Source organism: Gossypium hirsutum, chromosome A01 (assembly GCF_007990345.1).
Source record: "Gossypium hirsutum isolate 1008001.06 chromosome A01, Gossypium_hirsutum_v2.1, whole genome shotgun sequence".
NCBI lineage: Eukaryota > Viridiplantae > Streptophyta > Magnoliopsida > Malvales > Malvaceae > Gossypium > Gossypium hirsutum.
In genome coordinates, this window is record NC_053424.1 from 115,791,109 (window position 1) to 115,863,197 (window position 72,089).

At 32.0% G+C, this 72,089-nt stretch overlaps 6 protein-coding genes across 7 annotated transcripts; 3 read left to right on the forward strand and 3 right to left on the reverse strand.

The window, feature by feature from the left end:
• The first annotated feature begins 265 nt into the window (after window positions 1–265).
• On the forward strand, window positions 266–1,838 carry LOC107925619 (uncharacterized). 2 transcript variants are annotated; one of them, XM_041114661.1, is made up of 2 exons: window positions 266–1,404; window positions 1,588–1,838. In XM_041114661.1, the coding sequence occupies exons 1-2, from the start codon at window positions 391–393 to the stop codon at window positions 1,591–1,593; spliced, it is 1,020 nt and encodes a 339-aa protein (XP_040970595.1). In that variant the 5' UTR covers window positions 266–390; the 3' UTR covers window positions 1,594–1,838. The 2 variants fall into 2 exon arrangements, with proteins under 2 accessions (XP_040970595.1, XP_016711817.1); XM_016856328.2 differs by having other exon boundaries at window positions 266–1,399.
• Window positions 1,839–8,591: 6,753 nt separating this feature from the next.
• On the forward strand, window positions 8,592–9,996 carry LOC107925525 (uncharacterized). The gene has a single exon (XM_016856247.2). The coding sequence runs from the start codon at window positions 8,793–8,795 to the stop codon at window positions 9,312–9,314; it is 522 nt and encodes a 173-aa protein (XP_016711736.2). The 5' UTR covers window positions 8,592–8,792; the 3' UTR covers window positions 9,315–9,996.
• LOC107925526 (HVA22-like protein j) lies at window positions 9,369–11,751 on the reverse strand. The gene is made up of 8 exons (XM_016856249.2): window positions 11,657–11,751; window positions 11,485–11,568; window positions 11,284–11,362; window positions 11,063–11,161; window positions 10,297–10,353; window positions 10,149–10,212; window positions 9,860–10,069; window positions 9,369–9,773 (listed from the first exon to the last, which is right to left on the reverse strand). Exons 3-8 carry the CDS (start codon window positions 11,313–11,315, stop codon window positions 9,624–9,626), a joined length of 612 nt encoding a protein of 203 aa, XP_016711738.1. The 5' UTR covers window positions 11,316–11,362; window positions 11,485–11,568; window positions 11,657–11,751; the 3' UTR covers window positions 9,369–9,623.
• Window positions 11,752–33,505: 21,754 nt separating this feature from the next.
• Window positions 33,506–34,429, forward strand: LOC107925560 (transcription repressor OFP6). Its single transcript, XM_016856278.2, has one exon. The coding sequence runs from the start codon at window positions 33,681–33,683 to the stop codon at window positions 34,293–34,295; it is 615 nt and encodes a 204-aa protein (XP_016711767.1). The 5' UTR covers window positions 33,506–33,680; the 3' UTR covers window positions 34,296–34,429.
• Window positions 34,430–49,576: 15,147 nt separating this feature from the next.
• LOC107925557 (transcription repressor OFP15) lies at window positions 49,577–51,978 on the reverse strand. The gene is made up of 2 exons (XM_016856277.2): window positions 51,170–51,978; window positions 49,577–50,403 (listed from the first exon to the last, which is right to left on the reverse strand). Exons 1-2 carry the CDS (start codon window positions 51,924–51,926, stop codon window positions 50,366–50,368), a joined length of 795 nt encoding a protein of 264 aa, XP_016711766.2. The 5' UTR covers window positions 51,927–51,978; the 3' UTR covers window positions 49,577–50,365.
• An 8,404-nt stretch (window positions 51,979–60,382) lies between these two features.
• Window positions 60,383–62,978, reverse strand: LOC107925672 (ubiquitin-conjugating enzyme E2 variant 1D). The gene is made up of 4 exons (XM_016856383.2): window positions 62,788–62,978; window positions 61,449–61,588; window positions 61,046–61,171; window positions 60,383–60,760 (listed from the first exon to the last, which is right to left on the reverse strand). Exons 1-4 carry the CDS (start codon window positions 62,819–62,821, stop codon window positions 60,620–60,622), a joined length of 441 nt encoding a protein of 146 aa, XP_016711872.2. The 5' UTR covers window positions 62,822–62,978; the 3' UTR covers window positions 60,383–60,619.
• Between the last annotated feature and the right edge of the window lie 9,111 nt (window positions 62,979–72,089).

Here is a 72,089-nt window from a genome sequence, read left to right on the forward strand (position 1 = left end):
ACATTTAACAAAAATAAAAATTAACAGTGACCAAAAATTTGAAATCTAAAAAAGTAAATGGAGTAAATTTTTTAAAATAAAATAGGGACTAAAATAAATTTTTTTGAAAAATATAGAAACCTATGGCATATTTGTTAGAGTAACTAATAAAACTAATAAGTTAGTTAATAGCAACTAGCAGTTAAGAGTCTATTAAGCAGTTGGCAGTTATCTCTATATAACGTGCATATACTGCATACATGGAAGTAAGGTTTTTACAATAGTTTTGTATCCCATAATTCACTTCTTGATTCAATATAGAAGTTGTATAGATTTTTTTGGTGATCAAGACTTTCAAACTTCAGCATTTTTTAGATTCCCGAACTGTTGCTCCTCCGCAGTTTCTTTCCGATGCTGATGGAGTACTTCAAGAAATTGTTGACTTTATTCGGTTTGAGCAGCAAGATTGCTCTTGCATCTTGGCTTCTGTCTTCTATAAGCCCAGGGGTTCTTCCTCACCTTATTGGTTTGGACACCAACGCTCACATTTGGAATGCCATTGTTAATCTCTATGGAAGTAAAACTACGTCTCATCTGATGTTCTATAGGCGTGCTTTACACTCTCAGAAAAAAGGTGAGTTGTCTATGCGTGAATTTTTAGTAAAGATTAAAGGATACTGTGCTAGTCTTGCCAGTTGTGTAGAGTCTATTAGTGAACATGAGCATGTCACGGCTATCCTAAATGGGCTACCCTTAGAATACGAATCTGTGATCACCATTATCACAATTAGTCCCACACCCTACACTATCCAGGGTGTCACTATAATGCTTTTGGATGCTAATGCGCAACAGCTCTCCTCTGTTCTTGAAGCACTTGCTTCTACTAATATGGTTACCCACCAGCCCATAAGACAAGATGTTAAATCTGAACCAACACCTGCATTTTGCCAATCAACCAGTGCTCGTGGACGAGGGCGTGGTCGAGCATCTGGCTCGCGATTTCAATGTCTATTATGTGCCAAACAGGGTCATCTTGTTGATCTTTGTTATTATAGATTTGATGCATCGTACAAAAGCGCCGGATATAGACCCTCACAGCCTTCACAGGCTAATGTTTGCATGTTTGGTGCAAGTTCGTCCATGGCACTTTGGCTGCCGACTATGCCAACACCTGCTCCCAATACACAACCAAGTTGGGTTTATTCACCTTCAATGCCAGCAACGCCTTGGTCAAACCCATTTGCTACAACTGCTTACTCCCCAGTCAATACATCTACTCTGGCAGCACATCAACCTCAAGCATACATTGCCACAACTGAGACTATTGAGGACAATGCCTGGTACATTGACTCTGGGGCAACGCATTATCTCACTCATTCGCCTACTTCTTTAGCAGAAAGCAATCCATACAAGGGTCCAGGTAAGGTATATGTTGGCAATAGTAATGCTTTCTCTGTCCTGTCCTCTGGTCAGTCCTCTTTACTCACTCGTTTATGTCTATTGCTCATGCACTCTTTATTACTTGTGTCTGGCATCACAAAGAATCTCTTGTCTATCTTAAAGTTTACCAAAGATAACTAGGTAATATTTGAGTTTCTTCCTTTACAGTACTAGGTTCGGGACATGCACATGGGGGAGGTTCTTCTTAAAGGTTCGGAGTAGTATGGTTTGTACAAACTTCATTTGACCGACTCTGGTGCATCAAACTCGTCTACCTCAGCTCAAAGCCTTATTGCTACGTCTACTGTACCCTTTAATGTATGGCATTGTAGGCTAGGTCACCCTTGTACAAACATACTTACAAAGGCTCTATGAAAATGTAACATCCCTCTTGGTGTCAATAAAAGTTCCTTTCATTATATTGCATGTTACTTGGGCAAAGAACACAAGCAACCATTTTTGAAATATACAACTGAGTATACTGCTCTACTTCAACTAGTGCTTACTGATGTCTGGGGACCAACCCTAGTTGCTTCTAATAATTTTCGCTACTATGTTGCTTTTATAGATGCCTATACAAGGTATACTTGGCTCTACTTCTTGAAAAACAAGTCTGAAGTTCTTCATGTGTTCCCTCACTTTCAAAGACAAGCTGAAAGAGTCATTAGGCATAAACTTAAAACACTGCAAACAGATGGTGGTAGGGAGTTTCAAGCTTTAAAAAGGTACTTAGCTCAGCAAGGGATCGTGCATCGCCTCACATGCCCCTATACTTCAGCCTAAAATAGCTTGGTTGAACGAAAACATAGGCAAATTGTCAAAATAGGGCTTTCCATGCTGGCTCATGCCTCTATGCCTCTAGTCTACTGGAGTGATGCTTTTGCTAGTGCAGTATACTTATTCAACAGATTACCCTCACATCCTATAAACCATGCTTCACCACATGAAAAGTTGTTCAAAACCACACCAAACTATACCTTCCTACATATATTTGGGTGCCTGTGCTTTCCTAACTTTAGGCCTTATAATAACCACAAGTTGCAGTTTAGGTCCACTCTATGCACTTTTTTAGGCTACTCTTTATCTCATAAAGGATACCGCTGCTTAGACTTTTTTGGAAAAGTGTATGTTACACGACATGTCACTTTCAATGAAAAAGTGTTCCCTTTTCACATTAACCATCTTACGCCTACTAACTCTCTACTACAACCAAAGTCCAGCTCTAAGCTTCTTGTCCTATGGCCAACCTGTACTCAACCTACTCCTTATGCTCAAATATCAAATCACTCACCCACAACAACTGTCACTTCACACAACAGTAGACCTATGTCACCTATATCCTCACTTAATCTTAACCCTCAACCTCAATATACAAACCTTTCTATTTCTTCTTCTACTCTATCTGTCTCTCCATAAGTCAACTCCATACCCGATCATCCACCTTCATTACATGTTCTATGTAACACCTATCCTATGGTCACACGTAGCAAAACCGGTGTATTTAAACTAAAAGCTTATGTAACCATCGCACATTCTTCCCTTGCTGATGTCCCCACCAAATTTAAACTAAAAGCTTATGTAACCATCGCACCTTCTTCCCTTGCTGATGTCCCCACCAACATTCATGCTGCAATGTTCCATGACTCTTGAAAGGCTGCTGTGTACAGTGAATTACAGGTACTCATTAACAATAACATATGGAGGTTGTGCTCTTTACCAGCAGACAGACGAGCTGTTGGTTGCAAGTGGCCCTTTAAGGTGAAGACAATGGCAAATTGTACCGTTGAACGATACAAAGCACGTCTAGTAGCAAAGGGGTTTTCACAGAATGCTGGCTTAGATTACCAAAACATTTTCAGTCTGATAGTTCGTGCTACCACCATTCGTACAGTTCTTGCTATCTCAGTCGTGAAAAACTGGTCATTAAGACAAATTGATGTCAATAATGCTTTTCTTAACCGAGAGCTGGCTGAAGATAACTACATGGAACAACCACCAGGGTTTGAAGAATCCAGTCCTAATGGAGAGAAGCTTGTTTGTAAGCTAAACAAAGCCCTATATGGGTTGCGCCAAGCCCTTCGCGCATGGTTCCAAACACTCAAACAATATCTCATTGATCAACTTGGTTTTCGCGCTGCCAAGGCAGATCCGTCGCTATTCATATGTGCTGCATCCAATAGTATTTTGTTGCTCATGGTCTATGTTGATGATATTGTTCTCACAGGTAGTTCTAACTCAGAGATTGACAGAGTTGTTCAACTATTTCATACAAAGTTTGCTCTCAAAGATATGGGACCCTTACTTTTTTCTTGGGCATCACTGTTGAACGATCCTATAAAAGACTATTTCTTAGCCAACAGAAGTATATTCGTGAGATTTTCGCCCAGACAGGCATGACTGCTTCAGCACCCACACCAACACCTATGGTGAGTTTCCCGAAATTGGTGGCAGATGATGAGGGTCCGCTTCTAGCTAATGGCTCTCTATATAGAAGTATAATTGGCAAGCTGCAATACCTATGTATCACTCGACCTGACCTGGCCTACTGTGTCAACAAACTAAGTCAATACATGAATGCTCCAAGAGAGGTTCATTGGAGAGCAGTCAAGCGAGCTCTACACTACCTCAGTGGCACCATTAATCATAGACTCTTCTACTCAAAAAGTCAGTTTCAGCTCACTTGCTATTCATATACTGATTGGGCTTCTTCAATTGAAGACAGACACTCCACAACTGGCTATGTGGTTTATCTAGGATCCAATCTCGTTGCATGGTGCTCTAAGAAGCAGGCCGTTGTATCTAGATCAACATCAGAGGCAGAATTTAAAAGCCTCGCCAATTTCGTGTCTGAGTTCTTATGGATCAAACAGTTGTTAGAAGAGGTTGGAGTGATCACCTGTCAAACCCCTGTAATTGGTGCGATAACACGTCCACTGTGTCCATGGCTGCCAATCCTACGCATCATGCTAAGGTAAAACATGTCGAAATTGATCATCACTTTGTCTGAGAGAAAGTGTTTGATGGCACATTACAGGTTAACTATGTCCTTTCTGACAAACAGATTGTTGATGCCCTCACAAAACCAATCACGCCCAAGACATTTGGCTCTGTTCGACAGGTGCTTCGTGTGTTGTCCAACGATACTGCATCTGCTCTCAAAGAACAAGAGAAAAGCCAGAGAATGTTAGAGTAACTAATAAAACTAATAAGTTAGTTAATAGCAGTTAGCAGTTAGCAGTTTAGTGTCTGTTAAGCAGTTGGCAGTTATCTCTATATAACGTGCATATACTGCATACATGGAAGTAAGGTTTTTACAACAGTTTTGTATCTCATAATTCACTTCTTGATTCAATATAGAAGTTGTACTGAATGTTTAACAATATTTTGGCAACTAGTTATATGATTTAAATTATATTTGACATGATAATACTTAATTTGGTTTAATATAACATTTAGTTTTTGAATTTGACTTTTTTTTTCTTAATTTGGTACCTTAACTTGATTTTTTCCCTCTAATTTAGTATCTAAAACTTGTGAAACGTTTAATTACTTTTAAATACCAAATGACAAAAAGTAATTTGTATAATAAAAATTATCAATGTACAATCGATAAGTGACAAAAGACATGATTTTTTTTATATTTTAAATGTTTAATTACTTTAGTTCAATTTTTTTAAAATTTAACATAATGAATATTTTTTTTGTGTGTGTTTTAAAATTTTTGTTTTCTTCTTCAATATCCATTCATTAAGCATAGCTGAAAGCAAATTTTTTAACACGGAGTTCCTCTTATATTTACAATAGTTTTATGAAATTGAGGTCTTTACAGTCCCTCTTGAATCATTCTTGCCATTAACAGTCAAAGTAATCTCAGTTCTATTAAAAAATAAATTTTGAGCATATTGTTTAACGAAACAGAAAAATCTCCAAGTAAATGTAATTATTCCTACAATTAAATTCTATGTCATCTGTTACACATTGGTCATACATTAGTTATTTCTACCCTCAAATAAAAAACTAGCACCATTAGTGTTTTGATGTAATTTGTATAATATTTGACAAGTACCAAATTTGACCCAAAAAAAAAACAAAAAGTTAAGCACCAAATTAGGGGGGAAATAGCAAATTTAGGTATAAAATTAGACAAAATTTTGATACCAAATTAGAAAAAAATGTTAAGTCCAGATACTAAATTAAAAAAAATTTAAGGGCCAAATTAAAAAAGTATTAAATTTAGGTATCAAATGTTATATATTTCTAATCAATATTAAAAACTTTTAATGAGATCATCTTATATGATTGGCTACATATATGAAAATAGAAACTAAAATCATTAAATATTACATATTAAATTTTATCACATTCATAATATGGGTAACAATCTAAATAATAAATTAGATGTATGATTAATATTTTAAGAGAATATTTAAAAAATAATAATGATCATCTTTATGGAGAAGTGTTTTTTTTTATCAAAAGTGGAAAATTTTCGAGTAATCATGAAGTTTATTTTTATAGGGAGTGGGTAATTTTTTTTATTTATTTAATGAATGAGAGAAGTTTTTGATAAATTTAATAATTAAATTAATATCTTTTTAGTTTAAAGATTAACATTATTTAACACCTGATATTGAATTCATTCAAACATTTTATATTAAAAAAATTCAATCAATTTTTTTTATTATAATTTGTATTTAAAAATGTTTATTATGTGATAAAATTAGAGGTGATCATGACCAAGTCAAATCTCTAAAGAATTTTAGATTCGGGTTCGGTTTTGTCCAAAAAATGGGTCTAAAATTTTTCCTAAGCCCGACACGGATAAAAATGCTAAAACCCGAGCTTGGCCCAAGCCTCCAATAATAAATATTTTTATATTATCATTTTATATAAAAATAAATATAAAAAATTAATACATCAAATACACTAAAAACATTAAAATAAATGTTTCCCAACAAATTAAAAATAAATTAAAAAAAATTTATACTTAAATAACACAAAGATAGTTACAGCTTAACAAGCAAATATATCTAAAATAGTAGCAAAATTAATAATAAAACAAGCGTTATATAATATCTAAACAATAAACAAAAATAGTAGCAATATAATAGTGAAACGACACCAAAATAGTGACAAAACAACATAAAAAAGCAACAATTTTTGGTTTGCAAATTCAGGCCAGGTCGAGCTCGGGCTCGGGCCAAAAAATCTTAGACAAGACTCGATCTGTTTAAAAAACAGGCCTAATTTTTTGTTCAAAGATATTTTTCGGACCTATATTTTTGTCCAAAACTGTCACTTTTCAGATGAGTCTTTGAGCCAAGTCGGGATGATCAGGTCTAGATAAATTTTATATTGAATCTAACACTTATGAATTTCTTTCTTTTTTAAATTGTGTTATTTATTTCACAAATACTCCAAATAACTTGGAAGGTAAATTAGATGAACAAAACACTATAAAAGTCAATAAGGTACGTACGATTCTTTCTTCAAATAGATTAATTATATGGTTTCATATCGGCTAATAATGATAAATTATTTAATTAATATAAAGTTGATGATTGATTTTAGTGGCCTCCCATTTCTTTTGTCTTTGAATTTGTTATTGCTCAAATTTGACGTCATATATATATTATAATTACTAATAAAATTTTTAAAGATGGATAAAAAATGTTTAAGCCTAATATCTATATCTAGACTTAAACTTTCAGACATCATAAAACTTTATCCATACTAATTATAAATGCTTTTTTTTATGTAATTTAGTTTACTAAATTAAGTTATATAATATTTTAAATATAAAAATTAACTTATAATTAAAACAAATATAAATTGAACAAAATAACAACTTAAAATTATCCATCTTTGAAGAAATAGTAGATCCGAGCGGCATCTTTGAATGCCAAATATTGGGGATGGTCGAACGTTATATTTGTGTCTAATTGCGCCTCCCCTTCTCTCTCTTTTAGTTAAAAAATTTGATTTCATCAGCTGTATTTTTAAATGAGGTAAACGGTTGATCACGAAATATGTTCTATTTTCATGAATGGATATCAAATTTTCAACCACATAATTAATGGATGAGATGAGTAATCATTAAGCTACACCTTATTGTAAATATTATTGTCTGTCTTAACTCGATTTTTCCTTCCAAATGTTGGAGTACTTATGCTGTTAGAACAAGTCATCTGCTCCTCTGACCTTTAAATTTTTATTTGTTTCTTTTTTGGTATAACCATAAGTGTCCTTATTTATTTTATGGTCAGAATCTGATTTTATTTAGATTAAAGATAATATTTAAATAAAATTCTCTCAACAATAATAATTTTAAGATTCAAACTTAATACAAATATTTACTGTTATTTTTTTCAATCATTTATTAGTTATCTTTAATCTTTTATTTTTTTATGTTTTCGAGAAAATAATATGGTAGCAAATTGGATTGTTAAAAAAGTCTAATCTTAATGAGATTGGATGACTAGTCCACATCAAAAAGCAACTTTAGCTTCTTTTTTATGGAATTTAATCCACTGTTTTCTTAACCATCATCTTTAATAAAAGAAAGAAAAAAAAAGGGAAAAGAAGTCCAAGTGCATCTATTTTATAATTTGATTTGTGATTAAATTTGTATTAGGAGATAATTAAGTATTAATTTGATTATAAATTATTAATTTTATAAAGTAATTTATATTATTATGAGATGTTATAATTTTATATAAATAAATAAAAATGTCACACATGATTGAAAATTTGAATTTATAATACCATGATTTTAGACGTTCAATTTTATCATTGAACCATTAATAAATTTATATTACTGGAGTGTTAAAATTGTTATTATACAATCTTCTTTGTTCTTACTTCCTCTTATATAATTTAATTATTTTTTTCTGTGAAATAATTTTAAACATTATAAATTTACAAATTAAAATTTAAATAAATTTTTTTCTGATCTCTAGTACTAATTAATAAATCAGTTTAAATATAATATATATATATTTTGTTGTCGATACCAATTATAGAATGGTCGCTAAAAATTCAACCACTTGACTTTAAAAAAGAAAACTCAAAGGGTATTAATATAAAGGCACCAATAAAGAAAGAAAGATTCGTAAATTGTAAATTTGAAGAAGAAACAAAAACAAGAGAAATAGGCACATAAGTGATGAGATTTAAAAAATGAAAAAGAAATTATTTATTTTTGGCCAAAAAATGAAGACACAGTTTATATTTTTCTTAATAATTGCACTCCACTCTATTTTCGTCACCAATTGGTCAGCCGCCGCTCAAGTCTTTACTCAAAAGACACACACAGCCTCTCTCCCCTTCATATTCCCACTTCCAAATTATTCCTCCCTGGTTTTCTTCCGACTATGGAAGACGGTTTAGGGCAGTCGCCGACATCAGCCATACGCCGCCGCTACTCCATCACAACCCCAGTACAAATCCCTACAAAGCTAACTCTACTCACACCAAAGCCGCTCCAAACCGCCACCAGCCTCTCAAACGGCAGCGCCACCGCTCCTTTGTCTCTTGACCTCGAGCTTATCTCTCTCAAAGCTTCTTTCGCTTCCTACACTTCACTCAAAGACATCCTCCCTTCCCCCGCTGTCGCCGTCAACTCTCCGACCGCCGCCGGATCCGCTACCAGTTCCGGGTACGAAATCTCCATACGTAACCGGTTAGTAAAACAAGCGGCTTGGGCTTACCTTCAGCCCCTGTCAGCCTCCCCTGACTCTTCCGGTACTCATTTCTTCCGTCGGTTTTGGCTCCGGTTATCTTCTCAAAACCCTTTCTCTTCTTGCCTCCGGTTCATTCACCTCAAACTCCTCCCCTGTCTGACCCGACTTTTTGATCGGATCATCCGATCCATTCGAATCATGTTCACCAGATAACAGACAAAAAAAAAAAAGTTGCGTCTTCACACGCAGGAAACAAGGGATAGAATATCCGATAACAACTCTTATACTGTACGGAATCAAATATATATAAACATATTTTATATTACAAAATAAAAAAAATCAGTGAAATTGAATTTCAGGCTTGGTATTCAACAAATAATTCTGGGTTTCTTTTTTTCTTTCTAGATTTTTTTGTACAATTTTTTGTTTATTAGAAATTGTTAATTTGTGTGGTTCCATATGGCGGTGGAGCTTAAGGCAACGACTCCGGATTGGAACGATTAATCGTTTTCAAATCAGCCCTCAAGTTTGGACCGGACGAGGTCTTAAACGAGGTGAATCCAGAGCGGAACGATTGATCGTTGTTGAAGTTCGAGTCTCACTTCCCCCAGATTGACTACGGTGACCGTTTGTCGCCGCCGCCGCCGCCACCGGAACTGGATTATCAGGTCTCTGCAAAACAGGTTTGGTTCAAATAACTTGAAACTTGAATGCTAATTGTTTCTCTTTCAAGTTATAAAAATCTTCAAGAATTATACCTGTGCTTGTTGTTTAAACTTGTTAGATTGATTTGCGATATATTGAAGCATTTCAAAGAATTTTCCCTGTCCCATTTCTGCAAAATTTTGACAGTACTTGGAAATAAAATCCCAAATCCTAGCTTTTACCTCTTGTATCTTTCTATCCACTTCTGTTTCATGTCTCGCCATGAATGGTCGAAACAAGGTATCATACACATATCCAGTTCCCTACATTTTGTCAAAATTGTCATTGTTCAACAGCTGCATAAAAAAGTCAAATTGTAGTACACCATTTGTAACTTTTTACCTTAGTTTTAGGATACCATAGGTAAACTAAAAGTGCAATCTTCATCTCACCATACATTGGTAACCTTCATCATATAGTTCAAAAACTTAATATCATGAACTACTAAAGATTTAAAGGTATGAAATGTTCAAAGAGGGTCTTTTAGTACCATGAAATGAATACTTCCCCTACTCGTTCGAAAACTATCAGAAAAGCCATGAGGATCCTGGGGAAAAAAACAATTACATTTGTATACATAATTTTTGGATTTAACATAAGTGGAGTAAAAAAATTTCACATGTGGATTTGAGTTGATGCTAAGTGGAATAAATATTTTCCCTTTTATCATACTCTAAAAACAAATGGTGTTTAGAATAAGTGAACACAAGCATATTCCAATTCAATATGATGGTGACTGATCAGTTAAAAGTTGTAATTCTATAATCAGATTAATCTATATAACAAATTGATGGGTATTTGGCATTCTGATCATTTAGAATATTTGCTTTTTCATGTATGTATTCTTTATATAAACTTTTTTTTTCTTTACAAGTAAATTAATACCTATTTCATCAGTGCTATTTGATTCCATTTCAATGATATTTGGATCGGATTAGACTGGTAGATTAGATCAGGAATCGGTTGATGTATCAGTTTGGAGAATGGTTTTGAGCTAATTAGATCAAGAACCGATATGGACGGGTTAAATTGATAATTGAATTTTTTAAATTAAATTTTTAATAATTCTTTAATCGAATTGGTTGGATTGATAAATCAATGATCTGATCAGTTCGATCATCTGTTGAATGTTAAAAGCATCGGTTTGATCATACTCATTATAATTTAATCAATTGAATCATCTTTTAAGATCATATGCATGGTTTTAGGTCTAATTATGATAGAGAAAAAAAATAAACAAATAAAGAGATTGATACCAATATTGACACCAAAATCTGAGTTCTTCGATCCCAACTTTGTTCTTCTCCACTGTTTTAAAGCATTCAAACGCTGGATATGCATATCCAAGAATCAACCTTCATACATAACATCATAAACAAGATTATGGCGAAATTCGAATAAATATTCAATTGCAACGATAAAAGAACATTCAATGCAGCAAATAGAAAGAAAAAACAAATATTTGTAGATGACTTACACAAGTAATCTGGTAAGGAAATCACCCAACATTGTGTAGTTTAATTCTTAGCTTTTCCAATCTCCCGCGCTAATATTTCCTGGGAAAATAAAGAAAGAAAGGAATAGTTTTCAATTAAAAAAAAACTCAATTTTTTTTTTCATTAAATCATCCATTCATTGAAATTTGGCAAAACCAATAACAACCCAAGAATTTCCAAACCTGTTTCGAAAACCAAAAGAAATTAATGGAAATTCCCTGATTTATGGCATGAAAAAAGGAACCTTTAAATAACCTATAAAAAACCTACAAAAATGGGAAAAAGAAGGAAAGAAGAAATGAATAATTAAAAAGAGGAACATAAATAGAAATCTAGGAAAGATTAAAAATATACTTTAGAAGAAAATAAAGGGATCCCTTTTGATTATTTGATTCTTGGGCTTAAGAACAGAGAAAGAAACAAAGAAAAGGAACCGCTTGGGTTGGTTTCCGAAGCGTCTCCTTTTTTGGAGCCAAAAAACTTGATATTTAAACTTCAATTTTGTTTTTTAAAATTTACTTAATCATGATTATTGATGTATTAATTTCATTATAGATTCTGAATCTTATCTACTCTTTTTTACCCATAGCCCCTCTCTCAACTCAACATACTCAAACCTACATCCACCTGCATTGGTAACAATGCTCATGCCAATCGAGCTAATACTCAATTGGTGATGCGTTTTGTTCTTAAATTTAGTTCTTTTACTCAATTGGTAATGCGTTTTATTCTTAAATTTAAATCTTTTATTTAAAGATTATATAAAAGTATGGACATATAAAAATGTTATCAAAATAATAACAATAATAATTTAATAGAATGAATAAATTAATCTTTCTTCAACTGAGTAAATGAAAGTTTTTCATTCAAATAATTTGAAAACAAAAGATGAGTGATAAGAATTAAAATATTTCATTATAGATCACAAAAATTATTAAGATGTATCCAAAAAAAACTATAGAACGAGTTTCAGAGAGATTTTAATATAAATAATTGTTTTGTAAAATTTGTTCCTATATAAAAAGGGAGCAAATCCTGAATTATGCAATGTCCAAAGATTGATATGCAACGAAAAAGAAAGGAATAAACTCTTTATGCGTTGTGGGCAGTTTAAACAAAAAAATTACTTACTCATGTATAAATAAGTTAATTAATTAGAAGTAAATGGATATTCATATTTAGATTTTTTTTTTGATGTCTTGATAATAAAAAATATAATTTTTAGCTATTTGTTTTTACTTGCTAGAGTCATATCACAAAAAAAATGCTAACCAATCTATCATTGTATCATTTATGACGGAAACTGTGACAGCACTAAATTGACCCTAGTCGGAAAGTGGTTTCGATACCACAAAATCGAGTCATAAAAATAATTAACCGTTATTTTCTATGCTTATTGTGCGTGAACATGCATGTGTGAAAGTTCCAATCTTTAATTTATTCATTTGAATGTGAATTTATTTAATAGGACTTATGTGAGACAGTTGTGAAATGTGATAGGTAATTTTAAAAGTGGTCCATTAATGCATGTTATAAAAAAACTTGGACTTACATGTCAAATACCCCTTTTTGTTAATAGTGGCCGGCCATGATGATGATTTTTATTAAAATATGTATTAATTTTTATTTGAATGGTTTTATACTTTATATAAAATAAAGGAATAATAATAATAAGGAAAATGGGTGATGAAAACAAAGCTTTATCTTTGTTCTTCTTGGCCGAATGTAAAGAGGAAGAGGGGAGAAAAGCCATTCGGTCATCTTAGGTCTACATTAAAGTGAGAAGTTTATGTTAATTCTTGAAATTTTGGTTAATCTTGAGTTAGATACCAAGTTCTTTTTATAACCCATGTTGAATTTTTGATTTTGGGAATGACTAGAGCTTTCGGCCATAGTAGTTAATAAAAGTTATGGTTGTTGTTTCATGTAAATTTAGATGAATAATGGTAGATGAGTGTTTGAACTATACAAATGATCATATGGGAGCATTAGATGCTAAGGGAAAAGAATCGGCTATCTTGTTATGTGCTATGACCGAATGTGAAGTTGGTTATGTTTGAGTAATGTATATGCTTAAAATTGATGGAGTAAAAAGGGGTGCTTAAAATGTGTTAAAAAGAATTAGGTGTTAAATTAAAAGTTACTAAATTACCAATGTTCTTGCCGAATATGTGCTTGTTTAAGAAGAGTTTGTTATTGAATGTTTAAATAATTTAGATAATTATAAGTCAAGTTGAGCTTGAAAAAAAAAACAAAATAAATGTATAAGTGTGGTTTAATGGTTTTAATGGCAAGTGGCTATCTTGGTGAAAGGCAAAATTCGGTCATGGAGTTCAATGTATTCCTTATTGAATCTTGATAAATTTTGTTATAAGAGTTATTAAAGATGAGTTTGAGGTGGCTATTAGAGTTTTGTATGATTCTTTTTACTAAGTAGGGTGTTCGGCTAGGTCCTCTTTAAACAAATGTTTCGGCATTAGCTAAGGAGTGAAAAATTTGATAGTCGATGTATATGTGAATTGTATAGTGCTGCATATATGTGATTTATTTGGTAATATTTGTAGTAGTTAAACTAGTGTATAAAAAAAAGATAGGCTATGTGAGTTTGGCTTGTGTATGTGAAATTGGTAAAAGTTGAATAATCGTTTATTAATGTCATATGGTCATTTTGAGTTTGAGTTATAAGTGACTTTCATGGCTTGATAACTTCTTGCCATTTTCGGTCATGAATATATATATGAAATTGAACTATGGCATATTTACAAAATATAATACCTAATGAGTTCGATATGTGCCGAATGTGAATAATAAGTAAACAGAAGTGGTCAAAATATTAAACACCTCTATTTGTATTTATTAAGCTCAAGTGCAAGGGGGATCAAAGTTGGATAAGGGAAAAGAGAAAGCTATAGAGTAGTCAATCCACAACCGTCCCAATATACCGAGGTAAGTTCAGATAGTCACATTTAGTGCATCTTGATAATGTCTTGATATATGAATAATAACTGTACTATGCTTAATTTATTCTTTTGAATATAGTTGTATGATGAATAAATTATGCTTCAAGCTTATAGCAAAAAAATTATATAGTTGGTGCATGGCATATCACTATTCGAATGAGTAAATAAACCAAAATTTTGAGATGTTATGTGAATTGAATTCATTGTAAATAAATATGTATGGTGCTCATTGAAGGAATATATCCGGGTTAAATTCCGCAGGCTTGTGCTGGTAATAGATATCCGGGTTAAATCCCGCAGGCTTTGTGCTGGTAATAGATATCTGGGTTAAATCCCACAGGCTTTGTGCTAGAAATTGGACTTGGGTTTTAAAAACCTAGCAGGCTTAATGCCGGTGATTTGAGTAAGATTGTGATTTCGAATGTTCAGAGGAAACCACCATTGAATTTGTTCAATGCATTAAGTTGGTCAGGTATGTATTATATACTTTTATATGTTAGATTGATCGGAATTGAATCATGAATGCGAAATGAGAAGTATATGTGAAAATCTCATATGTGTATGTGTGTATTCGGTTATGGTGAAAGGTTACATGAGATTGATTTGGTGATATACATGTTAAATAATATGAATGCAAAGAATGTGTAATAAATCTGCTTGGGACAGCAGCAGTAACGTGATTTCAGAAAATCACCATAAATTGTGGGAGTTGAGTTAGAGGCTGAATAAATTATGTCATGAAATCTTAATGAGTCTAGTTTTTTATAAAAGAAACCGTGTAAGCAAAAGAATTGCCAATAATGAGATATTTGAAGTGGCATGGAACAGAGTCAAAATGACTTCAAGGTCCCCTGTTCTGTTTTCAAAAAATCATTATAAATGGTACAAAAATGGTTATAAGATAAAATTTATATTCTTAGACTCCTTAATGAGTCTAGATTCAAATGAAATAAACGATAACATATTTTGAATTCTGTATAATGAGAAATTTGATTCGTAGTGAAGAGTGGTCAGAATAGTCAAATAGTGAAACAGGGGAAAACTTCAAGAAAAATTTGGTATTGATTGGTCAAACCAAAAATTCTAAAAATTTGATGGATGGAAGATATATGAGTCTATTTTCAGGGAAAATTAACGGCACTTGATTTGGAGTTTCTTAGCTCCAGTTATAAATAATTTAGTGACTATTGATCAGGGAGACAACTTGTAGTGAATTTGTGATTTTGTTGCAAACATGGTTAAAACTTGTTAATGAGATGCTTTTCGAGTTCTTATGATCTTATTTTTTATTTCAATATTTGGTTTTAATTCAGTTTAGATTCAAGTGAGGTGAATTTGCTACAAATGCATTATGTTCATGGATACTTGGCCAAAATGGAAATTATCTAGGAATGATTTCTTGAAAATTTGAATAATCGATCTATAAGTAAATTAATTGTTTGCATTGCTCAAAACTTACTAAGCATAGTAATGCTTACTTCGTTACCTTAATTCTCTGTTTTGTAGATTTTGTTCGTCAGCTACGGTCTCGGGGATCTCAAAGTCCAAGTCGACCACACTATCTAAGCTTCTTGGTACTCTAGTAGTTAAATTTCGATAATGGCATGTATAGGCTTGACTTTTTGCTGTTAAATAACTATCTTTTTGATGATGTATATATGGGTAGCCATGCGAAAATGGCTTGATAAGTTACTATATGTGTTCCAAATGGTTAATGTGAATGCGTGGTTGAGATTTGCTTAATGTTTTCAATGTCTGATTGAATTGAACTTAAGAATAAATCGCTATACCTAATTATCTTGATATGACTCTTTTGTATATGATAATACTTTTTAACCCTCCGGCGACGGGTACGAGTTAAGGGTGTTACAGAAACACAATATGTGATATGTTTTGATGCTACAATTCATACATTATGGTTGCAAAATTTTATTTAAGGAATTGGGGTGGTCAACATCATTATTAGGTCCTTAAAAATTTATTATGATAATTTCAAAAAAAATTATTTTTTTCTTAAAGAACGACAAACATTCTAAACTGATAAACATGTTAATTTGCATATTTTTAGTGTTTAATTTGGCTTATTTCTAAATTAATCCCTGCTTAATTGGTGTTTTTATGATTTAATCTTGTTAGGAATGTAATTGGTCAAAAACGAGCAAAAAGGGGCCAAATTGAAAGACTAATCATTGAGTTGGGGCCAAATCATAAAGATGGGAAGGCCAAGGATTTAACATCAATTTTTACTTTGTAAAAAGCTAAAAATAGAATATATTATTTTGTTTTATTTTGTTTTATTATTTATTTTTATTAATTTAAGATTAAGCTATTTTTAGTAAACCCCATTTATATAAATAGGGGCTTTTAGTTCTTAAAAAAATCATCTCTTGTCTTTGTATTCCTACTTCTACTTGGAATAGAAATACTCTCCTTATCCCTTTTTAAATTGGAGTTTAGCATTCTGTCAATTTTCATTTGGTTTTGTCTCTTTTCTCAAATTGGGCTAATTGCCTTCCAAGTACTTTTCCTTTCCAATTTCCATCACCTTTCACATAAATTTATCATCTTCCACTTTCAAGCATGAATAAATTCATGCTCCACTAAATTTTATCTTAGCTTTAGGCCGCGTACCCGTGCTTAAAATCCTTCCAATCGGTATTCACCTTTTTCCTAAGTATCGAGATTGACAACTCATCCCTTCAGGATAATTCGATTTCAAGTCAAAAAGAGCTCGCTGGGTTGGAGTCATGTTTTCTGACAGTTGGAGGAACGAATCGGCCGTGCTGTATTTGGACCTCCGAGAACAAATCGAGGAAGAGGTGATCGGGTTTAAACGACCCATGCGGTTGAGGCCGTTAATTCGAGTTGGGTTCTTTAGAACACAAGGTTGCCGGAGTCTTGAATCGGGAACACGTGTATCTCGGTTAGATAATTGGTAAGGGTTGGTTTGCAGGTCGTACCAGAACCAACAACGAGAGGAAGAATTGGTGGTTAGGACGTTCTTAATCACTATAGCCAGCTTATTGTTTGAAGGAGAAGATCAATTTTCGAGGATCGATTCTCGACACGGAATTTACCGAGTCTAAGGCTAAGGTTTATTACATTTGATTGCAAATCCTAATTTAATTTCTGATTTATTTAATTATTTATCTTAGTAGTTTTAATTGTTTAATTTCTAATCAATTTCAAAATCCCCCGCTTACTATTTATTTGCTTATTTTTCAGCTGGTACGTTTTTTGTCGTAGGCACGACTCTAGCCACGACCCTTGACATGACATTCTGTTCATAAGCAAAAAGCTAAAGCCGATTAGAGTACCAATCCCTGTGGATTCGACCCTACTACCACTCTTACTACTATTTAGAGTATTTAGTAAGAATTATTTTTGGTGGATTCGACGCCTATCATAAACATTCAAAACATGTTAAATTAAGATATTTTATCGTTAAGGAGGAAGTTCAAAAACAAAAATTGTCTATAAAGCATATTAGAGTCAATCTCATGATTATAGATCCTTTAATTACATGCTTATGTCACGGGTCAAATGTCAAAGTTCAAAGTCTATGACCATCGCACCAAACACATCCAATGGAGGTCTATTATTTATATGGAGATCATTTGGCCCGCAAGAACTGACCCGATTTGGTAAGCTACTGGAAAAGCATGTCAAATTGAAGCCTAGTTGGCCTGATGATAAAGATATGACAACTTAGGCTATCTTGATAAGTATGAGAACTAATATTTAAATATTAATAAGAAATCATATATTGTAAAGATTAGATTTGATATGATTTGATGTAATCTTGTAAATCCCTAAAATTAAGGGATACGCTAATCTCATCCGTCGATGTAATATAATCTTGACCTTCGGTTTTGAGGGAGCTTAACTATAAATAGAAAACCCCCTCATTTGTACTCACTCCATTCATTGTTTCATTATTCTTTGTGAATAAGAGAATATAGAGAACATTTATTCAAACAGCTCTCGTACATTCTTTCTGTTGTTCTTTTGTGGCTTTTTTTGGAATAAATTATTTTCGCTATACAATTGGTGCCTTTAAGGAGTTCTAAAGGAACCTTCACTTGTGTTTAGGCTGACTTAGGCGAGTTTGGTTTGAATAGATCGTCTAAGGCCGCACGGATCACGAGACGAAAAATCTATCCCCGTGACAAGTGGTATAAGAGCTATTGGTTGCGACGGCACCGTTGGGATGTTGAAAGAAGAGTTCGAAAAAAGGTGGGCCAGAAAATCAGTCCCTTTGAGGGTGATGTTGTCAGTAGTAAAAGAACGTGTAGATGAACTTGAAGAGTCCATGGCGAATGCGAAAGAGTCATACAATGCCCTTGGTGAAAGCATAGATGACTTAAAGGAGCAATCCAGGGACTTTTTGACCATTTGTTTCACTTTTAATAGGGATAACGTGCAAGAGTTGCTAGATTCCCAAAGGAAGAAGCTGACGAAGAGGAATGATGCTCTTAAAGCCATGGTGATGGCTTTGAAGGAGGAAACAATGGCCACGACAATGGCTTTGAGCACAAGAATAGAGGAGCTTAAAGGAGAGCTAGCCTTGTGTCGAGCAATCATGGTGGAAGGAGTATCAAGTGCAGTATTCAGTTACGAAGATGTCCCAAAGCCGAATGAGTTTGTGGGGACAAGGTCTACATGCAATGTGGATAATTTCTTGTGGAAGATGGAAAACTACTTCCGTGCCAAAGACATAACGGATGATGCGATTAATATAAACACTGCTTTAATGTTTCTTACTAATATTGTGCTTTTATGGTGGCGAGGCAGGTCCACAGATAAAAGGTAAAGTGAGATTAAGACGTGGTAAGAGTTCCAATATTAATTGAAGGGACAGTTTTACCCATAATTTACAGAGGAAGAAATTCGAGCAAAGTTAAAATGGCCAACGCAATGGGGCACAGTGGGGGAGTATGTTCGAGAGTTTAAGGAACTCATGCTCTAAATTTTAGATGTGACCGAGAATGAGGCATTGCTTATTTTCAAAAATGGATTGAAGCCGTGGTTCAGACGGAAGTAAAACAAAAATGTGTCAAAGAGCTGTCGGAAGCCATGACGGTAGTGAAGTCTGTGGTCAAGCTTGGGTCTTCTAATTCCGAGAAAAGGGGCGTACGTGAAAAGGATCACAAGAAAGATATTGATGGCAATGGCATCGCTGACAATTGTGGTAATAGAAAACCACAAGTTGGGAAGAAGAAACCCAACAAGAAAAAAGACAAGTTGAAATGTTTTCTTTGCGACGATCTACACATGTTGAAGAAATGTCCGAAGAAATCTGCGCTTTCTAAGGAGAAGCCGGTAGGTAAAGCCTTGGGACTTGGTTCGAGTGCAAGGGGTATCGAAGCCAAGAAGGCCGAAAGTGACAAGAAGCCAGTGGAGTGTTTCTTGTGTCGTGGTTCGTATAGGTTACGGAAGTGTCCGAAGAAGTCTGTCATTGAAGGGGACGATGAAGCAAGCAAAGAGCCCAAGAAAATTGGTTCGAGCAAAGGAAAAGTCGAAGCAAAGAAGGAAAAAAGAGCAAAAAGAAGCGAGTAAAATACTTCTTATGCCATGGTCCACATGAGTTGCGGAATTGTCCAAAGCAATCCAAGTCAGTTGTGGTCAAAGAAAAGGTAACATTGGAGCTTGTTGAGTCATCGGAGGGGCTTCCACATGAGGAAGATGTGAGTTTGTCATCAAACTTAAGGGAAAAAGTTATGATGAAAACAGTGAAGCTAGGACCAATGAGGCTCAAATCGAATAACTTTTTAGGCCCGCCCATGGAAGAGGTGACAGCTTCACTGTTAAGTTTGCCTAAGCCCGCTCATATTTGTTAATATCTAACCCAAATTCATTTTAGGCCCTCCTATATTATTTAAAAATAAAATAAAATAATATATTTATATTATTTTAATTTAATAATTTAATATATTTTTTATATTAAAATTTTATATATGGTCATCTTAACATTTTTAATGTTTACATTATAATAGTATATAAATTTATTAAATACAAAAATATTATAATATAAAACATTACAAACTTATAAAAGTCCAAGCCGGGCATGGGCCTTAAATGTTCAAGTCCGAGCTAGTCATATATTTTAAACAAGCCTAATATTTTTACCCAAGCCCTCCTAAATTTTGGACTGACCTTCGGGCTTGGGCAAATACTACTGTAGCTGACCAATGAACATGCCTAATTGTAACCATAATGTGATATGTATGTTACTTAAAAGACATATTATATTGAGTTGTAATGGTGTCGTATATGGAATTAAGTGACTCAAACTATATATAATTGCTAGAACTTACATTGGAATTTATTATTATATGATAATTATTAAGAATATTATATTTTACCTACAAACCCAATTGAGGGTAAATCCTATAACTCAAATAAGGCTAGCTGGAAAAGAATTACGAGAGGTTTAATGTTTGACCAATATAGTCGTGTAGTTGAAATAGTCAAACGTAAAGTAGGTCCATATGGGTCTAGTGAGATGGATTTATGCGAGTTTGATGAGTATGGAAATAAAATTTAAAATATTAGGGTAAGGCCCTAAGGGTACGATTTTATTGGATTCAGGGATGGTTTCTTCGGAGTATGAATGCGCTTTTCTTTATCATGGATCGATGGTTGTCAGAAGGCTAGTCGACTGGGAGCAATGAAAATATTATGTTGAAATGTCTGTGGATTAAGGAGTCTATAGGTTGTTATGAGACTTCGGCTTATGTTGAAGTTGTATAATCCCCGAATGGTGTTCTTGATAGAGAGTAAAATTGATGGAAAATGTATAGAGAAAGTGTAGAGATGTGGTTTCACTTGTGGAATTGACGTAGAGGTGGAGGGCTCACGTGAAGGGTTGAGCTTGGCATGGAAAAAAGGATGTTGTAGTCAATCTTCATAGTTTCCCTAAGCACCACATTGATGTTTTAGATAGAGAAGAAGTCAATCTTTGTAGTTTCTCTAAGCACCACTTGGACTTTATTGGGAAGGCTTGGGCATGATCAAGGTTTCCCATGGTTGGTGTGTAGGGATTTTAATGAGATTATGCACTTCTTTGAGAAGAAATGAGGGATGCCTAGAGAAGAGAGCAGAATGGAGGTTTTTCAGAATGTCCTTGAGGAATGCAAATTAATGGACGTGGGATAGTTTAAAGTGTGGTTCATGTGGGAAAGGGGCAATCTACCTGAAATAAACATAAGGGAATAGTTGGATAGAGGGTTGCGAATGAGGATTGGTTGAGTATGTTCTCGAAGACTTGTATTAGGCATTGACCACATTCATTTTCAGATTATTGACTACTTCTAATTTATATTGAAGAGGAAAAGGAAAAATGAGGGTGGCAAGGTGTAAGTTTGAGGCTTGATGAACGATGGAAGATTCTTTAGAAAGGGAGATTAAACGAATTTGGGAAGCATCCACTGGTTTTATTTTCGATAAATTGGAAAGTTTAAAAATTGGGTTGATTGCCTGGGCAAAATCATTAAAGACTAATAGAAATGATTTGAAACAAGATTTGAATAAAAAAATTCGAAGAATTAAAGGGGATGGATCGCGATGATGATTACATGGAAAAGCTTATTGATGTTAAGGTTCAACTCAATTTAGAGATCAGTAAGGAGGAGGTTTTCTAGGAACAAAGAGCTCGTGCTAATTAGTTGCATTTGAGCGACAAGAATACGACTTTCTTTGATAGGTATGCTTCTGTTCATAGATGGGCTAATATGATAAAAAGGTTGGAACGTGTAGATGAAACGGAGGCATGGAATGAGGATGAAATAGAGGAAGTGGCTACTAATTTCTTTCAGCATTTGTTTTCATCGAGTGGAGTAAGGGTTTGACTACTTATTATTGGGAATAGATGCTAACATTTCCTCTAATGAAAATTAAACCTTTTTGAATAGGTATATGGATGAGGAGGTTTACATGGCTTTGAAAGAAATGAGGCCCACCAAAACGTTGGGCTTTGACGGTTTCCTGACTTTGTTCTTCCAACGTTACTGGCATATTGTAGGGAATGATGTAGTTGCGTACAGTTTGGGCATATTAAATATGGGTAAAGTCTTTAACTTTGCTAATACTATTGATATTATGTTTATTCCAAAAGTTTCAAATCTTAGAAATTTAGTGAATTTTAGACCTATTAGTTTGTGCTCTGTCCTTTATAAAATTGTCGTTGAAACTATAGCAAACCGACTTCAATGTGTTATAGGGAGTTGTATCGATAGTGCTTAAAGTGTATTTGTGCCTAGACGATTAATTTCAGACAATTTGCTATTAACTTGTGAATTATTACAAGATTTTTTTATAGAAATGCACGAGTAAAAAAGGTTATATGGCTTTAAAACTAGATATGAATAAAGCCTATGATAGGGTCGAGTGGGATTTTAAAAGAGGTTATATTGAGAATGAGATTCAATGAGGATTGGGTGGAACTTATAATGAGATGTATTTCTTCGACATCATACTCAGTTATTGTCAATGGTTCTAGGGGGAGGATGTTTAAGCACTTCAACAAGGAGATCCCCTTAGTCCTTTTCTTTTCATTTGTAGTAAGGGACTATCGATTTTAATGCAATTGGCAATGGATAAGGATCTATTGTAGAGAGCGAAGGCTAATAGACAAGGATTGCAAATTTCACATTTACTATTTGCGGATGACAATATTCTTTTTGGCGAGGCAACCTTCAAAGGAGCCACAGTGTTGAAAGGAATACTTAAGGAATACTTAACGAATAAGAACGGTGCTCTGATCAATGTGTGAATTTCAACAAGTTTACAGTCTATTTTAACTCAAATACAAGTGAGGGGCAGAAGGAGAATGTCTTGAAAATCTTAGGGATACAGTTTTTGAATAATCCCAAGAAGTATTTAGGCTTGCCTAACATGGTGGGAAGGGGGAAGAAGGCATCGTTCCAAAATATCAAAGACGTGATTAAAGTGAGTATTGAGAGTTGAATTATGAAGATGTTATCACAAGGGGGAAAATAGATCTTCATCAAGTCGGTGCTATAAGCTACCCCTACATATGCAATGCCATGTTTTTTGTTACCGAAATCTATTTTGTTACCGAAATCTTTTTGTAGAGAGGTTGAGAGTATATTGGCAAGATATCTGTGGCAAAAAGGACAGGGGAAGAGGGGAATCCATTAGTACGCATGGTGTAAAATGTGGCAATTGAAAGAAGATGAGGGTATGGGCTTTCGAGATATGGGTAAATTTAATATTGCTTTGTTGGCTGAACAAGGATGAAGGCTTTTGACAAATTCGAATTTGTTACTTGCTCGTGTTCTCACAGCAAAACACTTTCCTATGTCTGACTTTCTTAATGCTCAATTAGGTAATAATCATTCTTACATTTAGAAAAGTATCTGGGTTGCGAAAGGTATTTTAAATGAAGGAATGTGAGTTCGGGAGATAGGATATCTATCACTACTGATGCATTGATACCAGGAGGTGATAATCACAGATTATTTAGTAATGTTCATAATTTGCAAAATTTAAAGGTGTCAAATCTAATCGATGCAAATCTAAGAACATGCAAACAGGAGATGATTCTTAATACTGTCTCACCGGTGGACACCAAAAGAATCCTTTGTATCCCACTGGCAAGAGAGGCCCGTGAGGATATGCTAGTGTGGGATGAGGAAGCCTCAGAGGAATTCTCTGCCCACAACACTTACAAATTATTACAGAAAAATATTATGGGGCCTAAAGCTTACGCTTTACAAACCGATTCTAGTGATTTCTACAAAAAGCTATGGGGCCTAAACCTCATTGGGAAAATTAAAGTTACAATTTGGAGGTTCTCATGGGACTATCTACCTACTATTGTAATTATGAAACATAAGAATCTAGTAAATATATTTTGTTGTCCTCGATGCAGAATGGAGGAATAAACTATTGATCATCTGTTTCGTAGGTGTCCTGTATCAGTAGAAGTCTGGTCAAAATTTAAGCTTAAGCATATTCTCAATAATTCAGATTTGAGGTTTGGTCAGTGGCTTAACCAGGTTTTTGGTGAGTGCTCAATTCCTCAATGTCACCTTCTCTGCTATGTGCTTTGGGCTATCTACTGAGACAAAAATATTAGGGTTCATGAAAGAAGTATTGTTATTGGTAAAGTTATAGCTCATTTTGTTGTCAACTATATTTCTGAAGTTAATGAATCCAAGAAGAGAGCACTTATTAAAACAAAAAAAGTGGTGGAGTGGAAGAAACCTTTGGGAACGATTATCAACATTAATTTTGACGGAGCTTATGACAGATAGAAAATTAGGTTGGCCTCGGGTATTGTTGCGAGAAATGTTGAGGGGGAAGTGTTGATTTCAAAATCAGAGACCCACAAGGGGGTCCTTTTAGCTTTCATCGCCGAAGCCATCACTTGTCACCCAGCAGTGCAAACGAGGTTAGAAGAAGGATGGCCGGAGGTAATAGTTGAGGGGATGCATTATCCATTATAAAGAAGAGTAAATCACAATATCCGAATAAATCAGAAATAGGAACTTATATTAGAATATTATTTCAGGCAATCACTTTCAAGCATGTTCCAAGATTGGATAATGGTTTAGCCCATGTTTTTTGAAACAGAAACTTTCAAAGAGGGTGAAGAGTTTTACTTGGTGGAGAGTGTTCCTTCATTTGCGGTGCACCATTTTGCTGCAGAGAGGGTGGGGGAAGTAGACTAAAGAATGGGGAAATGTTTAGTAGGTTTTGGGAAGAAGCTGTACTTTGTTTGTTTTGGGGAAGATAAAGGATTTCTCTGATGAATGGAACCATCTGGAATGAGATATGATTAATTGTTGTTGGGACGGGTTTGTAGAATGTTTTTGATTGGGCAACAGAACGGTGGTGCACATCTTTTTTTGTACTTTATTTATTTATTTATTGTTGATTTTTCTGAGTAGGTTTGGGCTTAAGTTCTGGGCCATAGACGTTTGAGTTTTTTTTTTTTGCTAGACTTGTTATTTGTCATGTTTCTTTTTTATATTTAAGCTAAATCTGATTTATCTCAAAAAAGAAAAGAAAAGAATACTATATCTTATTATGCACATTCAACGTTTGTGCTATAAAATTTATATTCTCTTACATTGAATCAGGTAAGAGAATGTAAAATTCTAGTCCAAATTCATGTTCCAAGCTAAATCTTAAATCAAATTACTCAATTTAAGGTAATTGATTATTTACTTTAATAACAAATTAAATATGATCCATTCGTGCTGAATTAAAATTAAACAAAAACAAAAATTAACTAAAAATTATAATTTCTATCATTAAAGGTTATGTAACAAAAGAAAAAAAAATTAAGAAGAAGTCAGATTATCAACTCCAATTCCACTTTAATTAATTTAGTATATTTATGAAAATAATATTATTTTAAGAAATTTAAAATTATTAACTATACCGTATTAATTTGTATAATATGAAAATCAAGATGAAGGAGAAGGAAATGTGTCCATAGAGAAGCAGAAAGTTGCTGCCTGAAAACCGAAATCGGAAATATATGTTACCATTTTTTACCTAAAGAAACACAAAAAATTTGGCAGCTAAATCAAAAGATTACTTGTTTGGAATATATAAATTAGCTTTGTAATTATTGTGGTGAAAATCTTGATATCTGGACCTGTACCCTAACCCTTGCAAACCTTGAAGTCATCCTCCCATCATCATAATAATTAATTAATTATGATAATAATAAGATTTGAAATGAGAATTTATGATTCTGCAATAATGTATCCACGTGAATGTTTAAAATATAATCAACTCGTATCTACTTCCACACATGCATTGCGTACTTTTAATTAAGAAAAAGCGAAGAATTCAAAGAAATTGCCTCTATCAACAATTTAAAATCTTAACCATTTTTATTTATATCATGTTCTCATTTATTAGTTTTTGTTAGATATTCCAGGTCTCACCAAGTTCCCATATTAATTTACGCCTAGTTTGCTCAATGAACTCATTATCTTTTAGTTTGTCAATTATCTCTTCGCGACATTGTTGTTCCAATAGGGTCGGAAGCGTGTAAATTATTGTACTAAAAAATCACACAAAGTTCAATTCCCAGGAAAGAGAGGTGGATCACATGGATCTCTTAAATACCAAGTCTTTCCTTAGACAGAATATCCCTTCTATAGTAATTTAATAGCACAATTAAATACTACTATTATACCCTCAAATATTGAAAGAAAAATAGGACAAGAAAGAACACAAGAGTTTTAACGAAGTTCGGTAAATTATACTACGTCCTCGGGCACTAACACCAGATGATAACTTTACTATCTCCAAAGTATTATAAACAAACAGAATTCCTTAAGAATTCTCAAATGGGAGAAGAGAGAAAACTAAGAGAGAAAGATTGGTTGGGATGAATTGAAATGAGAAATGAGAAGGCCTATTTATAGTTGAGGTTCAAGGACCAAACAATAAATAGCCCATTATCTCAAGGACCAAAAAAAAATTATCCCTTGCCACTTTTCCAAAGTTGGTGGTTGTCATTATTGATTGTCTCCCATTAATGTTAATGGCAACCATTATTAATTGTCTTCCATTAATGTTAACAATCTCCACCTTGAAGATTTGATTAGGATAATCACATCTTCACACACTTCCTTCAACTCCCCAAATTCGATAAAGCTATCTTTTGTAGTGCCTACAAATGCGCTCTCGAGCGCCATACACCTGAAGGTGCTCAAATTCTCAGGATGTTAATCAAGTTCAAACAATGATTAAACTTGATTGTTGTTACCACCTTGGTTATCATATCTGCGGGATTATCTGCTGTCGGAATCTTCTGAAGTAGAATTTTTCCTTTTTCAAAGACTTCCCGCACAAAGTGATATCTTACGTCGATATGCTTGGTTCTTGAATGATAGACTTGATTTTTCGCTAAATGAATAGCGCTCTGACTGTCACAATATAAACTTATGTGACTTTGAACAACTCCTAAGTCTTTCAACAATCCATTAAGCCAAATAGCCTCCTTAACAGCTTCTGTAACTGCCATATATTCTGCCTCTGTAGTAGACACAGCTACTGTAGACTGTAAGGTAGACTTCCAACTCACTGAGGCTTTCGCAAGAGTAAACAGATACCCCGTAGTTGAACGACGTTTATCTAAATCACCAGCAAAGTCGGAATCAACATATCCAACTACAAACTGACCAAGTGCTTCATCCTGTTCAAAAATTAAACCAACATCTACGGTTTTTCGAAGATACCGTAGAATCTATTTCACAGCTTGCCAATGTCCTTTTCCAGGATCATGCATATACCTGCTCACAACTCCAACAGCTTGTGAAATGTCAGGCCTCGTACACACCATCGCATACATCAAACTCCCAACTGCATTAGCATATGGGACTTTCGCCATATATTCTCTTTCATCTTCAGTCTTCGGAGATAATTGAGCACTAAGTTTCAAATGAGAAGCAAGTGGGGTACTTACATGTTTTGTGTTTTCATTTACACCAAAACATTGTAATACCTTTTTCAGATATTGCTTCTGATTTAAACAGAGCTTGCCTCTCGGTCTATCTCTACTTATCTCTATGCCGAGAATCTTCTTGGCCTCACCTAGATCTTTCATCTCGAACTCTTGATTCAACTGAGCCTTCAGCTTATCTATCTCATTTTGGCTCTTCGAAGCTATTAACATATCATCAACATACAAGAGTAGATAAATGGAAGATCCGTCATGCAGCTTCTGCAAATATACACAATTGTCATATTTGCTTCTTGTGTACTTCTGCCTTCTCATAAAGCTATCAAATCGCTTGTACCACTGCCTCGGGGATTGCTTCAATCCATATAGCGATTTGTTCAGCTTACAAACCCAATTTCTACCACCAGCATCTATGTATCCTTCGGGCTGAGTCATATAGATCTCCTCTTCTAACTCACCATGCAAGAAAGCCGTCTTAACATCAAGTTGAGCTAGCTCCAAATTCAACTGTGCTACCAAGGCCAACAAAATTCTAATGGAGGAATGCTTCACAACAGGGGAAAATACATCATTGTAGTCAATTCCCTCCTTCTGAGCGTAGCCTTTAGCTACCAATCTTGCCTTATAGCGAATATCCTTCTTGCTAGGAGATCCATCTTTCTTTACGAATACCCACTTGCATCCGATTGCCCTTTTACCTTTCAGTAATTGCGCCAACTCCCAAGTATTGTTCTTCCGGAGAGACTGCATTTCTTCATCCATGGCGCTTTTCCATTTATCACTTTCTAAGCTTTGCATTGCTTCTTGATAAGTGATAGGAATATCATCAATAACGGGAAGGGCGTAGGCCATCATATCAGTAAATCGAGCAGGTTTACGAATTTCTCTCCGTGGCCTTGCAACTGCAACTGGTTCTGGTGTACTTAGTGGTTCTTGGGTCAGAACCTCTTTAACCTCTAATTCCTCCACTGTGGCTGGAGAATTAGACTTATTAACTGGGCAAATCCCCATCTGCTCAAACTCCACCTGTTTTGGAGTACACTCCACCTGCTGTGGAGTATTGCTGGTCTGCATATCTTTATCTGCTACCTTTTTCAATGTGGCAGATTCATCAAAGGTAACATCTCTGCTACAGATCATTTTCTTTGTGCTTAAACACCAAAGACGAAATCCCTTCACTCCAGAAGTGATTCCCATAAAGAGAGCTTTCTTTGCCCTCGGATCTAACTTTGACTCCTTCACATGGTAATATGCAGTGGTTCCAAACACATGTAAGGAATCATAATCTGTAGCCGGTTTTCCAGACCATACCTCTATAGGAGTTTTTCTTTCTAATGCAGATGATGGCAAACGATTAACAAGATGACCAGCGTATGTCACAGCCTCAGCCCAAAATTGTTAGCCCAACCCAGCATTGGACAACATACATCGAACTTTCTCCAGCAATGTTCGATTCATACGCTCTGCCACTCCATTCTGTTGTGGTGTATCCCTAACTGTGAAGTGTCGAACAATACCATACTCTTGGCACACATCGAAGAACGGATCACTTTTATATTCCCCTCCATTGTCCGTCCTAAGCCGCTTAATTTTCTTGCCAGTCTGGTTTTCGATCATAGTTTTCCATTTAAGAAAAACTCCAAGCACTTCATCTTTAGTTTTCATGGTATACACCCAAACTCTTCTGGAAAAGTCATCAACAAAAGTAACAAAGTAGTGTTTTCCTCCCAACGAAGGTGTTTTGGAAGGCCCCCACACATCTGAGTGAATATATTCCAAAATACCTTTTGTATTATGGATAGCAGTGCCGAATTTCACTCTCTTTTGCTTTCCCAGAACACAATGCTTGCAAAATTTTAATTTGCAAGCCTTTGCACCTTTCAACAATCCTTGCTTTGCCAGAATTTGCAAGGATTTTTCGCTGACATGTCCCAACTTCATATGCCACAACTGTATTGAGTCCAATTCTTTGTTGCCGGAAGCTGCAGCGACTGCTCCAATAACTGTACTACCTTTGTAGTAATATAAGTTATTTTTCCTGATGCCCTTCAATATCACAAGTGCGCCAGATGTCACTTTCAAAACCCCATCTCTCATAGTAACAACTGAACCATTGGATTCCAAGGCTTCCAATGAGATGAGATTTTTCTTCAAACTGGGCACGTACCGAACATCAGTTAGAACTCTGGTTGATCCATCTTTATTCTTTAATTGGATTGAACCTATCCCAATAGTTTTACAGGCATTGTCATTGCCCATATAAACAACTCCTTCATTTAGTTCTACTAAATCAGAGAACCACTCCCGGTTAGGGGACATATGATAGGTACAACCCGAATCCAATATCCACTCATCTGAATGGAACGACGATGATGATGCAACCAGTGATAGTTCAGAGTCACTGGTATCATGCTTTGCAACACAAGCATCTACAGCAGCTTTTCCCTTATTCTTCAGCTTTGGACAATTTTTCTTCCAGTGGCCTTTCTCATGACAAAAAGCACATTCATCTTTCCCGAGTCTGGACTTTGACTTTGATCTCCCCTTTTGAGTTTTCTTCCGAGTGTATGAATGACCTCGGACTACTAAAGCTTCTGTATCTCTGATTGAGTTTTTCTGTTTGTCCTTCTTTCTCTGTTCATAACTGTATAAGGCCGCACAGACTTCGCTCAGAGATATATCACTCCTGCCATGAAGTAGAGTAGTTTCTAGGAACTCAAACTCCTCAGGAAGTGACCCCAACAGCATCAAAGCCAAATCTTAATCTTTGAATGTCTCATCCATATTCAGCAAATCAGTGACTAACTGATTAAATTTGGTGATGTGATCATTCATTGTGGTACTTAGGACGTATGTGAAGCGAAACAGTCTTTTCTTCAAGTGGAGCTTATTTTGACTGTTTTTGTTCAAAATTTTTTCTTCAAGTGCCACCCACAACTTATTTGCAGAAGTCTCCTTTGAAAAAGCATACCTCTGCTCTCGAGAAAGGCATGATCGAATTGTGCCACATGCCAACCGATTGATCGCCTTCCAATCTTTCTCCTATACATCATCTGGTTTCTCTTCATCAATGGCAATGTCTAGACCCTGCTGAAAAAGGGCATCTAGAACCTCACTTTGCCACATACCAAAATGGCCCGTGCCATCAAAGATCTCCACGGCCAATCTTGCATTTGCAATTGTCGATCTTGTCCACATGGACGATGTTGAAGCTCCTACACCGACCGTTTTCTCCATAATCTTTCAATATACCTAAGGAAATCTTTTCTGATGTGGAAGATCAGTTTAAACTGCAACCACAGAGCATACTACGATTAACCTTCGGCTCTTGATACCACTTGTTGTTCCAATAGGGTCGGAAGCGTGTAAATTATTGTACTAAAAAATCACACAAAGTTCAATTCCCAGGAAAGAGAGGTGGATCACATGGATCTCTTAAATACCAAGTCTTTCCTTAGACAGAATATCCCTTCTATAGTAATTTAATAGCACAATTAAATACTACTATTATACCCTCAAATATTGAAAGAAAAATAGGACAAGAAAGAACACAAGAGTTTTAACGAGGTTCGGTAAATTATACCTACGTCCTCGGGCACTAACACCAGATGATAACTTTACTATCTCCAAAGTATTATAAACAAATAGAATTCCTTAAGAATTCTCAAATGGGAGAAGAGAGAAAACTAAGAGAGAAAGATTGGTTGGGATGAATTGAAATGAGAAATGAGAAGGCCTATTTATAGTTGAGGTTCAAGGACCAAACAATAAATAGCCCATTATCTCAAGGACCAAAAAAAAATTATCCCTTGCCACTTTTCCAAAGTTGGTGGTTGTCATTATTGATTGTCTCCCATTAATGTTAATGACAACCATTATTAATTGTCTTCCATTAATGTTAACAGACATCACCTTACACTTTTTGAGATTTTAGCCAGAATATCTCTTGAGATACATGTCAAAGTCTAAGAGGTAAAGTGACATTTTGCTTGGTACTTAGTTGCCTCCTAATACATCAAATCAAGAAACCGTATTTTATAAATATAGAAACATTACTCCCAAACAAAGGGATGAAAAAGAACCTCAATAATTTTAATATGAAAAATCATAATTAAAATATTATATATATTTATAAATGTGAAATATATATTTATGATTTATTTCATATAAATTTTAATACAATTATCTATATTATTTAATCATATTATATATACATATATTAAATTTTCATACATTTATGCAACAGTCAAATCTATTTACCTATATTGACATGGACAATTGGACATTGTACCATGGCCGTACAAGTGAAACCTTTGGAGACATTTCCACGTCCCATTGGTTACATAAAAACAATGAAGTTCTTCCCCAAAATCACACAAGTCAGAAGCTCTAAGCTTCCTAACTAGTCTTTAGTTTTCTCTTTTTACTCTAAGAATATTTGAATCAATATATATTTTACTTTAAAGTCCAAGTTCATATTTAATGTTATTTTTCTTCTACAATTTGATCATATTTAAATATGCATGTCCTTTTTTTTATTAATATCAAATTATCTATACCCATAACTCATTCTTGCTGTCATGTCAGTTCCTGTAATTAAAAATGTATCTTATATTACAATGCCATTAGTCTTCCTAATCAATAAATTCACAATACGTAAAAATCATGGGATTTTTTTATGTTTATTTTAACTTAAATTTTAATATAGGTGTTGATGGAGTTTTAATTTAATTTTAATATAGGTTGATCAATTCGAATGCGCTAAAAGCTTGAAACACATTATCCTCCTATTTATGAGTTAGAGAGAGATATTGTATATGACGAATCTTAATACACGTAAGTTGAATTTTACTTGTTCTTATTTGGACTAGTATAATTGTACTTCAACCTTATTAAAGAAAAAGGTTAATTCACTAATAAACCCTCCCTATGAATTAATCTTCGTCTATAATGACTAAGTAATCTATCTAGGTGAAACTTATTTTATTCAATTGACTAATCAACTTTTTGTCTCGGATTTATCTTTTCTACAAAGACACAATACCCTATTTTAGTTAAAGTTGCGGGGTGGGTGAATCCATAAATATAGAATTAATAACTTTTAATTTTCCAATACAAACCATTTAATGATCCTAATGTATGCAAATCCCGAACCTACTTTTTTTTATCTATAAAACCTCCATCAAATTTTGAATTGTATCCCTCTACTTTATTAAAATTGAGAAATTAATTTCTCCAATTCAATTTGTTAAAATTTGATCCTTTAAAAAAAATCGTAAATAAGTGAGTTTAAAGGGTTGTTGAACCATTTAATAATCCTAATGCATGCAAATCCCAAACCTATTTTTTATAAATAAAACCTCGGTTAATTTTTGAATTTCATATATTTATTTTATTAAAATCAAGAAATTAGTTTCTCTATTTCAATTGTTTTTACAAATAAAATTTTTCCTCCTGAATTAAAGATGACGTAGAATTACAGTTATATATAATCATTTCTCTTTAGTTAAAATAAGTAAGCTTAAAGTACTAATTTTTACTAATTTATTATATATAAATTATTCAACTGTTGATTTTTTAATTAATTCTTTATATATAAATTATCTTACTTCTTAATTTTCATTAAGTATGAGGATGAATTTCCGACAAATTAAAGGAATCTTGTCAACTATCATAAAATAAGGGGATGGGATTGAAAATTAGACCATAAAAACTCAATCAAAATTGGACGGTTGTGATCAAATTGTGATATAAACAAGAGTAAAACAAAACAGTCACACTATTATCCATGGACTCTCCTTGCTCACATGAAGGATTTATAGACAACTTTCTCCATGCTTATTGCTCAGTCAATCACTTCACCCCCCTAATCCAGCCAACCCACTTTAGCCCTCTCTCTTAATTTCTTCTTTTTTATTGTCTCTTTGAACTCTAAAAACCCTAAAATTTCTTTTTCTCTGAAATAATGTCAAGCAACAAGAAAAAGCTGGTTCTGAACACAGTTTCAGTGAGCTTAGGCTGCAGCAGCAGTTGCAGGAAACCCAAGCTGACAAGCTTTTTCAATCCAAAACCCAAACTGAAACTTAAAATCAAACCAAAATCTCATTCTCTTTGCAACAATCACTCTTCTTCAAGTTCATCCACCAAGAAAACAACCCATTGTTCCTTCTCTGAAAATGAAACTGGTACCTCTTTTTCTCCAGGTACAGACACTGCTATGTACTGGGACATGGATATCGACACAGACGGTCCGGACAGTGCTAACAAGTGTTCAATGGCGACCGTACGAGGTTTTGGTCATGTCGGAGGTGACAGCTTGGCGGTGGAGAAAGATTCTGATGATCCTTATTTGGATTTCAGGCAGTCAATGTTACAAATGATATTGGAGAAAGAGATATATTCTAAAGATGATTTAAAGGAGCTTCTCAATTGTTTCCTGCAGTTGAATTCGCCTTACCATCATGGGATCATTGTTAGAGCTTTCACCGAGATCTGGAATGGGGTATTCTCCGTCAAGCCTGGTTCCGGCACCGGTACTTCGCCGGAGATGCGTTTTGGGCTTAGGCCACGACAGTTCTAGGGAAATAAGGTCCAATGGGCTGATAAAATAATAGTACATTCTGACAGTTGGCTGATGAACACTTGTTTAAGTTATATTTAAAGAAATATATTTTCGAATTTAATGCAATAGCAAGTTGGAGGAAACTTTTTTTTTTGTGTGTGAGTGTGCATTAAAGGAAAAGAATATATATTTCTTTAAATAAAAAACTTTTCAAGAAGTGTAAAATTAGAATGTCTAAATGACTCAAAATATTATTACAATATGGGTCATTTGTAAGCATATGGTAGTGTAGAAGTTAATTATGTTTTCAACTTTGGAAATGGCAAGTGGTAAAATTCTTACACTTATTTCTATTTAAAGTTTTCCTGGTTGAAATGTAGCTTGATTTATTATTGTGTCTAACATTTATCAGTAAAAAAAAATCGTTTAATACATAAATTTATTTAATAGATAAATTTATTAAAGAGTTTATACATATAGATACAATTAATATCTAAAAATAAAATATATCCAAACAATTATAATTATACTTAATCGTTATAAAACACAATCAAACTTATTAAGTTTTATTTATATGTTAAACGATAAGAATGGGTAAATAATGGTGAATTAGTTGAAGGAAATCATGGTGGATGAGTGAGATGTGAGAGGAGGAGATGCTCTATACAATTTCACATGTTAATTTCCAAAAGAAACTAACATCAATGATTAAAAGTTGGCTAAGTAAACAGAAAAGATTGGTGGTGGGTCAATAGAGAATAGATCATTTGTCACCATGCATTCATCCTGTTTTGGAAAAAAATTATGAGGGAAAGTTTTAAAGATGAAAAGAAACTACTAGCTTACTGGATAAGAGATTGGCAGAGCCATGGATTAGGTGGTGGCTTCATATGTCCCTTGTTTGTGGGTGGCCGTAGAACGGATCAATAATAATATAATAAATACATTTTTTTTATTTGTGCTCTTTTTTCATTGTATAACTATATAAAAAAAAAACCAATGCATTGTTGAATCCGAATGTGTTCTGATCTTGGGTGGGAAAAGATAGGCATTGGGATTTGAACAGTAATAATTAGGTCAAAGAGTGTCCTTTGACCATTTCTAAGTGATGATATATGGGTAAAATGTCTCCCTAATTTCTCTTAATTTCCATGTTAACTAAATTAATAGATGTTTTTAAAAAAACTCTAAATAATTTAATTTTTATTGATTTTAAAAATAATTTAAAAATATTTAATCATGACATTATAATAATTGTTTTTGTTAACTTTATATAAATTTAATTGGTATAATAACAAATTTAGCTATCATAATTTACACATTTTATCAAATTAGTTTTAGTTTAACAATTGTAGTTTGCAGTATGTGTAAATGTATAAATATTGAAATTAAATTTGTTAAATATTTTACAATAAATACCAAATTAATAAAATTTGTAAACATCGAGGGCTAATATTATTATCATACCAATCAAAATTATGTACAATTAACGAAAGTTATTACCACCATGATTAATTGTTCTTAACTGCTCAATTTTAAAATTGACAATGATTAAATTACTCCAATTTTTTAACAAAGACCAATTTGCTCAATTTCAAAATTAAAAGGGACTAGAGAGGTTTTTTACAAAAAAAAATGAAAAATACCTATTATCTTTAATTTCTATGATTACTTTTCTCAATAATATCATTTTTAAAATTTAAATTTATATTATCTTAATATTTTTTAATAGAAAATACATCTAGAATTGTTTAGGGATTTAACTCAATTGAAATTTAAGTACAAAATGAAGTCATTTATATGGCAACTTATGAACATTAACAATTTTTTGGGTCATAGTTTAATAGTTTCTTCTATTCCTTTTGTTGTTTTCGATAATTATACTTTTTCTTTGGAATATCATGGTAAAGGAATTGAAAAAATAATTAACTTGTAAATATGATAAGTTAATTTTATTTAACATTTTGTTGTAACGATAATTAGAATGAAAATAGGTAGCGTAAAAAGATAAGAGCAAAAAAGAATCGATACTATCAAATGTTGTGTTTTTGTTAACACAGTTCAGACACAACGATTCTAGGTCTATAAAGTCTTGTCCAGTAAATAATTTTATTCAACAATCGTCCGGATCAATTATTGGCTTAAGCTCAATCTACCGTTACACAAAGAAGTAATTGCAGCTCCGATATTGGCCTCAGTTGTCACCAATCACTCACTCAAATACCTCACAATACAATTAATAAATTCTCCAAAGAATACTTAACAGAATGTCATAAAATAACCAAAAAAACACATTTTGATGTGCGACACAAAATAGCCCATTTATAGGCCTCTTGAAGTTGTTAATCAATAGTGTTTTGATAGGTCTTAAACTCCTATTTAAAATCATTAAATATCCTAAGTATTTATCATATAAAAGTCTTTATAAATCAATACTCTAATAGCTCCAAAACTCTCTCAAGAGATAATAAGACTTTTATATTTATCCAATCACCTCAAGTAATTTGGTTAGGAGTCTTAGTACCCTAATCGATCCATACTTCTAGTTTTTTTAAATATGCAACATTCAAGTAGACCAAATTCAGCACAAATAAAATCTTTTCATGGCTCAAATCAATGATCCATGTATAGAAATAATTTCATTATAAAATGACATAGAACAAATAGTAAAAACTTTCTCAACAAAAATAATAACATAAACTCGAACAAATCTAAATCCGAAAAGTATTAGTATTTATTCATATTAAAATTAAGTAAGATGAATTTAATAATTTCCCCATATTTATATTTACATTGATATGGTAAAATACATTATGAAACACAATACCAATTACAAAGTCTAATGGTATACATTAGATCTTTTACCTAGGAGGAGAGGCAAAGTTAAAGAAAAAAAAAGCGAAAAATAAATTATAATTCTTTAAGAAAGTTAAAATTTAATGTTATTATTTTATTAAATATTTTAACTTTTTAGACTGACACCCTGCCTACCCCTATTGAGCAAAATTATATCTTACATTTTATCTCATCAGCATTAGGAACATAATCACTTAGAGCTAAGTCTAGGGCTAACTTCTTCGTCAAGTAAGGGCTATTTGACAAGAAATGATTAATGTGTTTCTTCTCCATTAATGTTTAAATCGGAGGAGAAATATGCTTTAAAACCTCTATTTTTTAAATTATTATAATAATAATGATATTAATCAAATTAAATTTCAATCAATTAATAAAATTAATTTTTTTTGGTAAGCATCTTTAAATTAAAATTGTCGAAGTTTTTTTTCCCACCTTCTTATTAAATTGTTTAAATTGGATTGTGGTTTAATTTTTTTCACCTTGGACTAACCTTTTGACAATTTAAAATATTATCACTAAAATTATTTTTCACATTAACATTTATAATTAAATTTAAATAAAAAAATGTATTACTAAATAGTAATACAAGTTGAATCAACTCAGACTTATAAAATCATTTGCCAAGGATCTCAATTAACGAAAATTTATGTCATTTCTCTTAGCAGCTGAAGGTATTTATGTATCTTTATAATATGCTACATTAATCAAGTCTAGTGAAGAATTCACACGCATTCAGTTTAACTATGAGATCAAATGGCTGTAGCAAAAATTGAAAATTTTATTGAACGAAGCTTCTTCCTCAAATAATTAATCACAAATATAATGAGAATGGAGTAGAGGACTAGAGAGTGCAGTGATAATTATTGCAGCATGTGGCAAATTCCACAATTTTTGATTGTTTTTTTTTTCTCTGCCATTTCATAAATGTAGTTTGTCTGATGAAATTAAAAAATAATTAAAATGTAGTCCGCTTTAAAGGTTAGTCAAAAATTTATCGAATCCGTCCCTTCATTTTAAAATATTTTTCGAAATTAGAGTATTTATTATAAACAGTGTAATTAATTTCAAGAAATGAATGATTGATTATAAAACATATTATTCTCATGAATAAAAATCAAACTTCTAACCATATAATTAAGATACAAGATGATGTCACATTTCATAATTAATTTGGAAAATCCCTTACTTATGCTATTGCAATGTGTAAAACAAAAGGGACCTCTCCTTGTGGATATTATAAATTATGTTCATTTAAATAAATTTTTTATATAGCTAGTGAAAATTGGGTTTATTAAATATGTTGGTAGATGGGTTACTAACATCGTATGATACTATTATTCTTATTCTCAAAATTTTCTTTTTTCAAAAGGTCTAGCATAGTATTAAATTTACTTATAAAACAATTATTAGATTTGTTCAAATTTTCAAATCTGGAGTACAATAAATATGAGAAAATTGTACATTGATTATGATTCATTTTCAAACCACATTAATATTCTCCCAGAATAAATAAAAGTAATTTATGGTAGTGTATTTCTATGGAAGGACTTCACTAGTATATATAACTATTAATGATATATATCTACTTCCTAACTTGAAATTTGAAATGATAAAATTATCGAAGAAATGTTAATTGTTTAGTGATACTAGTTAAGATGTTAACTACAAAAATAAAATTAATGAATTATTATTTTTAATTAAGTAATGCAAAAATGATTTTAACAGATTAAAGTCAATGAATTGGACTAAAATTCACACATGAACATTGCACATTGCACATAACGAGATTCAAAGACCTATGCATATAATTGCGTATGGTGAATCTTAAATTTAGATATTAAGTGTGCCAATGAATATATTTTTGACCATTAGAAACCATTAGGTTTGCTTAAAGAAAAACAAAAAAATAAAAAAAAATTCATTGAGATTTAAGAATAATCGAGATTACAAAATTCTTAATCATGAGGTGTGGTGGTTACTTACCTCATCCACTATGAAATCGAAAATTTAATCTTCGCTCATAAAAATAAAACTCATTTCATGATCAATTATTTACCTCTTTAAATAATACTCTTAATAACAAAATTAAAAGCTGCTATCCTCAATAAATACTCTAATTTCGAAAATTACAAACTTCTCAAAATAGTTGACTTGAATTGCAAGTAGAGACCAGTACTTTAGATGTAATGTGCAATGAAAATGATGGTTGCTTCTATCCGTTTCCCCCCCCCCCCCTTTTTTCTCTGTATCTCATAATTATTTCACAAATGAGCTGGTCTGATCAATTAGAAAAAACTTAAATGTGGTGTGGTTTTCGAGTGTCTGTCAAAACCACAATCTCATAATCTTTGGGGCTAGTAGAAACAACAAGTGACCTTCATCATGAGCCAGATATTGTATTCAATTTTAAAACTGCATCATTGCATGTCAATTTATTTGATTGTCCCAAATATATAGGAATCCCTATTATAATTAAAATGAAATCAACCCAATGTTAGCCCATTAGCTAGCATTACTTGCTTGTAGTGCATATACTGACAGTGATTTATTTCACCAATGATATATAAATTCTACTTAAAAAAATTATCAACATTAGAAATAAAGATGAAACTAATTTTTTTAAAAGATAAAAATGAATCATATATTATTAAAATTAAAGTGAAATTTTAAAATATAATTTTATATTAACATATAATTTTATAAAATTTTAAAAAATTAAATGATAAATCTATTATTTTTGGGCATACAGTTTTTGCTTTCCTCCTTAGCTAGAAGTAGACATAATGGACATCTTTATCTAGCTATTCTCTCTGAGTGGGGAACATGTCATTGCCTTTTGTGGTTGGCTAGATAAAACACTATTTGCCTTAACTTTTGACTAAAGAAACTCTAAGATAAGGACCAAACAAGTAAAGACCTTCCGGTTTTTCTAATCAAATTCTTCAACTATAGGGGAAGAAGACATAGTTTCCTTTATAATCCCAAATATTATGAGATAAGTTTAACATTAGGATTAGGCTTCACAATTCATTTATTCTTATTATTTTTCATGTCATAATAATGTCTGAGGTGATGTTTATTTGTATAAAGTTTAACATATTAATAATTGACTAAAATAAATTTAACAAATTAAGTCTCTAAACTTCTGTTAATTTTATGTAGATAAACCCTTATATTTGTGCACACCTAAATAAGTCCTTAATTTCTTTTGACTGTTAGCATTTTTCTAATTTAGTGGACTCATATAACATTTGGTTGGTAAGGGTTTACATGTGTAGAAACGAGATCATACGAAATCAATTAATTTATTGTTGCCAAAAGACCAGACAATTATGAAGTTTGGGACATGAAGTTAAAGTAGCTTTAGTGCATTGCTTGCCCAATGAATTGTAATACTGGGATTTCTAGATTTTGGAGCTTAAAAAGGTAAAAGAGATTATGATAATACAGAAGAAAAAGTGGCCACACAAGAGTCGTATCAAATTAATTCCTTAGGGAACTCCATAATTTTAATTCCTTGTCCCTCATTGTCATACCTTAACCATTTCAAACATAATATATTTTATAGTACACTTAATCGATCAAAGAGGACTCTATCTCACTTTATTGATAGCTCTTCCAACTATCTACCAATGCATGGCAAATTAAAGCATTTTGTAATTAGATTAGATTACATTCTCTAGTGCAAAGGTTATTACTTTTCAAAAATTATGAATTAATTGTAATTTTATTTCATAGAATTTAATTATTTATTTTTTAAAAAAATAAATAGAATTAAACATCCGACTACATAATTAAGAGATGAAGTAAACCATCACCACATCCCATCACACATTATTGTTTGTAATGCTTGATTTTAATTATTATTGATTTGGATGTATATTGTTTGAATTATAATTATAATTATACTTGTAATTTAAAAACCTAATATTTTAATAAAAATTAAAGGAAGATTTTTAGTTAATACGAAATTAGGCCTTTGTTTAGACTATAATCTTTTTTTTTCTCCTTTTGGTGCATGTCTACAACTCTTTAAATTAATGGGTTTCATTTGGAACAAACAAATAATGGGCCTAAAAAAGTCATGAGAAATCTAAAATAATTGACAGTATTCCTGGGCTGACTCCATCGTCTTAAAAGGCCCATGTATTTTATACAGTAGACAAACTTTACAAAATTGAAAGAAACAAGGCATGGCATGGGATTCAAATGAGCAGCAGCAGCAGCGAGGGGTTTGATTGTTCACGAAACTGCAAGTTATTAAATTGGACAGCAAAGTACTCATTCTCAAGTCACTATCGCACCAAATCCAAAAAAGCAATAAAACCCTAGTTACATACTAAATTTATATATGGATCAATTTTCCAACCACTTATATTAGCTGATAACTAGTTGCATATAATGATAAAGTATATTACAATTTAAAAAAAAATTAATTTTGAATTTTAAAACTAATATAGTTGAGAGTCCAATCATGAATTTTAAAATAATTAATTTTTATGAACAGTAAAATATATTATCCTAAATCTCATTTCACATAAATAATGGTTTTTTTAAATGTATAAAAAAAAGTTATTTGGGTTTTTCTTAATAATTTTTCTTCATTCACATACTATACTCTTTTTGTAATGAATTATGATCTTTTTGGTGTTGGCCTACTTCATCAAAGTTTAAAAAGTGTATAATGTTTCTTTTTGTCTTTTATCCCATTTAATTCAACTATATTTCTTAAAAGTTTCTTTTAACTAAATGGATGGATAAATATTATATAGGGTAAACTACATTATTAGTCACTAAATTATGAGTAAGTTTTCATTTTGGTCACTTAACTAAAAAAATTATAATTTGGTCACTAAACTATTCGAAAGTTTTCATTTAAGTCATTGAATTATTCACATTTTTTTATTTAAATTACTAGGCTGTTAAGTTCTTTTTTTAAATTCCACTAGTAAGCTCCAAGCGGTGATTCGATGATCAATACAATGGATCAATACTCATCGACAAGTAGAACATACCTTAAATCCAATCAATCTGATAGTCAGTGTTGAAGATTGAAGAAAAATGCTGTTTGAATTTTTGGTTCACGGATTTGTAATGTCTAAAGTTGTTTCATGGAAAAATATTGAACGGTTGAAGAGAAGGGAAAAAACAACTTTCGATTGGTACAAGCAATACAAATAGAAAAAGTCATATAACATCAAATTTAAAATTTTAACAATTTACATGAATTTTTTTGAATAATTTATTTTTGTTAAATGATAAAAATCTACTCATAATTAAGTATTTGATGATATAGCTTACCCAGTTATATAATGTGATGGGCCGTGCTATGTTATAGCATCCAAACTCCAAAGCCCTTTGATTATATATATCCTTTTTTTTTTTTTGAGAAAATAACTTTGACAATCGAGACATTGAATTAAAAGAATGGAAAGATACTGTTTGGTCGTAGTGAAAATCGATTTTTCTTGGAAAATGGAGTTGCCATTAATATGTCTTTATCTCACTAATTACCATACATTGGACCATACTTTAATTTCATGGTTTTTGAAATACACATTTTAATTTCTGTTTGTTTTTTTCCCCAAAGCCTTCGACAAGAAAAAGCCTGCAGAGTACAAATGCCTCTAATTATAAGGGTTGAGTTTGTTTGTCTGAAGCAGAAATTATTTGCTGCTGCTCCATTTTAGCATACGTATTCAGGTTTTTGACACATCACATGTCCTATCACCCTCCATTTATGAACCTATACATATACAGGTTGACATATCATGACTAATAAAAATTACTTTACGTATAGTTAAGTGTTAAGTGTGGGATATAGTGGTGGATACATTACATTTTTAAGAGAATAAATTAAATTAAATTTTAAAGATAATATTTTTAAGAGAGATAATTATAAATTCTAAATATGAACATAAAAATTATAAAAAAATGTTTGTGTATATAAATAAATCATGATCTTTATAGATTTTTTTGAGTTATCATCACATGTATAAATTATAAAATTATAATTAATATAGCATGAATAATTACACTTATGATTTATACTATAAGATTAATAACCATCATATATATGGACTAAACCAGAATAAATTTGAAAAGAAGTTATAATTATAAGTACAAATAGTATTACATGTGGAGTTATATCTTATATTTTTTGGCTTTTTTTCTCCCAGTTAAACTCTATTTTTAGTTTCCCCCTTAAATTTTGATTAGTATATGTTATTTTAATACTAGTTGACCTACAAATTTAGACTATAAATAGGTACTTTTCCATCTTAGAAAAATAACTCATTACACATTTAGGTATTAGCTTTTACAAGCTTCGAGAGAATTTTATATTTACGTTTTGAGGGTTTTTATTTCGGGTTTTGGGGTTTAGTTTTATTTCCATCTTTTGTACTATTCGTTTTTTCCGTTTTAGTGAAATTGTCTTTGCTCGTGGTTTTTTATCCTTTTCGAAGGGGTTTTTTCACGTAAGATATTTGTGTTCAATCTTTTCAATTTCTTCATTATTTTACTTATTAATTGCTTAATCAAGTTTATTCCCATCAAAGTAGTATTAGAGCCTAGTTGATTTCCACAATCAACCCATATAGAGATGGCAACAACAATGTTTGATATTTGATAAGTTTGATGGCATCACAAATTTCAATCTGTGACAAGTTCGAATGATGACAATTCTGATTCAGGGTGATCTTGAGAATGTCCTAACAAAGAATAAGCTTACAGATATAGAACAATCAAAATGACATACATTAAAAAAAAGCTCTATCCTTAATTTAGTTGTGTCTCACGAATAATTTATTACAGAAGGTGTTGATGGAGAAACGACATACACCCTATGGAAAAAGTTAGAAACCCTCTATGCCACAAAGTCTCTGGCTAACCGATTAGTGTTGAAACAATGATTGTACATGTTCCGTATGAACGAAGGTGAGTACCAGGGATTTAAATTGCGGTCGCGGCCGCGTTTTCGGTCGCGTTGCGTTTATCGCGGTTACGGACATAACGAATGCTATTGCGGTCACTGCAGATATCGCGGTCGTGAATTTTTAAAAAAATTCACACAACTTATTGTAAAATATAATAGCGGTTAATCGCGTTAGCAGTTTCAGACGGTGCTGCTACCGCTGTATAACGGCCGCTATAGCGGTAGCAGACCGCTATTTAAAACCCTGGTGAGTACCTTAGAGATCACATCAGTCAATTTATTACTCTTTTGAATGATTTAAAGAATGTTGAGGTTCAGATTGACGATGAAGATCAGACAATGCTATTATTGTGCTCTTTACCCTCTTCATACAAGTCTTTCAGGGAAACTCTAATTTATGGCATAGATAATCTCTCGTTTGAGAATGTGAAGGGTCATTTGTTGAGTAAAAACAAACTCAACAATGAGTTTTGTTCAAGTCATTTTTTGATAGCATCAAGGAAGTGAGACAAGAGATGTTGCTATTGTAAGAAGTTAGGTTACGTTAAGGCAAATTGTTACAAATTGCGAAATAAAAGTATTGCTAAGAGTAACGAGAAAGATATAGTTGGTGATAATTTGGCCAATGACAAGAGTGGTGATTTCTTGTTGGTGTCAACAAGTGAAAGCTTCGAGCTTACATCTGAATGGATCTTGGATTCGGAGTGTTCTTTCTACATGTGTACCAACAAGGGCTAGTTCCCCACATACAATTCAGTTGAAGGTGGAGTTGTGCGCATGGGGAATGGTTCACCCAATAAAGTAACCAGTATTGGTACTGTTCAAATCAGGATGCACGACAAGATAATTAGGACACTATCAAATGCCAGACATGTGCCTAATTGAAAGAAAAATTTCATTTACTTGGGAAATTTGGACTAGAAGGGTTGTAGAATTAACATTGAGTCTAGTGGCATTAAGATATTCCGCGAAACTCTCATTTTGATGAAGAGTAAAAGGATTGGCTGTCTTTATGTTCTGGAAGGATTAATAGTGACTCGTGAAACTGGACATCCCTCATCTATTAAGGAGATGAAGTCGACTCGTTTAAAGCGAAGACAACTTGGTCATAGGAGGGAAAAATGTATGACCGTTTCATGTAAGAGAGGTTCTCTTTTGAATGCAGGTTTTGCAAATATGGCACTATGTTCGTGAAAATCAAACTTGGCTCTGTTTTGATTTGGCAATGCATAAGTCGAAAACTAGAAGTCTTCCAGCTTCTGAGCACAAGTTCGACTCAGTTAATATCATGCATAGTTCGAGATAAGCCGGTGGCGAGCTTTAGCAAAGAAGGTATTGTGGAAATATGAACTAATGTGGAGATTTGTAGAGTTATGCCCCGCATTTTTCGGCTTTTCTTCTCTCAATTAAACTTTGTTTTTTAGTTTCTCACTTAAACTCCTATTAATGTAGTTAATATTATTTGACCTATGAATTTAGCCTTTTAATAGACCCTTTTCCATCCCAAAAAATAACTCATTACACATTTAAGTATTAGCTTTTACAATCTTTCAGAGAAATTTGTGTTTACGTTTTGAAGGTTCTTATTTTGGGTTTCGGGGTTTAGTTTTATCTCCATCTTTTGTACTTTTCATTTTTTCCGTTTTAGTGAAACTATCTTTGCCCATGGTTTTTTTATCCTCTTCGGAGGAGGTTTTTCTCATAAAATATTTGTGTTCGATTTTTTATATTTTTTGAAAATCTAATTCAATTGTGAAAATATCTGAAAATTTCTAAGTTGATACAATATTTAGAACTACTCATAACCCATCCTAACCCTTAAATAAGAGGATAAATGCGCTTCAGCACGCTCAAATTCACGTCTTCCTATCCTTGTAACAATACCAATACCAACTAAGCTAAGATTCCATTAACAAAATAAAATAGCTACAATTAAATTCAATAATTATAATGAACAATCAAGAAAATAACCATAATACATTTCTATTTGAAACAAAATAAATATTAAAAGAATCACGTCACTTGAGACTTTAAAATTCTTAAGCTTCCTACTTGGTGTTAAGCCAATGCCTTAATGGCCAGATTGTAACTATTAGGGATGTGCAAAATTCGGGTAAAACCGAAAAAATTCAGTTAACCGACCGAATTCGGTTAATTGGTCGGTTAACCGAATTAATTCGGTCGGGGTCGGTTAATAATTTTTTAAGTTTTTGGTTAACGGTTAATTCGGTTAGAAACCGGTCAGTTAACCGAATATTTTCGGTTAACCGAAAATATTAATAAATAAATTTATAATATATAAATAATCCACTATTTATTCAAACTCAATTCAACATAAACCCAAATACCCAATCTAATATATATTAACCCAAGTACCCAACCCATCCTAATCATAAAAATTACAAATAATGTAATAAATAAAAATAAAAATAAAAATATAAAAAATATAATTTTATAAAAATAATTCGGTTAATTCGGTTAATTTTATACTTATTTTAACTAAAAATAAAAAATATATATTTTTCGGTTAATTCGGTTAACCGACCGAATTAACCGAAAAAATTTCGGTTCGGTTAATTTTTTTGAAAAAATTTCGGTTCGGTTAACGGTTTAAAATTTTGAAGGGTCGGTTATTTTGGGTCGGTTAACCGATTGAACACCCCTAGTAACTACCATGGTTCAACAGCAATGCCCTAAGAACTTTTAAGTTCAAGTTGCACATGTGTGAGTTGTTTTTAAATTATTTTGATTATTAGCTTATTGTAATGGTTAAATTTTGTTTGAAGGTTTTTTTGGACTATTAAATGTAATTGGTATTAATGGGTACTAATTGTAATTGTATCTTCTTTTTAAAAAATCCACTAATAAAACCAGTTTGATTTTATAAGCGTTCATAATTTTACTTATTTTATGTAATCTATGTAATATGTTTCCTACTTCCAGTGAATTAAAATATATAATTATTTATTTGATGGCCTGTGTTAATATAAATGAATGTGAAAGGTGGCTAATGAAGTGCTAGTTTAGTGGACTAGTTGAAGATATAAATCCAAAAGATAAACCCTCGTACCTATCTAGCATTTGACTCAATTACTTAAGTTGTAAAAAAATTTATATGTATTTTTCAACAATGTAATATTATTAATATTACAAAGTACTAGCAAGTCAAAATATATATTGATTTTTAATTTATTCCTTCATTTTAATAATTTGATTCTAATTATAACTAATTTTACACCATTTTTGTATATATTTTTATTATTAATATTTTAACAATCGAACTCTTGAATTTATAAATGTCAAATTTAATATAAATTAAAATTTTCTAACTATTTGTTTTAGGTAAAAAAAATTCAATAATCAATAAATATCAATATGTATAGAGAAGAGTACTTCAGATCGATGCGATGAAGATATCAGATTAGTTACAAAATTACATCAATACATCTAACAGTGAAATCATTAAAATATTAGTCGTAGAAAGAAATATAAAAAGATGTAAAACTATTTTAATTTTATATCGATATAAGTGAATCTCTATCCTTGTTTATGTTTATAGTTATATTTCTAGTTGTAATTATAAAAAGTGATTATGAAAAAGTGTTAGAGTTTGTGTGATCTGAGTCCCGTAACTTGTTGAAGAAATAAATATAGTGGCAAAATAAGTTAAATTCGTATAAAATTATTCTTCTTCTATTTAACTTTGATTAGAATAAGATTTTTCAACCAGTTTTTCCACGTAAAATTTATATATTTTTATTTTATTTTTATTATTTTGTAATTATTCTATCGCCATTATCTACGTTTATTAAATAGATGAAAATATAAAACGTAATGAAGATAACTCAATTAATTAATTAATTAACATAGATTCCTCTTGAAAAATGAGTTCATCTCTAGAATTGTGATTCCAACAGCAGCTTCGATTTTAAATACCGAGAGAGCAAAACACGGGACCTTTGCATCAAATTTTGTATCAGTTTGTATTTAATTTATTCAAATATTCTATTAATCAATCAAATAATTTCATTTCATTAGTAACATTTTTTTAAAAAAAAATTGGGAAATCCAAACTACAATTGTATTGTTTATGTAAAAGAAAATTCAAATAATGAAATAATTTTTTTAAAAAAATTCAATAAGAATATTATTTTTAATGCAAAACCAAAAATCTTAAAATTATATATATTTATGAAAAGAAAACCAATTTAAGATAAATTAACTACGTAGAAATTTTTTTAGCAAGGTTAACACTTACTTTAACAATAGACAAAATTGTTAACACTTCTTTTGGGATCTCTTCAAATACTATTTGATTTTGACCTGTATCAAAAGCTAATTTAACCATACAATTTGCAATTTCGTCCAACTCCCTGGGGACGTGTTATATGACTTAATGATCAATCTTGACTAAGAGTTAATGAATTCTTCTAATAAGGCTCAAGTTTGAAACTGTTAAGGAGGAATCATGAATAACCTTGACCACCTCACCACCTCTAAACTGTTTGTTTGAATCATTACGCCCTTAAATAATTTATCTTAAATAAGGATCAGTCCATTGAGAATACCCACAATTCAGTATCAAAGATTGAACATTTGTCCAAAAATATGTTGTAACTCATAATCTAATCTCCATTTCCATACCTTAAGACTTCTCCAACTACCGTAGTTCCAGACACAGTTTGCACTGCACTATCAATGCATAAATTAATCCAATTATCCCGCCTATAAAGAAAATTAAAATTAAAATCTAAGTTTCATAAAAAGTAATAAAATTATAATTTAATTAAAGAATCTGTAATTAATGCATTAGATAACTATTAGCGGATTTTTTTTTAATCTTTTTCCTACACCATTAATTAATCATTATTTTCCCTCGCTAAGTGCGAGAATCAATTTCTTTGGTTAGAAAAATAAATAAATGAGAGAGGATGGTGCAGGGTTTTGAAGCTTCGGCAATCGATAATTTTAGCCAATTGAAGCCAAAATTCTTGAAAAATGAACGTTGACGATTAGGTTAATTTGCTATTTGTTTTTATACGAATATTAAAATGTGTTATTTAATTATTTTAATTGGTAATTAATTGCTCAAGACTTTGGGATTATCAAAAACAATATCACTTTGAAAGGCTGGAATGAAATCCGATGTATGGATTTATTAAATAAAAATATTAAACCTCCAAAAATTTGCCTTTTTCCTTCCATATATATATGAGTTGAAAAATAAAAAAGCAATATAATAGACTTTGTCAATTAATTAGTAAATTAGTTGGAATGGATATCGTGACACGATTTCAAAATTGGTGTTTCAAGAAATGGAAGTCTTTACTTGGAGGTGTCGACTTTAAAGTCGGTCCTTCAAAGTGTTGAATTCTCTATTTATATTGTAAATTTATATTTTAGTCCTTCTAATTGGACCAGATATGAGATTCATGCTTCTCCATCTTTTATCAACCTTGATGTTGTTTCATAGTGAGCAAGGACTGAAACAAAAGAAATGCATATTGACTGGCACTTTCAGAAATCGATTTTTATTATAAGGAATCTTTTTGATACAATATTTAGAACTATCAATAGTCTTTCTCAACTCATAAATAAAAGAATAATACATTTCTACGCATTCGAATTCACATTCTACTACATTAGTAACAATAAATAAATAAGAGTTGGTTTGTTGTTTAGGTACCACTCGTTTCCTCTTTCCATGACAAGCAGCCAACAACATTCTTCTTCCCGCCCACTCTGCATTTCTTGTTTTTTCTCACAACTTGTGCTCATTTTGATTCAGATTTCAACCCCCAATCTATTTCCATTCAAAGTTTTGAATTATTGTTTTAATTTTTTTAGAAATTTTTTTCGCATTTAATGTTACAAATTTTTTTTAATAGTACCTAAACCCCTGCCTCAAGTTTTTAAAAAATGTTCCTTTTTTAATACTTTTATTAATTAGCAGTAATTAAATCTTGATCATTCGATTTAAATATTAGAATCTAAATTTCAAAATTAAATTACTTCAATTGATTTAACATAATTGAAATATATTCGGACTAATAATTAATTAATTAAAAATTGAAAATTGAAAATGATAAAAAAAATGTCTTGTTTTTAGGTGTTAAGAAAGATGATGGTGCAGCAGCAAAGGGATACGAGAGTAGGACAATGCCAAAATCCTGGCTGGAATCAGATGATAACGACTCTCCAATTCGAAAATAAACGACTCTGATTTCTTTCGGGCCACAATGAGGTGCTGCCAGGTTAATTATATCCAATGGTAGATATTTCTCAATCATACCTCCTACACGTGTTCGTTCCTGATTTGTTTTTGCATGATACCTAGTCTCCATCATCATAATTTCACGTTCCATTAGTAATTTCATTTTAAATTTAAAAATTTTCATTTTTATTTAATTTTTTTCTAAAATGAAAATACTTATATAACATAAAATTATTAAAAAAAAGATATATCATTATTTCATACAATCTTTTTTAAAAAAGATAAAAAAATTTATTTGTTGAATGAATTTAAAAAATTTCATTTAAATGGAAATTATTTTCAAATTAATAACTTATAATTATAAAAGTACATAAAATGAATTTTGAAGGTATTGTTATTATTAGTGGGGTAGGTTTTTTTATTGGGGTTAAAAAAAATCAAATGCTAACTTTTATAATATAAAATTTGTCTTATGTCAAGATTGAATAATATTTACCATTCGTACAAAAAAAATAAATTTTACTATTTATTTTCTAAATTTTCTTCTTTATTATTATTTTGTTGAAAAAAGAAGAAGCAAGATTTGAAAATACATGGAAAATTCCCTAGAGTATAAAAGTGTTATTTTCTTGAACCAAAAAAAAAGGTTTATTTTCATTAACTGCAGAAGAAATAGTATAGCATGTTGAGATGTGCATTTGTCATAGAACATTGGACTCAGAGTCCTGTTTGGCAACACAGAAAGTGAGGGGAAATAACAAGAAATGAGAAAAAAGAAATCATCAAACTATCATGCATATTCTGAAAAATTGGTCATATACACAATGTTTCAATAGGAAGAATCACAAACATCTAATAAAGAAGAAGCATCATCCTCTTCATTACCTTCAATAATAATCATCTCTTTTTTGTTGTCAGCTTCGAATAAACAATGACAGCTATTATCATCAATCTCTTTCACAGCTTCATTAATCGTTGCCGAAGAACAATCTTCAGAGGAAGACGAAGATGAAGAAGATGAAGAAGAAGTGTAAAAAGATAATGGAGAAGAAGGAGAACAATTATCAGATTTTGGGTTAGAAGAAACAATGGTGAGTTTTCCCACAAGTAAATCAATGAAAGCACCAATGATGAACCCATGGTTACATTTCCCATTAGCTTTTAAATACCAACACAAGAGTTGTTCAAGCTCTTCCCAATCATTTAACCCTTGAGCTTCAACCATTTCTTCCATGGATTCCCTGAAATCAACGTATGGATCTCGTGACTCCATTGATAAGACCACACTTTCTTTAAAAGGCAACCCATCTTCTTCTTCTTCGTCATCTTCTTCACTTGGTTTTGTTGCTTCTTCCATGATTGAACTCGTTTCACCAGGCTTGAAGAACAGCCTATCAGACCTTAAACCACGGATGACAGTCTCTAAACAGTCGTCGGATGGGGGTGTTTCATTTTCATCGGCTATGATAATGGCATCTAAGTAAGCTGAGTTGATGGTCTTGAAAAGGGTGGTGTTGTTATCCGTTCTAAAAGAGAGGGTTCGTGGTTGGTGACAAGAAGGCCATTGCCAAGAGGATTTAGGTTGTCGTACGATGTTGTTCTTGGCATTGGAGAGAAAAGGGAACTTGATTTTCTTCCCCATGTTTGTTGTTGTGCTTTGGTTTGTTGTTGTAGAGAGAGATTTATGATAAATAGCAAAAAAACGAACGGGGGTGTTTTTTGAAATGTTTAAAACATTGGGGAGTTTGGAAATAAATAATTAAAGTGAATTGTATTTTATTATGTGGGCATTAATGGGTGAGTCAGACTGAGTGGGGGAGGGAAGATTTTGAAAGAGTGGTGAATCAAGTAGTGTCTTGAGGGAACTTGAATTATAGGTAGACCAACGTTACATTAATAAATGAGAGCTTAGTATTCCTTCAATATATGTATAGCGTTTGGTTTGCTAAAAATTCAAGAAGTTAGTGTCCATACTTACTATTAATTTGATTAATATTGATATTATTGTTAGTATAATAAAACATGAATTCGAGTGTATTAAATCACTTTTTTTTCTTATTTAAAAGTTAGAAACAGTTATAAATCATAATAGGAATCTATAATGAGATATTATTATAAATTTAATTTTTATGTATTCTAAATTATATGATATATAATAGCAGAATATAATACATTATAAATTTAAAAAAAGGTTAGACCGGGCTCAAGCCTTTAATATTTAAGCCTGACCATTATTTTAAATAAGACTAAATTTTTTTGTCCAAACTTATTTTCCAGACATCTTCTTTCACAAACCCTTTTAAAATTTAGGCGAGCCTTTAAGCTTAAATTAATAGCCCAACTCTTGAACTGATTTAGTTTTCTATTGAAGAAGTAAAATGATATATTTTAAAAGGGTGAGTATTTAATATCTTGACAATGCGCTTTTTTAATTCCTCAAGCAAAGTTATAAATTTGCAATGTGTTTCATTTATATATTTTTTTCAATTTTTTTACTATACCTTATATACACTTGTCATTAACCCAACTTTGCTTGCGGAATTTTTAAATTTCACTAATAGTGTACTAAATATTTTTTATTTTAAAACTATATATGAATTTTTAGTGAGTATTTTTTTTGCACAAATAATTATATTTATTAAATATAAATTAAATAAATTTAATTTTTAAATGTGTACGATTAAATTAAAAATAAAAATTATAAAAAAATATATTAATTATGTCAAATTACACATTATTGTATATTTTTTAAGGGTAGAAAAATGAAAGTATAAAGCCAAATATTGAATCATTGGTCAATTAAATGATAGAAAATAAAACAAATGATTTATTATAATAATTTTTTTGTTATAACGCCCTTTTATAAATTAACATTTGATAATTATTAAATTAAATAGGAAAATCATATTTTTAGGGTTAAATTAACATTTGATAATTTTTTAAATATTTTATGATAATAAATTTAACTATTAATATTTACATATGAAGTGAATTTGACCTTAATTAAAAAAAAGTTAATCTTCACTTTTTAAATATTATGTAAATTTGGTCACTTTTGCAAAATTTGGAACTTCAAGCAATCCTGTTAAGGTACTGACTGTGATTGTTCCTCCTGCAACTGATGCTACAGTGATTGTGGCTCCTCCTATCATAAATGAAAGGGGAAAAAAATTATAATTAAAAGAAAAAAATATTTAATGGGAGAGTTAAAGGAATTACTCTTAAGAAAAACGAAGAGCAATGGAGAAGCTTTACCATGGAAACTGAGGAAGGATGGTAAAGTAGAGATTTTTTGTGGGTTTTAGTTGGTTTAATGACTTGTTTTATTAAATTTTAAAATTTTATGTACTTTTTAATTTTATTAAGATTTTTAAAATTTGTAAGATTTACTTGAAAAACTTTATTATATTTGGAATTTATATATATTTTTGATTTTTTTTAAAATAGAAACAAACTGACACAATGTGTAAATATTGAGAACTAGTATTTTTAGAATCAAAATCAATTGACATCGTGTGTAAACATTAAGGGCTAAATTTGTTATTATGCCAATTTAAAAACTATATATCATCTTTTTGTTACCTAATTAAAGTAAATGGACAAAACAAAAACAATTGAAAACGTTAGTTATCATTTTATAATTTTTTATAATTAAGTGATAAAAAATGAAACTCGTCAATAGTTGAGTGACTATTAAAGTAATTTACTCCTAAATATTTGATCATGTGTCAAGTGTCTAGCTTTAATACTAATTGAAAGTTTATTGATTTTTTCCAGATATTTGTTCGTTCAATTGCAACTAGACCAAGTAATTACTAGTGAGAAAATAAAGATGGGCACCAGAAAATGTTTATGCAATTCAAAAATTTCCTAGGTTTGAGGGGCCTAATTAAGAGAATAATCCACTATCTATAAGTATAAGTTATAACTTAAGTTCAACTCACTCATTAAATTACAATCTTATTTCTATACTCTAAACTAGATCGTTTTCCCCCTAAAAGTTTAGATGTGAATTAATTAACTCAATTCAATTTACCTACAAAAATTTTGCACTCAAAAGACAATTCCTCATTTAACAAATAATGTGCTCTCTAATTTGTACTGCTAACCTAAACAAGCCGTTGAATATAAATACAAAATATGCTTGTTTTTTTGGTGTAAAAAAATTAACTAAGTAAATTACCTAAACTTAATATTCTGCTACTGTATTATTTTAGTCTCTTCTTAAAATAACTTCAGACACTACTGAGCTTCTCCCTGTTGGGATCAACCTTTGTGCTATGCTATACTCCTTAGTCCAACTTAGATATACTTTAATAGTTTCCATGAAATTCTAGGATAATCCTGGAAACATAAAGAGATTTATGTTCTTTCATATACACCATACAAGAAAATCGAAAAGAGTAGACCAAGGGATCGCATCTGTCATCGTCCCTCCGGAATTACCCAAATTTGTCTTTATCCATCCTGGGAGATTGCTAGAGACTTGTTGAATTACAATCAATTACAAATACTAATTCCTCTAAATAACCATTTAAAAAGGCCTTCAATAATTAAAATACTAGTAAGGCTCCATTCAATATCAAACTCCAATAATTAATTAGAATATCGATAAAGATCCATTCAATATCAAACTCCTTTAAAGATTAAATCTTTTATTTAAAAGAACTTTGATTATATTAAAAGTCTAAATTCGATTCCTGCTTAGTTTGATTCTTCCACGTAAAGTGTTCTTAACTATCTAAAAAAATATAATTAAAATATACCGAGAAATTGTAATATTCAAATAATCCACCGAGACTCGATTCGATCGAATGCTCACCTTTACCCAGACATAACAACTACACATAATGAGATTCGAAGACCTATACATATAATTACGCATTTTGAATCTTGAATCAAAATATTTAGGGTGAAGAAACTTTGTGGTTACTAACAATATCAAGATATTGTTGACTGGATAATACGAGCTTCACAATTGATATTGCATAGGCATGATTAAATATTTATTAACTGGAATTTGAAAATAAAACATGAGAGTTTTTAGCATTTGAAAAGTTGGATAGCAAACGGTCAATTTTTTATTCTTCTTCTTCTTCTTCTATTCAAATTGTTAAGAGAATTAATGCATGGCTGTGACATAGGCTGTCAAATAATGTCATTTACTAATTTATACACCTGAAACTAGTCGATATATATTTGAGATATATAGACGTTATACTAATATAAACACCCAACTTCAGCTTAGGTCAAAGCTATTCTTTATTTGAGGTATTTACTTAAAAGTGTTTCATGATATGAAGTGATACATTTATATGGTTATGATTGTGATTGTTCATTTTTCTTTTAATGCTTTCGGTTGCATAATATTTCCCTTTTGATGTGAAATACTGTTAAAAAAATTAATAGGGATGATGTGAAATATTATATGTGAAATATTTTTAATGAGATATAATTTATTATTTAAATAATTTAATAAGATAATTATGTGTACAAAATAATAAAATAAATAATAATACATTAAATTAAAAAAATAAATTCTTAATTTAAAGAAAATAAATGTAATTATTTTAAAAAAATTAACTAGAAAAACTTCTCAATAAATAAATGTATGAAAGATTGAAAAATTTTTTTAAAGAAAAGAAAAATTGAAACCTTGAATTTATTCATTAAATTTGTTAAAAAAAACAAATTGAAAAAAAAGAATAAAAGTTGATAACTAAAAAAGACTCAAAAATACAAGTAAGATCGTTTTGACAAAACATATAAATGTTAATGACCAAATTTATTATTAAGTCTATATTTAAATATAATTTATATATTATGAGACTTAAATCGAAAAATATATAAAAGAATTTATATTTAATAAAACTCGAATATGAAATCTTAAAACATCCTAGTGGACAAATTTATATGTATTCTTTATATATAAAAATATATATGGATTGTTCTTGGTGGTTGGCAAATGGGGATGAAAATCATGTGCAATTGTGACTCTCTTCACGTGCTATCCAGACAAGAAATTGGGACCTCAGGCTGACACAACCATTTTTATTTGTTTCTTCTTCCATTTGATTGAATATATATATATATACACAAGACTTAAGTTATTAGTTATATATAATTACTATTAGTTTATATAAAGATATCTTGTTGGAATGTTGAAAAGAGGAAAATCATAAATTTTGAAAACCCTAAATTCAAAAAAAAAATTATACCATATATGTGGTGTTTTCATGAATTTGATTCAATTAATTAAAATTCAGATAAAAAAATTTATCTCCAATCCAACTTGTAAATAAGAGAATAAGATATATTTGAGCTATCAAACTAATTAAGCTAACAATAATATTGATATTAATTAAGCCAAGTCTCAATCAACTTATATTAATATTTTTAAACATAAAATTTTATATTGAATTATAATTCAAATCTAATCCGCTTAAATTTAAATTATCATATTTGAAGTACAAAGTTCAATTTAAATTAGAGTAGAGTAAATTCACCTTCTAACGTTGTTGGTTTTTATTAGTTAATATTGGAAGTTGTATGTCCTTGTAATATATTTCATATTTATGAGATGATAAAATATTTTTTTGTAATTGAATCAATCGAAATTTTATTTCTTATTTTTGTTACATCCACTCGGATGGTTTGAGGTTGTTAACTTCATGTCTAGTATGTGCGAATCTCTCATAAAAACTGTACATACAAATCTTTTGAAAAAATATTTTAGTCTTGATAATCAAACTCACCCATTAACTACAACTACTATATCCCATTTGAAGTAACTCAAGCCATATCATAACATCACTTTACCTAAAACAATAGTAGTAAATTACTTGAACTCTTGTCCCTAACTCACCAATAACGACACAACACGTTGCTCCACGGGATGGGAAACCATATGTATATAAGGCTCAAGGCCTCAAGCTAGAGGCAAGCAACCCATACTCCTACAATCTCTACCTCTACACCAGTTTTAACTCTTAGTCTCCTATTTAGGCTACTTAGTGAATGGTTCTTTACGCTGTCTTAAACAAAGTAAGGCACTTATCTTCACTACCTATTCCCTTGGGTATCAACACTTTTTCATTTTTCTTTGGTACATATTACAAATTAAGGAAAAAGGATGAGACGAACAAGATTTGAATCTTAATATTTGAGGTGCCAACAAAAGGCTTAACCATTACTTCTTCATGTTGTTGACTATTTTTTATTTTCAGCAAATATTTTAATTAATTCGATCTATTTAAAAAATTGATCAAACTTTAATTATTCTACCATCTTAAAATTTTAAATTTCTTCTTTCAGAAAAAAAATCTTAATTTTTCATAATTTAAATAAATTTAATCAGTCAAGAGAAATTCAAACACAAAATAATAGCAGAATATACATCTTTAATAAGTTAAAAACTTCCAACAGCGTAGAACTTATAAACATGCATAATTAATAAAGGGGACCATAATCTTTATATATGTGGTCCATTCCATTTCCTAGAACCCATCCATAAAAAATCTGAAGTTAAAATTTTTTTTACTCCATTACTTGAAATTTCACAAACACACACACCTACCTTAATTATTATTAAAAATATAAATTTTATTTTTAATATAATTTAAAAATATTTAACAACTTGTTAAATAGAATTACTCATGAGTCTATCAAATTTACCTCGAATGATTTGAGAATAATTATTTTACGAAAATACTTGATCTCATTGACTCAACACTTCTTATTTACCCATGAATTAAAAAAAGAAAAAGAAAATAAGAAGACTAAGCCCAAACTAGTTAAAATTAAAACAGCAAAGAACTGCCTAAACTAGCTAAAAATCTAGAACCAAATACAAATTGGGAAGTGAGAGATGTCATTCTCATCAATATGCTTAAATCTAATCTTTAGCTGATTAAAAGAATGGTTTTAAAGAAAGCATGTAATGATTTAAGAATGAAAAGTATGTTTTAAGATGATGTAATGGAGTGGGACAATATAGTTGTAAAAGGATGAAATGGTCCCATGGCATAAGCACCCTATTTTGTGATGATAGAATCCTTTTAACTTTTGGCAGTAGCCAAAATTATTCTATATGAAGATAAAAAAGAATCTTACCTCAGGCAAGCAGGCTCCATTTTCAACTAACATCACAGAAACTTAGGACCATATTGGTCACCATCTTAGCCTTTGGACACCCAATTTGCAAACTGCGATGACAATGACCTCAGTCCTGTGTTCAGTTTCTGGCTCTTCCTTGTTCAGATCAATTGCATGCATTATTTGGCTGTTCTTCTCTGCAATACCTTTCGGCCGTTGATCCCTTTCAAATTCCCATGTTTGATAATATTTACAAAGGTTAAAAATAAGTCATAAGTTTACATGATTTTTTAAATTTCGAAATTTAAGTCGCATTGTTAATTTTATTTTTAAACTTATCAATGTGACATTTTGAAATAAAAAAAATATTCATTTGATAGCCATATAACTAAATATATAACAACCTAAATTTAATAAAATAATATTAACAATTAGACTTAAATTTTAAAGTTTTAAAAAGAAAGGAACTAAATTTCTAGAAATTAAATTTCAATTTTGTGAAAAAGTACATACACTTATAACATATTTTAACCTATCCTATTCATGATTTTTTTCACATGAAAATTTTTATTGAACAGAGAAAAGAATCCGAAAAATGTCAACTAAAAAAAAAAAACTGATATGAAGGCTTGACAAATAGTCAAGTCATACCGAAACAGAATAAAATACACTTTGCATCTAAAGGAGAGCAAAGCAAGAGTTGGCCGGAGAAATAAAGTGAAGACGGAGTCCTTGTTGCAATGACGATATATTAGAAATTTTAATTTATTTTTTAAAAAGAAAATGTTGGGGTTGGGTTGTATGGTTTTGCAACTCAAAACCTATCCTCATTTAAACTCTATAAACAAAAAATGTTACATTTTGATATGTTAAAAGTCAATTAAAATAAAATATTATATCGTCAAAAACAAAAATATATATATATATATATATTCTGTTTCTTTTTTCTCTTTAATAAGGAGTAAACAACAATTGAGTCACAGCCTCTTTGGCAAAGCATCATACTACTATTAATTTAATTAAAATACAATAACCGATAAGATTTACATAAAAATATTTTAAACCTTATAATTTTGGTGCATTCAAATTTAAAGAGCTCCAACAACTTCAAGGTCTTAATACTAGTTTGAAAACTTAATCAACCTTCTTTATTATATTATACAACAAATCTAATTTTGAAATTAAGCATGAAAATCCAACTTATTTTTATCATAAATCAAGCTTCAACTTTAAAAATGAAATTCCACCCTCAAATGTTATGTTTACGTTTCATTTAAGTCCAGCAAAATCAATGGTGGAAGTTTACCATAGAGCCGAGAGTCAAATTGCATTTTATCTCCTATATTAAAAGACGAAGAAATTAATCTCTATACATTAAATTAAAAAACAAATTCATCTTTTTAAACATTTATATTATTAAATACTGCCGTGAATAACATACTAACAAACACTGATACGTGACGTGCCACATGTATCTCATGCTGAATTAAGGACAAATTTTTAACGGTAGAAATGGATAGAATTTTCAACAAAAGAACCAGTTTGCTCTTGGGTCTAGTGTACAAAAATTAATTTACCATTTTCTTGAGTAAAAGAACCAAAATACAATCCAACTCGTAACACAAGAATTTATGGAGTAACATCAGTTCACAAGAAAACATGTCCAATACTGAAATAGCATTAACATCAACAAGAAAATAACCCCTCCAAATCTTTCCTACAATATCGTTTTAGTTTCTTTCCTTCTACCTTTTGCTTGGTTCAGTAAGACTAACATGAAATGAACAGAAAAAAAAAAGAAAAAAAAAACAAACAAATGCATAAAACATAAAGCAAAATTTGCATGACAGAACAATGAAGCAGGCTTGACTTGGAATAATTTTCTTAAAAAAATTCCTGGGTTTTTTCTTTTTGGTACTTTGAGGAGCAAAGAGATCAAAGAACAAGAAAATTCTGAAATGCAACAAAATCAAGGGGGGGAAACGGGGACGAGAACTAAAACGATAATCAAACAGGGGTTTTTTTATAATCGACATACGGATAAAGTCCCATTAATTAAACAGCATTCCTTAAACAGAGTTTGATAAGAAAAGGATAATGAAGATGAAACCAGGGGAAAGTAATTGGAGAAGCTTTTTGGGGCATTCCCCACTATTTTCTTTAAAGATCAACAAGCATTACAAACTATATATTGCATACCAGAAATGCACTTAGATCCAGGATGTCCGATAATCTTGAGAGCTAGAAGTAGGTACCCTCGGGAGGTTGAACCAGCTTTCGGTTATGTGGTGCTGCCATCTCCTTTTTCAGCTGTGTCAGTAAATCCTCCATGGTATACTCCCTCTGCCAATTTGCAAGAAGTCCAAACTTCTTTGGTTCCACCTGTTGTCATCGCATGTCATCAAATTCTTGTCATTCAGTTTTCTGTAAGCGCACTCATAAAAATATAAAAAAAATACAGATGCATTAATCAGAGTGCCCTGGATTGTTGAATTACTTAAAGAAGAATCGAGTATCTGAATTGGGGTTGGGGGTCGGGCAGTTTACACAATCAAACAAAACCAGATTGCACCATTCTCAAACCATTAAATTGTTATCATAACCGATCAATAAAAGCAGCATAAGATCAACCGGCAAATACAGATATGAAACAAGTTATTAGCATACCACTCCAGTTTCGTGGTTAACACAAGTCATGTTGATTCTTGAATGAAAACGGACGCTTGGTGGCTTCTCTGGATAATCTTTATCACAGAACAGCTTCAGCTGATAGATTCGACCTTCATGTACAGTCTGCCAACAGGAAAAACAAAATTCAACTCAAAGAAAGAAACTGAAATTCATGTACGAAATGGTCACTTTCAAAATCACCACTGCACCACTGCACCATGATGCTAACCATTTCTGCAAAGGATCTTGAGCAACAATAAGATGGTAGGGACGTAGCGTAATGACATATGAGCCCAGAGTTTCAGAATATTAACATATGGTTGTTCATGCAAACACAAAGTTTTACACAGAGGACCAGTATCATAATATATAATTTGTGGACACAAAAATAAGCAATTACATTATGAGGACCAATAATGGTGCCAGTCCAAGAGCGCATGTAAATGTCATCTCCGTCATCCATTCCATAGCTGACAGTACCATCTCCAATACCTTTTTCTCCACGCTCAAGCTCCTCCAGCAATCTGAAGTTCCGAGGCACTGAAAAAAAGAATTTAAAATACTCATAATCTATAAGCCAATATCGTAACAAATTCGAGCAATGGACTTGTCGCCAAAGACCACCAATCTGAAAGTATGTTAAAAATGTAATCTAAGTTTTGTTCTTCCATTACAATCATGTTAAAACGACTATCAATCCCATTGCCCAAGTATAATCATTCTAGATCTGCCATAAAATTAATTGTTTGTCAACGCTTAGATTCAACGATCCTAGATAAGGCTGCTCCTACAGCTTCTCGCATAGACATTCACTGGTAAACACACTTCGGGCATACAATTTACGGTACTATAATTTCACAATAAATTTAGCACAATATTCTTGCCTCCTCAACTTACCTGCATTTATCAATTGTTTGTAAGCCATTAATGGAAAATGTACCAAATCTCTAGTTATTACAATCTCATCCAGCTCAAGGTGTAAACGGTCTACGTAGTATACAAGGGCAAAAGAAGTGACAAGGTCACTAACAAGAATAATCTGCCTTTGATATACTTGTTCTTCGAAACATTCCCAAACAGGATATGCGCCAACAAACAAGTAATTACAAAATTATAAACATCTATGTTAGTCCTCCAATATAGAAACTGTTCAAATATTGCATAGGCTGCAACTCTTACAACCAAAGAAATTCAGAATCATCAATCATTATACTACATGCTTTAAGGACAAAAAATTAGCAATTACACAAAGAAATGTGCATTTTCATATTCTTGATTAAAGATTTTAGGTGCAAAACATTTTCAGACAAACACTAGAACATAAATCATCAACATTTAGAGTCTCGAATTTGTTAATATAAAGCTTCTATTCATCATGAATACAAGATAGACGGTTTAAATTGCTAAATAGATAATCCAGCTAGGCAATGAAAAAAAATTCATATTTTTACATCGAATATAACAGCAATTAAACCAACCCAGAAAACAAAAACAGAAATTTACAGCAACCCAGAACTTCAAATAAATGATAAAGCCGTAGAACAATAGAAAAATAGAGGGATCCCTTCAATTAGTTATAAATTAACCAGACCATTTATTTTACATATGAAACAAAGGATGAAACAACGAAATCTAGGATACCCAATGCTTAAAAAAAACGCAAGATCAACAGGGGAAACGAAAGGGGGCATTAAAAAAAAGGGATAAAGAGAAAGGAGAAAGAAGATCGAAGGGCTAACCCACAACACTGGATCCTCCTGAGCCAAGCGTCATGGATGGAATGAGTGGAGGGTTGTTTTGACAGATGGGTTTGAAGAGATCTGATCGATGAAAAAGAGCGATGGAGGAGACAGAGTCGAGAATCTGGTAAAAGGAAAGTGACGAAAGGCAATAAGCTATGGAATGGGGGCAATAAAGGGGGCATTTTTATTTGTTAAAAATGTTACCAATACGGCACACCTCTTATAATTGGAAAATTAAATCATAATTAACAAACTTTTACCTTTTTACTATCTGTAACAAAAAAAGTTAATTCTTCCCGCCGATAACGCCTTGGCTCAATGGATAAAAGTGAAGTTTTGAGTCTTAAGTATTTAAGGCAGAGCATTTTTTTATCAAAATCGATTAAACAGACTAAATTGAATCAATTGATTTAGTCGGTTTTGATTTGCGTGATTGTACAATTTTTTTGCTATGCATTTGGTTAGGACGATTATTTTGATCGGTTTATTAGTTTTTAAATTTTTTATTTGACTCGACTGAAAAAATCTACTTAATTTAATATATATTTTAAATTATTTATAATATATAATATATAAAATAGATATATATTATTCAAGCTCAATAACTAAAGTCGATTAATTGATCGAATAGATCAACCTAAAATCGGTTTGATTATGTCGGTTTTTGAACTTTAATTTGGTTGGGTCAATTTTTTAGGTTATGGTTAGTTAAGTCGATTTAATAAAAAACCCAAACAAATCGACCGAAAAAACCAAATGCTCTCCCCTATGAGTACCTAAGTTCGAGACCTATCATATGCAATATATTCATGGGTCTTCAAATCTTACTGTGTGCAATTGTCATGTGTAGGTTTTAATCCAGTTAGTCCAATTTGTTGGCTTTAGCCTAGATTGTATTATTATTACAATTGTGTTATAATGATTTGATTCTATTTTGTGGTTCCTTGGACATGTATTTATACTTTAATTGTACTTGTAACATTAAAAAAAACTAATCATTTTGGAATTCACGACTACCCCTCTAAACAAGGTTATATCTAAAATTCGAATAAAAATTTCTCTTTAAAAATATAACATGACTTACTATTATACCCAACACATTAATATTAATATTAATATTATCTATTTTCTTTTAGAAGTAATAGTATATACTTTAGCTTTGCTAAGACATGCAACCTAAATGTTATATTATTTCCTTGATTTTCTTCTCTAACTTAAGTCTCTACGTTTTTGAATTACCTACTATTCCTTTCTCGGGCTATAAAATGACAATCATCAATGCTTTGCTCTTGAGTATATACAGGTAATGCAATTTTTCTTTTTAAGTGAGAGCTCATATTTGAAGGTGGCATAAGTCTAACATTTCATACCTTAATTCTTTGGAGAATCACATGTCAAAAATAAATGAACTTGTGTTTCTTTCTCCTATTTGCAAAAAAGGTATTTTGCATTCGCATTTATGCTCTAAAATTTTTTTTTGGTGCTTAAAGGGTTAATACACATATCACAAAGTAGAGACATACTCACATTTAAAGGGAGTTGAAAATAAAGGTTTACCACTTACTTCCTTGAAAGCTTAAACTTAAGTGGGTTTTAGGTGATCAACCCTTGATCACTGGGTTAAACACGAGAATTTTATACCCTAATTACTTAACCTGTCTTTATAGCCAACATTTTATTGCTATCCAAGCAAAGATGGAATGTGAAACTTGAGACATTTTGGCTTATGCCCATCCACTTATCATTTTTGGGTTTGTTAGCATTCTTAACCATACCAACTAAATAACTTTATTTGGGTGAGGCCATGTGTTCCTACTATCTGCATGCTTAATCAAAACCTGTGCCCTTAGGCTAAACTGTAAAACCTTCTTCCAATTCTAGTTGCTACCTATCTGGATAGAAATGCCAAATATATCTTCCTTTTAGTATGTACTCCTTTATCAATGCTATCTATAATGCACTAGCTGTAACAGCCTAGTTTAGACTTTAGTCGAAATAGTGGTTTCGAGACCATAAATCTGAGTCAGAAAAATATTTTAATATTATTTTCTATGTTTACAACATGATATGTGATATGTGTGAAAATTTTATCGTTTGTGTGCTCGATTTTATAAACGGACTTAATCACACAAAATACAAAAGTTGCTTTCTATAAGTTAAAAGTGTCTATTTGCAATGAGGCATTAATTGTGAGGTCCTTATATTGTGAATTGACCATTAGCTTAATGGATGGACAATTATGCCTATAGTTTAAGTGATTTTGAAGTTATAATTTAAAGGTTAAATTTGTAACTAAGTATGCTAACATATATTAAATAAAAACAAATTAAAAATAAGCTCATAATATCATCACTATCACCGAAATTAAAAGAGACAGAAAAAAAAGGAAATTTTAGGGTTCGGCTATGTTGAATATCAACTAAAGGTTCGTTTTTGTTTTGTTTTCAATGATTTCTATGTTTTTGAGATCATTGCTTTGTGTTTTAGCTAGGCTATGCTTTAATTTTCAGAATTTTTGATGAATTTGAGATTTTCCATTGTTGATAGCTTGATGATTTTTGTGTTTGATGATGAAAAATTAATATATGTTGTTAGATTGTCATGTTTAATTAAGTGATTTTTAGTAAAAATGCCTATTTAGGATTAAATTGTGAATTTTGTAAATTGAGAGGTCAAAATGTGAAATAAATGAAATAAATGGGCTGCTAGGGACCTTAGTGAAATTCGGCCAAGCTTAAGTGGTGAAATTTTGAATATTTTGTGTTTTATGAAATAGGGATAAATTTGTGAAAAATGTAAAATATTGGGGGCTAAACTGCAAATTGGCTTTTTATGTGTTTTTGGATGAATTTGAGTACATATGTGATTGAATAAGTTACTTTATATCAATTTAGATCAAGAAAAGAGGAAATCGAATTTGGATAGAGGGAAATCAAAAGTTGTCGAATAGTCGTTTCGGTCCGTTCATCTCCATACGAGGAAAGTTCATAAGTAAGTAATTGTTGTTAAATTCATATGAAAGTATCTTTAATTATGCCAAATTGAATTTTAGTAATTATATATGTGTATGCCAAATTGATATAAGTATAGGAGAAGTAACTACGAGCTTGAAACGATCGAATTACAACATCCAAAAGTCCCGTACGAGCCATAGGAATAGTTAAGATACATATATCATGACATAGGATTTCGATATGTGATTTCGTGTAAGACCACGTCTGGGACATTGGTATCGATTTGAGATTTACGTGTAAGACAATGATATGAATTATGCATGTTAAAGGTGTGATAATTATGTACATGAGATTGGTCATATTCGGCCATGTTGAAATAATCATGCTAATGTTCATTTGATAATTTATTTGCTTATGACTTACTAAGCTTTTAAAGCTTACTTTGTGTGTTCTTTCGATGTTTTTAGATCATCGAAGCTAGCTTGGACTCTAGGATCGTCAGGAAACGTCATTGCACTATCGATCATCTCATTGGTATTTTTGGAAGCTTTGTCTATATGGTATATGACATGTATAGGCTAGTGTCATCTTGATATGTTTTGAGTTGTGGTTTTAGCCATGTGATTTGGCTTGTAAATGTTGATGTGAATTTGGCCATTTAATTTGGCTTAAGTTATGTGTTTGATAAGTTAATATATGATGTATATAATGCCTTATATGTTGGCTTACTTAGTGTGATGATGTGTTGGTTAGTTTAATTAGTTGTTAATGGATGTGCTTATGCTTGAAAGCTAGCATATTGTGGGTTGATTTGAGATGACTATATGGTATATGTTGAATTATAAAATAGGTAATAATTTGATGGATAAATACATTTAGTAGTTATGTATGTTTGATGTTTTTGGTATAGTGAAATGGTATGTTTTGGTTGTGGAATTGAGTAATTGAAATGGATGATATTAGAGGGTATAATATGTGGTAAATTGGCATGTTTTGGCTGTATATATATGTTTAGAAATGATGTAATTTGACGTGGTTAGGTATGCTTGAGGAGGGTGAGAAATGTGACTTAAACCAAGTCTATTTTCACTCCACACGGCTAAGCACACGGGCGTGTGGCTTGACCGTGTGTGACACATGGCCTTGGTACACGGCCATGTGTCCCCTGAGTACCCTATGATTTAAAGTCAGTATACCCTACAGTTTTGACACGGCCTAGACACACGGGAGTGTCTATTGGTCGTGTGTGGCACACGGGCTGGCACATGGGCGTGTGGTCAGCCGTGTGACCCAAGTCAGTAACCTCCCTAATTTTCCCACGGCCATGACATACGGGCGTGTCATCGGCCATGTGGTGCAAGTCAGTATGTATGCCCTGTTTTCACATGGCTTGTGACATGGGTGTGTTTGGTAGCCGTGTGAGGCACACAGCCTGTTCACACGGGCGCATGACCCTTATATCTTTGAAAATTTTCTATGTTTCCAAAAGTTTTTGAATGTTATCGATTTAGTCCCGAACCCCTTATAAGCATGTTTTAAGCTCTCGTAGAACCTTATAAGGGACATTGTGAATGTTTTGAATGAATTTCGATTATGAATGCGTAAGTGTATGTGAATGAGGTGTGTTATCCGGTAATGCCTCGTAACCCTATTCTAGCGACGTATATGAGTTAGGCGTGTTACACTAGCATTACTAATGTACAACTCATGTCATACATGCATGAATGAGGTGGAATTTATGAAATTAAAATTACCAAAGCTGTCAATTTTCAAGTTTGAAATTTTGGTTGATTTGTGATGCATTTTTACATGGGATCTATGCATTTTCTATGACACCCCCTCCCGACCCGATCGTCAGATCTGAGTGTGTGACATCACATTGCGTTGCCAAAGCAACTTAGACTAAATTAAAAATAATTTCAATAGGATAAATTCACATTTATCAATAGCATAACCAATATATCATTTAATAAAATCATTCATCTAATTATGAGGTTATGCTAAGTCAAAACTAGAGTTAAGACACGAATCCAAACTCATTTATGAAAATTCAAGGTTATATCTCGAGACAGGGGACTCTACGTCTCGAGACAAGCCATATTTTAATTTTAAAGATTTTTTTTCGAAGTTAACAAGTTTCGAGACACTAAAAGATGTGTCTCGAGGCAAGGTCCCTTGTGTCTCAAGACCAGGTCATGAGACAGACCTTCCTAGTTTTCTTATTTTTGCTTCGACAGTCACAACGGTAGTGTTCCTTTTTTCTTTCTTTCTCCTTTTCTTCTTCTTAGTTCCCCACTATATATATGTGCCAATGGTCCCTCACCAGCACCATCCATCGACCAGTCGACAACACTCACCATGAAAAAAAAAATTACAATTTTTTTCAGTGTATTAAGATTAAAGCTTTAAGGTTATTTAGCTTGTTGTTAATTTGAATGGTTTTTTCAATTATTTGTTGTTATTTTTTATGGTGATTGATAAGTTATTTGATATTTATGCAGAAATTGAAATGGGATCTCTTATCTAAGCTGCCAACCACATAGCGAATTCATTAATAATCCAGTAAATATGGTACGTGTTAGTTTTAAATAAAACCATATAATTTATTTTTAAAAAAGTATTTGTGTGGTCACTCTCTTTTAAAAAAATAATTATTCATTAGTTATGAAAATTAAATTTGGAAAAATAATAAAATATAGGGGTTTATTATGCGTGCAGGATCGGTATTGGGTTTGGAGGCCTCGATTCCATGCTCTGGGATATTTTCCTGACAATAGATTATATCATACTTAGATGCCGCCGGGTTTGGCACAACGACATTCATTGAGATTTTTGACTTAAGTCGAATTTAATATCTGCATTGGTGGATCAATGGCACCCAGAGACCTACACATTCCATATTCCATGTGGGGAGAGCACGGCAACATTGGAGGACGTATCGGTCCAACTGGGGCTCTCGGCTGATGGACTTGAGGTTACGAGGTATAGCAAATTGGTCGGTCCTTAGGGCACTTGCCATTGACTACTTGAACGCGTCCCACCTTGCAATGAGAACGAAAGATTAACCAGTTTGATATTTTCTTGGTTAAGAGAAAATTTCTATTGAGCTGTCCTGCTAAGTCTGAGATTATTTTCACTGCTCGAGCGTATATTTTATTATTGATAGGTGTAATACAAATGTCAGAATCAAATAAGAATAAAGTCTACATTATTTATTTTTCATTATTGGAAGATCTTAGCAATGCTCGGGCGTACAATTGGGGCTCAGTAGTTTTGGCGACGCTGTACTACGAGCTTTGTCGAGTGACAAAGTAGAAGGCGAAGGACATTAGTGGTTGCCTTCTTCTACTATAGTCTTGGGATATTTCTAGCATCAGTGAATCATTAACCACCCATGTGGCCACTTATTAATAGGTGGAAAAAATAGGTTTTTAAAATTTTTTCAATATTATTATATTTTGTATGTGCGAATTATACGAAAAAATTGTAAATTATTTTTTAGATGGGTGATGACTTCGAGAAACATGAGGTTGGAGACAGTACCGCCAAATGATTGAGGCACACTCCGGAGACAATATAAAATACTGGTTTGATTTTTTTAAAATTACAATATTTAAGTACTATGAATATTTTTTTATTGCAACATTTGAAATAAATTTATTTAACTAAATCAATTGTCAATATTGTGCAGTTTTTGTGGATGCCGTATTCAGGGGAAGACGTTGTGACAGTGATTCCAGCATAGGTCCACCAGTAGCAACTAGTGTTGATAATCAATGCCCCGTTGCTTAATTTTGCAATGGTCGAGTGGCACAATACTGACTGGGTTTTGAGACAGTTTAGGTGCATTCAACATATTCCAAACCTCCACAAGACTTCGATGACGAGCAATGCATTAACAAAAGGGGTAAAAACAAAAAGAATTGGGTTGTTATGCATGTTCAATATCTCGCTTTGTAGAACGCTTGACATGAAAGAATGCCTCGTTTGCATGTCTATGTTAGAGGCCTCATGCCTTCGCCCAAGTGCGCAAGTGTTACAAGACAATGTGTAAAACCCGTGACTATCGCACAAAATGCATCCCATGGAGGTCTATCAATTAGATAGGGATCATTTGACCCACGAGAACTGGCCTGATTTAAAAAACTGATGAAGAAGCTTGTTCATTTGAAGCCTGGGTGGCCCAATAATGCAGATATGCAAAGATAGGCTAGCTTGGTAAATATACAACCTAACCTTAGAAGATTGAGGGGAATCATATCTTGTAAGGTCAGATTTGATTTGATTATGTAATCTTGTAAATCCCTTGATTGTAAGGATAGGCTGAATCTCATCCGTCGATGTAACTTGATCTAGACCGTCGGTTTTGGGGGAGCTCAACTATAAATAGAAAATCTCACCCTCACCTGTAATTCATCCACTTTTTCATTATTCTTTATGAATAAAAAGATATTGAGAGCATTTACTCAAACACCTCTTGTGCATTATTTTTTGTAGCTATTCTATTTTTTATGGAGTTTTCTTTTGATTTGTGTTGCTTCCACTATATAAATTGGTGCCTTAGAGGAATCTTTGTGAATCCTCAATTGTTTGGTGGTTAGGTTGACTTAAGCATGTTTGAAATGAAAGGATTGTCTAATGCTGCACAGATTGTGAGACTAAAGTTCTACCCCCGCGACATAAGATGGTACATGGCAAACGGGAAACCATTTATATGCAATGCTCAGTTTATAATGGTCCCGCCACACATGTGCCAACAGGGGTCTAAAAAACAACGAGGTCTGACTCAATCATGTCATCATAGAGGTGCCTCGTCTGATGTAACCTAACCTGTCTCTGACCCTGGTACCAAGTCCTAACATTTGGTCTCTAGATTATACTCTTTCCACCCCCATCTCTAACAATAACCACCTTTCTACGAGGACATCTTTGGCATGGACCCCGGTCCCAAGCCCCCAACATTTATCCTCCAGAGCATACTCATACCATCCTGATCCCCAACAACAACTACTTTCCTTCGAGAACATCTTTGGCTCAACACTTCTGTTTTATAATACCCCACCACCTCGGATGATGAGACATACGATTTTAGCAGTTTCTTCAGTACACCTGTAGGAACACCGGAAGCTTATTTGAGCGCTTAATATTTGCCACACGAAGGTGCACCCCCTCGCTAACGGAGGTCGCCCGATCATTACACGCTGGTACTGGGGACAATGCTCTGTTTAACACAATTTTGATTTATATTTGAATTATTTTTTGAACTTTTTTTTGAACTTTTTTTGAACTCGTAAATTTAAGGTGAATGAAAAAAATATTATACCAATATTGGAGCAATATTTTTCAGATGAGTAAAAAATATTTCATAAGATATTAACTGATAAAATACGAACAAAATAAACATTCGAGAACTTGGTAGACAAATGTTATACGAATAAAAAATTTACAAGAGTCATATGGTAAGTAAAAGTTTTACGCAAAAAATATATTACAAAAATTAAGAAATAATTAATAATTAAGACAAAAAAGTTAATTAACCACAACAAAATTATACATCATCTTCCCTTCCCCCTGACTAAAAAGATTAATTGGCATGGTAGACACAATATGGACAAGTGATCGGATTGTCGCCAGATGTTCGGCACACTTCGTAATGCTTAGGTTAGCCCATCTCTCTGACATCGATGTCACCATGAATTCTCGTCATATGTAGTCGACCTTTAGGGTTCCTATTGAGTTGCTAGTCTAGCAGCATCTCGAATGTAGGCGGTGGTACTTCTCAATTAGAGATATTCAATATTACGAGAAACTCGTTCCCCCAGATATGGAATGTGCGTTGTAGCGTGTAGACTTCATCTATGAATTGTTCGACATTCATATTAGTAGTCGCACACACTATCGCGCACATAGATATCGAGGGGTCTAGAACTTCCCGCACTCGCAGTGCCTATTATAGAGATAAATTACGTAGGACCTGGGTGGAACTCCAACATGAAAAGCAATGTATTCTTGCACTCAAAAAGATTCTATGTCCCGAGAATGCAGTTCTATATTCATTGACTCCGCCCTCTAAGCGTTGATTACCATGGCCTTCCTGACCTCCTCAACATACACGTGCCCGGCCTTCATCTACTTCACTTATCTCAACCTCATTCCTAGCATCAATGTGGCAAGCGTATAGAACATTATCGAAAAAATAGTTGAAATCGGTAAATGACTTGTACGCTTCAAGACGAAGTTTACAGCCTTAACGAGATTGGTCGTCATATGACCATATCGATACCCATAGCACTAAGCCTATTGCTACGACTTCATGCTACCCAACTACTGTTGGAAATTTTTTGG

What these genes read in the sequence shown, in the direction of transcription:
- LOC107925619 (XM_016856328.2), top strand. Translation starts at nt 391, where the DNA reads ATGCTGATGGAGTACTTCAAGAAATTGTTGACTTTATTCGGTTTGAGC. An exon ending in CAATCCATACAAGGGTCCAG is followed by an intron (nt 1,400 to 1,587) that starts GTAAGGTATATG and finishes CTTCCTTTACAG; the next exon opens with TACTAGGTTCGGGACATGCA.
- LOC107925525 (XM_016856247.2), top strand. Translation starts at nt 8,793, where the DNA reads ATGGAAGACGGTTTAGGGCAGTCGCCGACATCAGCCATACGCCGCCGC.
- LOC107925526 (XM_016856249.2), bottom strand. Translation starts at nt 11,315, where the DNA reads ATGTTGGGTGATTTCCTTACCAGATTACTTGT. An exon ending in AGATTTTGGTGTCAATATTG is followed by an intron (nt 10,354 to 11,062) that starts GTATCAATCTCT and finishes TTTTTTCCCCAG; the next exon opens with GATCCTCATGGCTTTTCTGA. An exon ending in AGTTTAAACAACAAGCACAG is followed by an intron (nt 9,774 to 9,859) that starts GTATAATTCTTG and finishes CCTGTTTTGCAG; the next exon opens with AGACCTGATAATCCAGTTCC.
- LOC107925560 (XM_016856278.2), top strand. Translation starts at nt 33,681, where the DNA reads ATGTCAAGCAACAAGAAAAAGCTGGTTCTGAACACAGTTTCAGTGAGC.
- LOC107925557 (XM_016856277.2), bottom strand. Translation starts at nt 51,926, where the DNA reads ATGGGGAAGAAAATCAAGTTCCCTTTTCTCTCCAATGCCAAGAACAAC. An exon ending in AGAGATGATTATTATTGAAG is followed by an intron (nt 50,404 to 51,169) that starts GTAATGAAGAGG and finishes GATGGAGACTAG; the next exon opens with GTATCATGCAAAAACAAATC.
- LOC107925672 (XM_016856383.2), bottom strand. Translation starts at nt 62,821, where the DNA reads ATGACGCTTGGCTCAGGAGGATCCAGTGTTGTGG. An exon ending in AGGAGGATCCAGTGTTGTGG is followed by an intron (nt 61,589 to 62,787) that starts GTTAGCCCTTCG and finishes TCTTTTTTTCAG; the next exon opens with TGCCTCGGAACTTCAGATTG. An exon ending in CCATTATTGGTCCTCATAAT is followed by an intron (nt 61,172 to 61,448) that starts GTAATTGCTTAT and finishes TCCTGTTGGCAG; the next exon opens with ACTGTACATGAAGGTCGAAT.